Source organism: Somniosus microcephalus, chromosome 24 (genome assembly GCF_052327205.1).
Source record: "Somniosus microcephalus isolate GS21.2 chromosome 24, FLI_Smic_1.0, whole genome shotgun sequence".
Taxonomy (NCBI): Eukaryota; Metazoa; Chordata; class Chondrichthyes; order Squaliformes; family Somniosidae; genus Somniosus; species Somniosus microcephalus.
In genome coordinates this window covers 7,320,694-7,392,782 of record NC_141010.1, presented here as the reverse complement: position 1 = coordinate 7,392,782, position 72,089 = coordinate 7,320,694, and the positions used below count along the sequence as shown (strand labels likewise).

General features: G+C 44.0%; 1 protein-coding gene across 4 annotated transcripts; it reads right to left on the bottom strand.

Moving 5' to 3' along the window:
- Positions 1–29,451: 29,451 nt before the first annotated feature.
- Positions 29,452–65,867, bottom strand: LOC147101016 (transformer-2 protein homolog alpha-like). 4 transcript variants are annotated; one of them, XM_085966177.1, is made up of 8 exons: positions 65,687–65,867; positions 59,142–59,275; positions 49,978–50,140; positions 41,073–41,261; positions 31,817–31,932; positions 31,625–31,657; positions 29,994–30,061; positions 29,452–29,898 (listed from the first exon to the last, which is right to left on the bottom strand). In XM_085966177.1, exons 1-8 carry the CDS (start codon positions 65,720–65,722, stop codon positions 29,888–29,890), a joined length of 750 nt encoding a protein of 249 aa, XP_085822303.1. In that variant the 5' UTR covers positions 65,723–65,867; the 3' UTR covers positions 29,452–29,887. The 4 variants fall into 4 exon arrangements, with proteins under 4 accessions (XP_085822303.1, XP_085822302.1, XP_085822304.1 ...); XM_085966176.1 differs by having other exon boundaries at positions 31,625–31,693; positions 65,687–65,865; XM_085966178.1 differs by lacking the exons at positions 59,142–59,275; positions 65,687–65,867 and adding an exon at positions 54,040–54,186 and having other exon boundaries at positions 31,625–31,693.
- Between the last annotated feature and the right edge of the window lie 6,222 nt (positions 65,868–72,089).

Here is a 72,089-nt window from a genome sequence, read left to right as displayed (position 1 = left end):
GGCATTTCCCCGTTTTCATCCATTCTCAGTATTAATCTGTCCTGGGGCAGGTACTGCATGGGTCAGATAGAACTGAGGAAAGAGCATCATACTGTTTCATCATCTGAGACCTGTTTGAGGCCACAATTTGACCACTTTTTTTTAAGTCAAAAACAAGGGCCAAGCTCCCGCTATCCCAGCAACTTCAGAAAGCCATTGCCAACAAGCAGTCATCCTTGTGAATGCTCTTGTTTAGTGGCTGCTTTTAGCTACTCGTCTTCCCCAATGAAAAACTGCATTGAAACTACCCAAACTCATGTAACATCCCTTGTAACCAACAGCGCAAGGAGTTTCAACCAATAAAGGCTGGGCTGGATTCAAATCAGGATCCAAGAGGTGACCGTGCAACCAATATATATTATAGTAGTTTTTAGTCGTTATTAATAAGCATTGGTGCTCTGAGTGCAGTTAAGGTGGTGTAACAGATGAAGATGTAGCAGAAAAGAAAGCAATGTACAATTGAAGCTCAGCTACTTTCAGCCTCTGTGCCAGTGCCTGGTGTTAAACTCAGACTTCTCAAAACCACATTACCAGAAGTATTCTATACACTCTATACAATAAAAAGGAATCCATTGTGGTGTCAGCTTTCTGAAGTCTGACCTAGAACATAAAGGCTATCCCTTTGTTGAAAAGAAATAGAGAAAATTGTTGTTCTGGCTCATTCTCCCTGTACCATTTTCCTCAGTTATACTCAACCCCCCACCCCCTCTCCCCAAAGCTCTTTGTACATTGTACATAGAAATCTCGGGTATTGGTCTTAATTTTTTTTTATGTTTACAGGTAGAAAATGTTTCACCCTTTTATACAAAGGTGTCAGTTACTTGCAATTTCAATGTCTTTGGAGTGGTGAATTTTCTTAACAACAACTTGTATTTATTATTTTCTTAATGGGGTTTTCAACGAGTTTTAGTTATTAGGATCTTATTCTGGGTTTGTGTATAATTCAGTATTGTCACCAGGACTTGGGTACAATGCAGTGATGGGCAATGGGGAGTTTTCATACTGTGTCGAATTGAACTGTGTGAAACACACAGCAGTACTATAATAAATTCTGTATCTTCAAACATGGGTTCTGTCCAGAGAGAGCATTTTGAGCTGTTTGACACTAGGGTGAAGTAATGGTGGGTACATAAGAACATAAGAAATAGGAGCAGGAGTAGGCCAATCGGCCCCTCGAGCCCGCTCCGCCATTCAATAAGATCATGGCTGATCTGATCCTAACCGCCAATCTACTATCACAGAACCATCTCCTGAATCTAACAGAATTAGACACACAAAATAGGAGCAGGATCAGGCTACATGGCCCCTGGGCCCGCTCCGCTACCCACAGGGCCATCACCGATCCGAACCTAGACTCATGTCCAAATTCCTGCCCGTTCCCCGTAACCCTTTATTCCCTTTACTTCTAGGAAACTGTCTATTTCTGTTTTAAATTTATGTAATGATGTAGCTTCTACAGCTTTTTGGGGCAGCATATTCCATGGACCTACCACCCTCTGAGTGAAGTAGTTCCTCCTCATCTCAGTTTTGAAAGAGCAGCCCCTTATTCTAAGACTATGCCCCCTAGTTCTAGTTTCACCCATCATCGGGAACATCCTCCCCGCATCCACCCGATCCAACCCCTTCACAATCTTATATGTTTCAATAAGATCGCCTCTCATTCTTCTGAACTCCAATGAGTAGAATCCCAATCTACTCAACCTCTCCTCATATGTCCATCCCCTCATCCCCGGGATTAACCGAGTGAACCTTCTTTGTACTGACTCGAGAGCAAGTATGTCTTTTCTTAAGTATGGACACCAAAACTGTACGCAGTATTCCAGGTGCGGTCTCACCAATACCTTGTACAACTGAAGCAATACCTCCCTATTTTTATATTCTATCCCCCTAGCAATGAAAGCCAACATTCCATTGGCCTTCTTAACCACTTGTTGCACCTGCATACTAACCTTTTGAGTTTCGTGCACCAGGACCCCCAGATCCCTTTGTACTTCAGTACTTTCCAGTTTCTTGCCATTAAGATAATAACTTGCTCTACGATTTTTCCTGCCAAAGTGCATAACCTCACACTTTCCAGTATTGTATTCCATCTGCCAAATCTCTGCCCACTTACTTAGCCTGTCTATGTCCCCTTGCAGGTTTTTTATGTCCTCCTCACTCACTACTTTCCCTCCCATCTTAGTATCATCTGCAAACTTTGATATGTGACAGGTCTGTCACTGATGCTGGTTTGGATGAGGGCAAGTTGTAGCAATGAATTACAACACTAAATGTATTGGCTGAAGTCATGTGGTACATTGGTACCAATAAATTAAATTAAATGCGCTTATATGAGCTGTTGTTCTAAATATAATGTTGTATAGGCTTTTAATTAAATAAAAAGGCCGCTAGTTTGCAGCTTTCATGGAAAAATGGATGGAATTGTGGAATATGATCCCAAAACACTGGTAAGAATCCCAGAATCCCATGTATTAAAGCAGAATTTGAAAAAAGAAAAGAAAGACTTGCATTTATATAGCGCCTTCCATGACCAGCGGACGTCTCAAAGCACTTTGCAGCCAATGAATTACTATTGGGGTGTAGTCACTGTTGTAATGTATATGAATTTGACTTATTCAGTCACTGTAAACCAGTGATCACTTAACAAGTTCCTACCCAGTGCAACAACTGAAGTGTTGTGTTGAGCGAGACAAATGGTCTGGACTCTAGATCTCTGATCAATGCCTTAAAAAGTTCAAGCCAATTCCACTGCCCCCTCACCAATGTTCCTCCTGTCTGGAAGTCTTAAAGGGATTGCTGGCTGACTGAAAACAATCCCTTTAACTATAGCCATTCCAGATGATGAACAAACCCGGACATGTGTCTGAAGAGTTTGTCTGCTTCTGAAAAGTTTGCAAAGAGCAAAGTAAAGGAAAAGCTGTCCACCAGTAAACTTCAACGTGGATCTTCTGCGTTCAGCCTACAAGAAGAATGGTCCTTGCCACTCACCTCACGTCAATCTGTACAGATTATTTTCCCTGTTCTTTTTCCAATTGTTTCTGCGTTATTTCAAAAGAGCCTGCACCTCATACAATGTGAGGCAGGCCTACCCCACACTTGCTGTGGCTGGTTTACTAAACTCCAACATTAATTTGCAGAAATTAAATTGGAAATGCCTTGAAAACTAAGAAATTGTCTCAAGGCATTCAGAGGCTGAACTGAAACAACTAAAGGTTTGTGCTGTCTATGTGGTCTCACAACTAGGAACCTGAATGGACCTCCCAATTAGTAATGCACCTTCAAAGTTGATATTAAATCTCTCTTGCTTTCTCTCCTCCTTCTGCTTAACCCCACCCCCACTAAAGAAGCAGAACATACAACGTGACTTCACAAAATGTCTTTCTGCACACAACCCCCACCTCCTTTAACAATAGTTCAAAGGTTATTCTATTTGAACAGTGGGCATATCCACCTCTAGTAGCGTTTTTGTTCTCTAAAGATAAAAACTCGTATCTTTATTACGATGATCGTGTGGACTAAGAATTTTAACCAAATGTCTTCCTTTCTACCCTCCACCCCCCTACCCCCACTCGATTGATCCACTAGGCTCAATTACACTTTATGACAGTCCTGACACCACCTCTTGACCTTCTCTTGCGCGATGAGCATATAGATTAGGAATGCTCTGCTTATTGAACTTAAAAGGCCTCAGGGTGAGGGGTGCACACGGGAGGGAAACTGCTCGTTACAATGAGGGTGGGGGTGGGGTAGCAAAAGACACACAAGTGTGCATATGGAAAAGAGGAAACATCAAAGGCCTTTTCAAATTCAAACTGCTTCTTCCCCCCCCCCACCCCCCTCCACCCCCGTTTCAGTCTTTAAGAGATGTGTAACATTATTAATTTTCTGCAGGTTTTGAGTGAAAGGGAGAGGGGGTTTCAGCAACACAGCTCTGGAATCCATTTAGCAGTGTAGGGTATGTGCTTCCAGTCTGGGTCAAAGGTCATGCTTTGCTCAATAATGACCTATGCAGAAATGGGAAAAGGCTTCTGCCACCATTTTGTGTGGCAACTTAGCAGAAAGATTTTTTTTTAATAATGGATCTAACTTTATTTTTATTTTTATTTTAAGATGGATGGAAACCTTTCTTACAAATTAGGAAAATTCAGTGAAATGATTCCCTCTCTCTCTTGTCAAATAAAAAAAAAACATGTCTGAATCACACAGCTTATAACACCAATGGGGGATCCTCTCCATTCATAAAGTCAGCAAACTACTACATCTTGGCAAGAGCTTCTTAGTCACAAACAACCCCTCCCACTGTGTGCTTTGTGTGCAAGGAATCTACAAAACATCCCAGCACCAAAGAATGATTTGAAAAGAAGTTTCGACAAAACTCACGAAAAGTATGACAGAAATTTTCTAAATTCTGCAAAAAGTTTTTAGTCGCATACAAACCCCAACTTGTTGCAAAATGATGAACTGAACATTTTTTTTTTTTAAAAAGGTTTTGACACAAGATGCTCCTTTGTCATTTTTGAGGGGGGAGTTTTTTTGTCAATGTTCTCCCTTTACTCTCCTTTCTTTTAGGCTCTGACTCCTTGCTTGGATACAGCTCCATGGGCACTGGGTGCTGGTGGGTCCCTCACTCAAAAGTAACCATTTAATCCATGTCCTGGACAATATTTATCCCTCAATCAATATCGCTAAAACAGATGATCTGGTCATTATCACATTGCTGTTTGTGGGAGCTTGCTGTGCGCAAAGTGTCCGTCACGTTTCCTACATTACAACAGTGACTGCACTTCAAAAAGTACTTCATTGGCTGTAAAGCGCTTTGGGACGTCCGGTGGTCGTGAAAGGCGCTATAGAAATGTAAGTCTTTCTTTCTTTCTTTCCTGTGTTATCCTTGCCTGTAAATATTGGCAGCGCAGTCACCCGTGGAGGACACCACACCTAAACCCAGTCCTCTTTCCACCCACTGTCCACACATTCATCTTTCCACCAGGAGTTATTGGTTAGCAATCAGGAGTAAGAATACTAGTCAACTTTCCTCTCAGTAACTCAGGGATATCGAGGCCAATTGTGCCGCCCCCTGCCCCCGACACTACACTGGCTGAAACCAGCCAACTCAGCACAGATCAGGAGTGCAATCTGGAACCTTGCTGATCTGCTTGTCTCAACTACTCTGGATAAAACCATTGAGCCACCAGCAAGCAAGCCCTTTCCTTAAACTACTTTTGAAAATCGAAGAAATAATTATTTTTGTTTCTTTTCCACCACTTGCTAATTGCAGCATTGCAACTGTCTAAACATTCAGGACTATTAAAAAATATTTTTTATCCATTTGTTTTAATCATGGTGCATTGCCAAACAATTCAAAATACTTAAGCTACGTGTAGTCACAAATGAAGTCATCAACCATCTCCATTGCAAAATGTACAGACCAATTTCTTATATTTTTTGAGCAAATCTATTGGTTAATTTAATCTTTATATATATTTTCCTGGAACATGTTCCTTCTTTCTTTTTACACCGAATTTCAAAACTAGAACAAAAATTCCTTCGTAAAAATTTGCTTTAAGCATTCCAGCCATGACAAGCATTTCAGGATCTACGAACTATATCAACTAAACATTGCTTCATAAGATATTTCTGTCATCTCTACTTGTACATAACAAAATGTCAGTCAATGTTTTTTCCCATTTCAGACATTACAATAAATTGTGCTGGATTTCCAAGCGTTGTATTGTAACCGCAAAAGTATTTTTCTTTTGATTTTGCGAAATATTTAAAAATTCAGCCCATGGAGACTTACTCCTCCGAGAGTTCATTTTAAACTTTACTAGTATTTTTCCCCCAGATCTCAATATCTGATTCATTTTTAAAACATTACTGATTTCTCCAAAGTTATTATTTTCTTTACATTTAAAAGAAATAAAAGACTAGGCTTTCTGTAAATGGGTAAATTAAGTTAAAGAGAGACACAGCCAGGACATCAGTGTCTGAATGGGGAATAGACAGATTCATGTTTCAAACATCCTCAGCATTAACCTGTCTCTTTCCTTTTCAGCTCCTGACACAGCTCCTGTGTGTTTCTGGCATTTTCTGGGGTGGGGTAGGTTGGGTTGGGGGAGGGGAAGTAGTTCTTTATCCAAAATGTTAACTGATCTTTTCCCTTTTCAGAAGCCAATGGACCTGATGGCTATTTCCAGCATTTCAGTTTTTTATTTCAAATTTCAGGCATTTTAATCTTTACAACATGAACTTTCTTTTCACTAAGAGAAGACTGTTGCATGCGTTTTGTGACATTTATTTTGAATTAAATTTTATATAGTTAAATATGAAGTTTTGCTTGTTGATGTGATCAAAATTAAGTAGGGCACGCATATCTATGACAGGGTGCTAGTTTAGTTTGTGAGTGAGTGCGGAACATTAGCTAACTTTTTATATCCGTTACCAGGAGTATATTTGCCTTAAGTTAAAATGTATTATCATTTTAAACAAACAGCCTGCTACTCAGCTTCTTTACTGAACAAAATAGCTCCAAATTCAACTCAACACAAACATTTTTCTATAGTCAAATCCTGGGGAAATAATTCACTTAGTACAAATAAAGATTCCCTCCCATCTCCAACCTAAAAAGAAATTGCTGAATTTTATAAAATGATCATTTGTTTGATCAATGCAAAAATATACTCTTCTATATATCGTAAAACAGTTTCAACTTTTAGTTGGTTGCATGAAACCATTTCTAAAAATAAGAAATAAAATTGAAGCAATTGGCAGTTCCTAGTTTTGTTTAAGAAATATACTCATGGAATACAAGAAGACATCAGTTTTTCTAATGACTGATTGACAGCAAACACTACAAAGGTAATTTTACTAAATCTCTTACAAAATGACCTTTTTTTGTCATAAGGATTTAAGTAATTTCTTATTTCAGTAAACAGGATCATCGGACCAACCATTTACATACACACACACACACAAATACCCCATTGAGTGATAACATCATTCTTGTTCTAACTTTAACTTGGATTACTAGATGGATTTACTTTATAACCATTTTCCCGATTAAAACATGACCAAAACTCCAAATAAACATTACCACACAGACTGAACATTACCACAGAGACTGGTGAATTTCGGAGCTTCAGGATTTCATATAAAACTTTTACTGAAAGAATCCAAGCTCTGTTTTTTTTTTAATAAAAGAGTTACACGTGTTACAGGAAAACAGGATGTTAAGATTGCAAAGGCAAAACGTTTCCATTTTGTATCTTGAGGCACTCTAGAGTATTTTAAATAAAGCAGGGAGGAGGGTGGGCAGCTTACTATAAACAAAGCACTTGGATTTTAAGAGTTGAAGTTTTCTTGAACTAAATTGGTCACCAAAAACAAAAAAAATTGTGTTTGTAGTCTACACAGTTTAATCAGTATTTACTTATTATTTCTTCTGAAACAGACTGATCAACAATCAGAGAACAAAACAGAATCTTTCTCAATTAGATTTTTAAAGTCATTATCACAGGTCTTTGTGAACCACTATAGCCGGGCCAACTGATTTTCATTTTCTTTTGCTGAATTTTTAATCTATTTTTCAAAACTTTCAAATTGGCTGACTCAAGCTTCATCTCAAACCTTTTGAAAATAAAGAGGGGCAGTTTGGTTTACAAACCTCCATGGATTGTATTTAGCAATATTAATTGATGTTGGTTACAAAGCACAAATCCACCTGGTTAAAATACTAACCTAAACAATAGCTTCAGCTTAACTGAACCAGTAACTTGTTTTCCTCACTATCATTTTCAGCAGATAATCAGATGAACTGATACAAACTTATTGTTTTTAAACCAATGCAACTTGTTTCATCTGGCATTTTTTTGAATCAGCACTTTTCGACATTTTACCACAGGCACCATCCAGTTTACTAGATAATTGAACAAGTACCATTTCAATTTAAAACACACACACACACACTCAATGGTTTTAAAGCAGGAACAAACAATCACTTTAACAGGTATATCAACAAACCCACCCAAGGCTCCAGACTGGCACATACATTAACAGCCACCACCTTGGGTTCTGGGCGAAGGTTTACACTGTTTCTCAATGAGAGCTATATCAAACTTCGTTAATGAAAGAGGAGATCGCATTTTGAAAGGGCTGTGCAAGAAATAATCAGAGCGGGCAGAATTCGTTGAACGATTAGCACACAGCCCAAGGTCGGGGCATGCAATGCCAATTCGCACAGTGCTGATGCAAAGAGGGGTCCTTGTTCCAACACAGCGCGTCCCTTATCGGTTTAAAGCGGCCACGGGAACGATGGGTTGGAAACTCCCAATTCTAACTGCATTCTGAGAGTTTTCCCAACTCCTCTCCGCAACCCTTCGGCGCTCGCGCCCTTCCCGCAATCGAGCGTGGAGTCAAAAGGGGTTCGAACCCGAAGCAACGTTTCAAATGCTGGAAACGTGATCGGTTTCGACAGAGAGAAAGAGAGAGAGTGGGGAAAACTGGGGCATCACTGACCATCCGCCCTCGCCCCATTCTCAAATCGCGAGCTTTGGACGCAAAAAGCAGCAAAACAGAAAGAGGTCTTTGAACCTAAAAAATCACTAACTCCTTAAGGCTGATCCTATTTTCCCCACCCCATCCCCCGCTTTAAACCTGCTCCACAACATTGCAGTTCCAGCCACGGATTGCTGCATTCTTCCATCTCAATCCAACAGTGCAACAGCGTCACATACACAGAGGAAACAATTAATTTTAAAAATATATACCATTTTGTAGCGAAACATAACCACGATTATTTTTTTTAAATAACATCTCTGAGAAAGCTTCACAACTTTGAAAGTTTTTTTAAAAAAAAGCAAAACACGCTTCCAACCGGGAACCACAAACAAGCCAGCGAATCATCTTACACAACACTCCAGATAAAGGTAAATATTAAAAGCAAAACAAGCATTGAAATGGGCGATACCTTTGCCTCTTGGGAACTGAATGTTCCACCTCTATGTGTTTCCCATGGAGCTCCACTTTACCTGTAAGAAAATGGTTTATTTTATATTTAATTTAGTAGAACTGTGTTCAATCTCCTTCAACTCACTCAAACACACAGCGGTTGAAATGAACCGCCTGTTATTAACAGGGTGGAGTGAGTCTATTTCTGTCCTTTTTGTATTTATTAAGAGTGTGTGTGGGTAGGGGGGAGAAAATGTGTTTTCAAAACCTGTGTGTGTGTGTCTTTATATACATAATTAAGAAATAATCTTAATAAGTTACTGAGCAACTTTATCGTGGCGCTGGCTGCATTACACATCCCACACATATGCAAACATATATATATATATTATCTTATATATTAGGAAAGTTATATATCATTTTATGGTTAGAATGTTCCTTCTCACTAGACATTTGCACGTTTGCAGTCCTGTAGTATTTTCACAATCAGCATGGCCGACCTCGGCTCAGTTTGTGCTCCCATCATCCGCTCATGGTTAAATTTAAAGAATGATTGGGAGCGGTGGGGTGGGGGGTGGGGGCCGCGTGTTGGGGCAATCGGAGCAATGTAGCAATAGTTAGCAGGACCGCCGACTCTGGTGGGAGCCGGGTCAACAAACGAGATACAGGATTAAAACTGCAAACGTGGTATTATTACGGAGCTTGCAAATGACGGCCTACTATCAGTGAAGGGGAAGGACCAAGATCGAACCATTCTGTCCAAGAGACACCCAGCTCCAAAGGGGGGTAGAACCCGCAGCAGAGCCGGGGATGTGATCTGAAGATCCGCCCGCGATTCTAAACCGCGGTCTCTTATCAAAAGTGCGGAATGGAAAATTGATCCTGTTTTTTTTTCTGGTCAAACGCCGCGTGTGTTAAGTGCAATTGACTAGGAACCTGCTGATTCCTAGAAATATAAACCCCCCTCTCACGTAAAGGAGGGATTGGCGCGTCTTTTCCCCCCACCTCCCCAATCTTTATATTAAAATTATATATATATTTATTATAATAATCCCAAGCTATAGGGATCTCGCATCATTAACGAGTTCGTCAGATAGCAAAAAAAAGAGGCATTGCAACTCTCCAGAGCCCCATTCCTAGAGTGGGGCAGTGGGAGGAGGGTAGGCCATTTGTGGAGCTGGTCAGGAACACAGAATATCGAGTGATCGGCATTCTCAAGTAAGGTTCAACTCTTGCTTCTATTTTCGATATTGCTTGAAATCGCTTACCGGATAAGGTATCGATGGCTTTCATAGCCCAGCTCTCATCTGGACAATCTACAAAGGCATAGCCAGTTTTTAGCAGAAATTGTCCAGTAAAAGGAATCTTCCAGTCGTTGAAGACAGTTTCTAACTCTGGCACGGTCACGCTTTCACTCAGGTTTCCGATGTAAAGCTTGTTCATTGTGATTTTTTTTAAGGTGATTTTTTTTTATGGATCAGAAGGGAGGGAGAAAAAAATTAAAAAAAAACCCACAGCACCTTAAAATAATAATCTTTCCAACAGAAAAATAATAATGATGGTGAACGGATCGCGGGTTGTTGTAGAGGGAGGTTTATATATAAAAAAAACAAAAGGCCAAAAAAAAGAGTTAGCCGGAAACAGGGAGTTATGAAACGGTATGGCGGGCTGTGAAAGTCTGTCTTCTACCCCAAACCCCGTTGAGTCAGACGAAAATGTCACAGGACGTTTGGTGGTGGCACCGCCTCCGAATAAAATCGACCTTAAAAAATGACTGAAATATTTGCCTGGGAGAGATCCACGTGGTTACACACGGCCAGCCCCTCACGTGTAAAGAGCGCGTCAGTTTCTGCCCCCACACACAGACTGAAATCCCTGGCAGCCTTTTGTTTACTACACAGCATGACCCAGCCTGCTCGCTCCTTCTCCCTCTCCCTCTCCCTCCGGCTCGGCAAGACCCTCTCCGCGCCGGCTCAAGAAGAAATAATGTTTGTTAAACAAGGGCCTTTTTTTTTGTTGCAACAACGCCGAGCTCTGGGCCGGATACAGGAGGATGTTTATCAGGGGAGGGCTCCTATTTTTTTTTTGAATGAGCAGCTCCTGGGTGGTGACTTATATATTTTTTTATCAATGAGCGATGGCGACCTGGCGCCAAAGTTCTTGTCGATGCGATTTGCCACTGTGGCCGAGGGGAGGGGGGGATTCGTGTGGGGGTCGTTTTTTGCAAACCCTGGTGCTTTGTAAGAGAAAAGTCCCTGGAACTTTTCACTGCACCCATTCGCACTGCTTAAGTCCAGAATATAGATTTCTGGCCCCAGTACCCCTATTACCCACCCACCCTTAACCCAGCGCTTTATCCCAGGCTCCTTCAGTACTGGAGCCATCGGGAGTAGAATTAAAGTTAAACAATTGTGGGAATCATTATCGAATAGTTACCGATTGTTCTTCGGCAGGAAGAGCATTCACAGTTTCACCGAAAGGTTCATTTTAAATCGAATTGCTCGCTCTGAACTTAGCCCCCTGGTAAATCCCCAAGTATCGTCCCACTCCCTCTTAAACTATTTATTTCGAGGGGCGGTAACCGGGACAGGACAGGACAGGACAGGGTAGAAAATGTTACGGGGCACCTGATAACACGCTTTCGGCTCGGTCAGAAAGTAAAGTGTCAGGTCACGTTTAAGATCATTTCTTGAGCTACTGTCGGATCGGAAATAAAGAGACGGTGGATTCTCCAGGGAAAAGCACGACAGAGTCCCGTGGAATGGTCAGCAATTCCAAACTGTTCCCCACGGGACAAAACTGGCTCTGAAAACGTTCTCCGTTACTTTGTAAGCGGGAGTCTGATAACCATGCCTCTGATCTGAATCTCCGCCGCTATCATTCATTCCCTCAGGGATAAGGCCAGAGTTTAATGTATGGGAACGAGTTGCAGTCCGTGCAACATGTTCAGTTGATCCAAAAAGAAGGAGTTGCTGAGAGCTCAGTCCGGTGGCTGCACCATATCTGACTTTGCCCGGAGCAATCTGAGCAATTTGCAACTTTGAAAATTCCGCCAATACTCTGCGCGCATCCCGCAAAGGAATCGCTTTAAACGATTGTTTGTGAGGACTCAAATCCCAGGTATCAATAAAGTTGCACGTTCTGCAGAAGTGCTGATACGTTTGGACTGACGTTTGTGTTGAATGATCTTATTGAGAGGGGATGAACTCCTTCAAACTAAGACAATGTCACCCCCAACCCCCCGCCATATCCCCCAGTGTGTCGGGACGGGACCCAGGCAACAACATGCCGAATATTTAAACGGGCGCCGTGTTCATTGGCCGCTCAGGGTGGAGTTTAAAATTCAAGTCTCGTAAGTAACATTTAGGAAAGTTCGTTTAAAGATCATTTAGAAACTTTCGTTTCTTACTCAAACACGTTTTCAACAAATATGCCAAGTGATTCCTGGGACGAATTCCAGAAGAGGGTGTTATGCAGGTACTGGGTGTTAATGTCATCGGAAACACTCCTGCAGACAGCGGATACCGAGACTGGGGTGCTCCAATTAAAGGGCCAGGACCGGCTCATTGTTCGTTCCTCTACAACTTGGTGTAAACAGTTGTGCATAAACCCAAGGAATGATTTATATTGACACACACGTTGTATTTTATAACTTTTCCAGTTTTTCGTTTTAAACAAAAGATGTCGAGTTCTTCAGCAATGAATGACCCAGACCGCATCGTAAGCGGTGGGAAATGTAATCTTACATTGAATGATCATTATGTTGGCCTTTCGATAGTTTTATTTTGTTGGGTGATGAGGGATATTCAGCAAAGACAGGTGAATGGAGTTGAGGTGCAGATCAGCCATGATCTGACTGAATGGTGGAACAGGCTCGAGGGGCTGAATGGCCTCCTCCTGTCCCCATGTTGCCGCCCCCAGCCCCTCTGAATGCTGTACTGATAACAACACAAGGGGAGAAGGTATCCGCGCCAGAACCGCACCAGCACCACTTCAGGTGGTCTTTTCTATTCACAAGCGAATCAACCAGCCCCAATACCAAATCTCAGTGGGTTAAAGCGGGAGAAGACTCCTTATATATCAAAACAATAGCGCAGGGGCCCCTGACAACTGTACCCTTGTGATCTATCCAGACACTGCAATCAGACAAGGACAGGCTGTCAGTGTGAGATCTCACTATTAGGTCCTTACCATGTGCTCCAGCTCAGCCTCAATCACAGGGCGACGCCCTCATTTGTACACTATTTACACACTTACCTCATGTCTTGTGATTCATGTTACATATTGTTGCAAAGTAATTGCGAGGGCTGGTGATTAATCCATCGGCCGCTGAATCTGCGGAATTTCGGCAGACACTGCTCGCACCTCTGGCGTTTAGACTGAACCTTCCCCCTCATAAAACACATTGTTTTGCCTTGAGTCAGCTTTACTCTAAGCTGGTTTCTCCGGCTCCTCGACCTAATAAAAAGGCACTGGTTTCAGGATATAGCACCAGTGCAACGGTGCCAACTCCTAGCGCGCACTGCTTAGACTTTTAATGGTGCGAATAAGTCCTATTTCCATATCGCCCAATGTCACATTCTCTGCTCTGGTGAACCTGAAACCTTAACTCTGTTTCTTTCTCCACAGATGCTGCCTGCTCGGCTGAGTATTTCCAGCATTTTCAGTTTTTATTTCAGCCTCATTTTTCATTTCTTTTACCCTTACATTATTCAGGAGTGTGACCAGGTGTGTGGATAGACGGGGTCTTTCAGACGAATTTGGGGGCTAAATGTCTTATATATAAACGTCATCATCACTACATCAACCAAAATCACTAAAAGAGATGATCTGGTCATTATCACAGTGCTGTTTGTGGGAGCTTGCTGTGCGCAATTTTGGCTGCCGCGTTTCCTACATTACAAAAGTGACTACACTTCAAAAAGTACTTCATTGGCTGTAAAGCGCTCTGGGACGTCCTGAGGTCGTGAAAGGCGCTATAGAAATGCAAGTCTTTCTTTCTTAATATCTGGGATTTGGAGAGGGAACGATGCGCCTTACGAGGGAACATTCCCCCTTACCTCTCTCCAATTATAATTCGGCACATATGGTGACCAACATTTTGGAGGGTCGGTGTAATCGAGTCTGCAGAAACACACTGCCTTGCATTCTGGCGCCGCACACTCTTTCGTTGGGTCAGCCGGATGGAGTAGAACTGAACTCAGGTCAGGCCTCCCTGACCTTCACCCTCTGTGTATGGTTATACATTTGCATAATGTACTTCAATCAGCAACTGATTTACAGATGGAATAATTGTGTCTCCGGTTACTTGGTCCTTAACGGAACCACTGGCTGCTCCGATATTATAGGGGATCTGCACGCCATTTGCGACAGTGAAAGGGTTGAAAACATGTTTCCTGGTGGGATGGGGGATTGGGATGTACATGGGAGGGAGGGAGGGTTAGAGGGTTGGGAATCTACATCTTCCTACAAGTCATAAAAATGTACAATTAAACTGACCGGTATTATTAACAGGAGAGACTTCGAAGAAATTACTGTTACTGCATTGTTGGGGGCAAGTATTCCGGTTTTTAACAGCTTTACATATAAAATGTATAAACCTTCAACACGTGTAATCTCACCGGAACAGACTCAGTAACTGAAGGGGGCAGATAGGTCCCTTTTCGCTGTTTAGACGAGGAATTCTGAGCCATTTCGTTAGGACGGGCAGGTGTCTGAGGAATATTGGGCACAGTTAGAGCCACTAGTTGGAAGGATTTGCTCTGGTCTCTCGCTTTTTTGATCATCTCATAAACCCGCCTGAACAATTCTCCCAACTACTCATTTTTTTGGGATCTCACCCGCACATCCTGAACATGAATTTTCGAGGGGTCTTTATGTTTTCTAGATAAACAATTGGTGACATTTGCGCCTTAGAACAGACCAACTACGGCTTGAATTATGAGCATTCGATAAACATTTAAGGATTGGAGAGGTTCACGGTTTCATTTGGGATGGGAATGGGAAACTGGGTTTAAAATGCAGTAACTGGTGGTTGAGATTGTTTTATATTCAAAATTAAAATCTCATAAAGTAACAAAAAAAACCTTGCCAAGGAACCTCAACCAATTAAACATTCCACGTTCATTGTAAAGGCGAGAGCTACTGCTCTTTGAATGCCAATGGGGATCAGATCACTAAAACAAATAAACTGGTCATTATCACGTTGCTGTTTGTGGGGTCTTGCTGTGCGCAAATTGGCTGCGCGTTTCCTACATTACAACAGTGACCACACTTCAAAAGTACTTACTTAATTGGCTGGAAAGCGCTTTGGGACGTCTTGAGGAAGTGAACGGCGCTATAGAAATGCAAGTCTTTTTACTATCCCTCAAAGTCAGAGTGAACGCGCGCGATGGCCTCTTCATTCCCCGACCTCATAAACACACGGTTCTGCTTTTCTATCAACACTCACCTTATCCTAAATGGATTTCAGCGAGCTCTAACCCCGAGGCAATGCCGCGATTTGCATTGACCCCAACCTCCAACCCACCGTCCCATTCAAACCAAACTCCAAAGGCTACACACTTTTAGTGAATTAGCCAGAGACCTCTACACTGGGGAAATTTTGGGTGTAAGATTTATGATTATTTTTTAAATCTCCGCCTGAGATCACAAACCCAGCCAAACGCTGTTAATTTTTGGAAGACATTAAAATGGGTCACATTTTAAACCAAAATGGGTGATACTTGACAGGTTAAACTCCGTTTTAAAATAACTAACTTTGAAACAAAATTTTGGGTGTAAAAAGTGTCAATGATGATGGAAATCGCACAAAACAGACGTGTTAATCACAGCAACAAACGGCCCCTTGCTGTGCTACGCAGAACTCTCTGGCTTTGCAGACCAACTTCCACCCATCTCCTGAAGGTGTTATTGACCACTTTCTTGGTTCCCAATCCACGGGTGCCAGGACCGCCTGCTCTTGACCGGGAGGTTGTTGGATTCGTCAGTGCAGTTAGTGAGGGCCAGATTATTCCAGCTTTAATCACACAGGTTCAGAGCGCGGCTGCATCCCCACCAGGGTCAAGAAGGAACCCCGACCGGTTTTTTAACTACCCCCAGCCCAGGAATTAAATTGCCCCGCTCCTAACCGAGATCAGGCAACTCAGCACAGGTTCGGGATGATTGCTGGGATTGTCCTGATCACCCATTAGGCAAACTATCTGAGACTGAGCCCTGGGGGCGGGGATAGAGTTCTCTGCAATATATATCCGGTGTCCTATGTTCCTATGGGCAAATAGAGTTGAGGATTCGTTCACCCAATTGAACGGGGGAACAGGCTAGAAGGGCTGAATGGCCTGTTCCTATTTTTTTTGTTTAGGCGAGTTTAATTCTTTTTGCATTGTACAGGAAATATTTTAATTCTCACAGCCACACAAACGATTAAACTTTTAACAGATGCTCCACTTCGCTTCTGCTCCTCACGGCCAGGGCCCTTTGTTGAGAGTCTTGGTGAACTGTCCCACTGCCGGCATCAGCATCGAGCGCTCCTGCCAATCTCCCACTCCCCAAGTGGCCCGGGACTCCAGCCTGCACTGCTTGAGGCAAACAGAAATGACACCAGCGACAACATGCTGCTATTTCGAGAATAATTTATTAATCGGATCCTCCTTTCTAATTTCATAGATGCAGAAGTTAGCCAAGTGCATGAGGGAGGAAGAAACAGAAGGATATGCTGATAGGGTGAGATGAAGAGGGGTGGGAGGAGGCTCGTGTGGAGCATAAACACCGGCACAGACCTGTTGGGCCGAATGGCCTGTTTCTGTGCTGGAGATTCTATGTACTTCTTTTCATTGCACTTTTGAACAGCCCCATGGAGCCCGGACCTTACGCATAACGGAGGGGCAGGTTAGACCCCTTTTTCAAATGAAACAATTTTACATAATAAATGGGTTTGTACGTCCCCTGTTACAACAGAAATCGTTTTACAAATGCTCTTTATTGGCTGGGTTCACTTTTAAATGGAACGCCGAATGTTGCTATAACACGAGGTCTTCCTACAACACCGATCATTGTCTTGCCGTGGGTTTGGGAGAGGAGAGGCATCACTGGTCATCTGATCCCAGGAAACACCGGCAGAAGATGCTGTCCGCGGGCTCCACTCTCACCCAAATCACATACCGTTTCTCTGTGGCGGGCACGTTATGTAAAACAAAATACCCCGAGGAAGGAATAAGGAAATGTCCCACACGTACATCCGTGCAGTTATGGCGGGTAAGGCAGCAGAGCAGGTGAAATGGATAAACTGCAGTAGAAGCCATTTTTTGCATGATGATCGAGGAGACTGGGAATGGGGTAAATACATATTTATGTGGACCTTCAAGGCGTCGAAATATCTCAAAATGATTCACACAATGAATGTAGGCAGAAGCGGTCATTATTAGGGGCAGCAACATTACAGTAACAGCACCGATCCATCTTTGGTGGTATTGAGGGGGGTGAATGGGCACAGGACACTATTAGCTCTTCAAATAGAGACGTTATATCTTCAAGGCTCACTTGAATCAACAGAATTGTCATGGGCCCTGGTTTACTAGTGCATAGTTCATTATATTTAAGGCAATGGAAATTAAATCTTTGGCTAACTGGTCAGGAGGACGAGATCTGTTCACTTCTCAAAGCTAGGTTCAAAACCACCTCATTGGGTTCTTGTGTGATAATTTCAACAAACATCTCGTCTTAATCCACAACATAAAACTTCATATTTTGGCACTAAAGACAGAAAAGATGGCGGATGGGGACAATAGAGAATGTGCATCAATGATCGGTTGAGTAAATACTGGATCGAATGAGCAACATACTTAGAAACAAACAAGATTTTAATTGCCCAATCATTTCTTCAGGTCTCTCAGTGCCAACCAACAAATATTAACTTTAATCACACCATTTATCACCCTTCATCTATTAACATTCTAGGAGCTGAAATGTACATCTCCACCATTGCTAAAGCTACCCTACCCACACCCCGCCGCCGAAAGCTCCTCTTTCTTTAATCTTGATTCATCTGCCCAAGATTTGAATGCTGATCCCATAACAGGAGAGGCAAATACCTTAGTCACAATCCTAGATGTAAAAAAAGATTGTTGCCCAATAGGAAACGTGGCAGCCAATTTGCACACAGCAGGCTCCCACAAACAGCAATGTGATAATGGCCAAATCATCTGTTTCAGTGATGTTGATTGAGGGATAAATATTGGCCAGGACACAGGGAAGAACTCCTTACGTTCACCTGCGAGTAGATGGGGCTTTGGTTTAACGTCTCATCCAAAAGACGGCACCTCCGATAGTGCAGCACTCCCTCAGCACTGCACTGGAGTGTCGGCCTAGATTTTTGTGCTCAAGGCTCTGGAGTATGACTTGAACTGAGGGGAGGGTGCTACCAACTGAGTCACAGCTGACACTGGCCAAAGTGTGTGCATGTGTGGACACAGTGAGGATAGTAGCAGGCTTGGCAGTGTTTGTCAGGGTGAAATATTCTGCCAACACTCACTCTAGGTTCACCCATGAAGAATGGCCACTTGGGTGAAGTACTGGAGCACGAGTGGAATTCCTAAACCACATCCAGCAAGGAGTCAGAACCCTCAGAAGAGGAGAGGAAACATTGGGGCAGGCAAGAGAAAGAGAACTGTATACTTCACATTTATTTACCATTGGTTGTAAATTGCAATTATTTCCAGAGCATGAATGGAAAATTTACTTTATTAAAAACTTTAGATTTAAGTTTCTTTCCTCCCCATCATTTTCTCACCTCCTCTTAAGCACGGACTTATGCAAGGAAATGCTCCACAAACATTAGCACCCCTCCACTATCTCACACAACTGACCATTTTCATGAGTCTAGACAGTGAATCCATAGAACCACGCGTTTACATCAGAGGAGGCCGCCACCTGGCCTATTGCACACATGCCTGCTTTTTGCTAAAGCAATCCAAAAATAATCCAACTGCCCATTGTCCGGCATCTTCCTCTGCTTCAAATGTTTATCCAAATGGTCTTGGCCTCAACCTCAACCACTCCCTGGGGCAAAGCATTACATAACAATTAGGTGCAGGAGTAGGCCATACAGTCCCGCAAGCCTGCTCCACCATTCAATAAGATCATGGCTGCTCTTAAACCTCAACTCCACTTTCCTGCCCGATCTCCGTATCCCTTGATTCAACGAGTCCACAAATCTATCTCAGTCTTTACATAGAAACATAGAAGATAGGAGCAGGAGTAGGCCATTCGGCCACTCGAGCCTGCTCCACCATTCAATGCGATCATGGCTGATCAGCCAAATTCTGTACCCAGTCCCTGCTTTCTCCCCATATCCCTTGGTCCCTTTAGCTTTGAGAAATATATCCAACTCCTTCTTGAATATATTTAATGAACTGGCCTCCACTGCCTTCTGTGGTAGAGAGTTCCACAGGTTCACCACTCTCGGTGAAGAAATTCCTCCTCATTTCTGTCCTAAATGGCCTACCCTTTATCCTTAGACTGTGACCCCTGGTTCTGGACTCCCCGACCATCGGGAACATCCTTCCTGCATCTAGTCTGTCCAGTCCTGTCAGAATTTTATAAGTTTCAATGAGATCACCTCTCATTCTTCTAAATTCCAGCGAGTACAAGCCCAATCGACCCAATCTCTCCTCATACGTCATTCCTGCCATCCCAGGTATCAGCCTGGTGAATCTTCGCTGCACTCCCTCCATGGTAAGAACATCCTTCCTCAGATAAGGCGACCAAAACTGCACACAATACTCAAGGTGTGGTCTCACCAAGGCCCTGTACAACTGCAGCAAGACATCCTTGTTCCTGTACTCGAACCCTCTCGCAACGAAGGCCAACATACCATTTGCCTTCTTAACCGCCTGCTGCACCTGCATGCTTAACTTCAGCGACTGGTGCACAAGGACACCCAGGTCTCGTTGCACTTCCCCTTCTCCCAATCTATTGCCATTTTGATAATAATCTGCCTTCCTGTTTTTGCCACCAAAGTGGACAACCTCACATTTATCCACGTTATATTGCATCTGCCATGTTTCTGCCCAATCACCCAACATGTCCAAATCATCCTGGAGTTTCTCGACATCCTCCTCACAGCACACACGCCCACCCAGCTTTGTGTCATCTGCAAATTTGGAGATGTTACATCTAGTTCCCTTGTCTCGATGATTAATATATATTGTGAATAGCTGGGGTCCAAGGACCGATCCCTGCGGCACCCCACTAGTCACTGCCTGAACGACTCCGTATCCACAGCCATTTGGGGTAGAAAATTCCAAAGATTCAATCCTCAGTGAAGAAATTCCTCCTCATCTCAATCTTAAATGCCCAACCCTTTATCCTGAGACTGACCTCCCCTAGTTCTAGACTCTTCAGCCATGGGAAGCAACCTCTCAGCATCTACCCTGCCAATCCCCCTCAGAATCTTGCTCCAACAACTGAGTCAAGAAATTACTGCCAACTTCTGTCCTCGCTATTTATTTGCTCGTGGAAGGCATCACAATTCAGCTTGATCCGGTTCTCACAGGACATGCAACTTTCCAGCTAAGATTCATTGGTTTGTGATCATGAATGGGAATGGTCCAGGAGTTACTGGATTGCAATCAACAGCAGGAAGATGGCAGATTTCCTCTCACCCAGAATGAGGGGTACTGAGGCCAACTGTAGTATCCAAATTACTGCCCTGACAGATCAAAAACTCAGCAGAGACCAGGCAGGAGTCAAGCTTGGGACTTTCTGGTCCAGATGTCTGAGCTACGCCAGTGTTTTACTCAATATTTAGCTCCCTCTGGTCTAGTAAGAATTTCATGAGTTTGCAATCCATGTCTAACAGATAACTTGCTTATAAACTTTTCTGTTCAGTGACCATAGTTATGAAGTTGTATAATATGCTGGAAAAAAAAATCTTCCCAGTGTCCTGGCTAATATTTATATCTGAATCCACATCATTAAAACAGATTACCTGGTCATTTATCTTATTGCCGTTTGTGGGACCCTGCGTGAAAATCGGCCACCATGTTTTTCTATATTACTAGTGACTACACTTCCAAAAGTATTTTATTGGCTGTGAAGCACTTTGGGATGTCCTGAGGTCATGAAAGGTGCTATATAAACAGAAGTTGTTTAACGTTGCAAGCTTCCCATTGTAAAAGCTTCTATTGGGTATGTGAAAAGGAAAAGACTGGCGATGGTAAATGTAGGTCCTTTAGTCAGACTGGGGAATGAGGAAATGGCAGAGAAATTAAATAAATACTTTGGTTTTCTTGTATTTCTGGGAGGTTTTTTGTGTCTTCCTCTGTGAAGACAGAAACAAAGGTGTGGCGAGAATGAGGAACTTAAATTAGTAAAAAAACAGTACTAGCAAAATTAATGGGACTAAAAGTCAATAAATCTTAAGGACCGGATGACCTACATCCTAGGGTTTTGAAAGGTGATCATTGGGATAGTGGACGCATTGGTTATCATCTTCCAAAATTCTATAGATTCTGCAACGGTTCCTGCACATTGGAGGATAGCAAATGTAACCCCGCTATTTAAGAAAGGAGGGAGAGAAAACAGGGAACTACAGACCTGTTAGCCTCACATCGGTAGTTGGGAAAATGCTGGAATCTATTATAAAGGATGCAATAACTGGGCACTTAGAAACTAATAGCAAGATTGGGCAGAGTCAACATGGATTTATGAAAGGGAAATCCTGTTTAACAAACCTATTGGAGTTTTCTCTACTCCACTAGTTACATCCTCAAAGGGGAACCGGTAGATGTGGTGTATTTGGATTTTCAGGCCTTTGATAAGGTCCCACACAAGAGGTTGGTGAACAAAATTAGGGCACATGGAATTGGGGGTAATATACTAGCATGGATTGAGAATTGAGACAGAAAACAAAGAGTAGGGATAAACGGGTCTTTTTCAGGATGGCAGGCTGTGACTAGTGGGGTACCGCAAGGATCGGTGCTTGGGCCCTAGCTATTCACAATCTATATCAATGATTTGGATGAGCGGACTAAATGTAACATTTCCAAATTTGCTGATGATACAAAGCTAGGTGGCAGTGTCAGTTGCGAAGAGGATGTGAAGAGGCTTCAAGGGGATCTCGACAGGCTCAGTGAGTGGGCGAGAACATGGCAGATGGATTATAATGTGAATAAATGTGAAGTTATCCACTTTGGTAGAAAAAACAGAAAGGCAGAGTATTTCCTAAATGGTGAAAGATTGGGGAATGCAGATGCTCAAAGGGACCTGGTTGTCCTTGTACATGAGTCACTGAAAGTGAATGTGCAGATGCAGCAAGCCATTAGGAAGGCAAATAGTATGCTGGCCTTCATTACAAGAGGATTTGAGTACAGGAGTAAATCATAATAATCATAATCAACTTTATTGTCATTGTTAGTGCACAAGTGCAGTACAACGAAATGTAGTCTTACTCCAATTATATAGGGCCCTGGTGAGACCACATCTGGAGTACTGTGTACAATTTTGGTCACCTTACCTAAGGGAGGATATACTTGCCATAGAGGGAGTGCAGCGAAGGTTCACAAGATTGATTCCTGGGATGGCAGGACTGTCGCATGAAAAGAGATTGAGTAAACTAGGCCTGTATTCTCTTGAATTCAGAAGAATGAGAGGGGATCTCATTGAAGCATACAAAATTATTACAGGGTGGATGCTGGGAGAATGTTTCCCTTGGCTGGGGAGTCCAGAACCAGGGGCCACAGCCTCAGGATAAAGGGTAGGCCATTCAGGACTGAGATGAGAAGAAATTTCTTCACAGAGGGTGGTGAATCTTTGGAATTCTCTACCCCAGAGGGCTGTGGAGGCTGAGTCATTGGGTATATTCAAAACAGAAGTAGATAGATGTCTGACTAGTAAGGGCATCAAGGGATATGGAGAGAAGGCCGGTGAATGGAATTGAGGCAGAAGATCAGCCATGATCTCATTGAATGGCTCGAAGCGCCGAATGGCCGACTCCTGCTCCTATTTCTTATGTTCCCGAGGAGAAACAGAAATGGCCCAAACATATAAAGTCACAAATGAATCAAGGGTTCGCCTCACAAATGGATTAAAATTGGTTTGTACACGGTTATAGTGGAGGGGAAAAATTGACACCGCCTTTTAAATATTAAAAAGTAGCTGGAGTATGTTGCAATTACAGTAGGTCTAACTGCTTAAAATAAGTAGATTGCTCAGCTGGTTACATTCCAATCAAAAATGTTCACTTATGAGTTTTAAAACATGATGTGACACAAAGCACAAAGGGGGCAAGGTATTGACTTGGATAGAGAACTGGTTGGCAGACAGAAAGCAAAGAGTTGGAATAAACGGGTCCTTTTACGAGTGGCAGGCAGTGACTAGTGGGGTACTGCAGGAATTGGTCCTTGGATCCCAGCTATTCACAATATATATTAATGATCTGGATGAGGGAACTAGATGTAATATCTCCCAAGTTTGCAGACGACACAAAGCTGGGTGGGCGTGTGTGCTGCGAGGTGGATGTCAGGAAACTCCAGGATGATTTGGACATGTTGGTGATTGGGCAGAAACATGGCAGATGCAATATAACGTGGATAAATGTGAGGTTGTCCACTTTGGTGGCAAAAACAGGAAGGCAGATTATCTAAATGGCAATAGATTGGGAGAAGGGGAAGTGCAACGAGACCTGGGTGTCCTTGTGCGCCAGTCGCTGAAGGCAAGAAACAGAAGCATAGAAACTAGGAGCAGGAGTAGGCCATTCGGCCCTTCGAGCCTGCTCCGCCATTCAACGAGATCATGGCTGATCATCCAAACCCTAGCACCTGGTCCCTACACCGACAGCCATCCCACCCAAGCCCTATCCCCGTAACCCCACGTATTTAATCCCCCCTAACACTAAGGACCAATTTTTATCATAGCCAATCAACCTAACCCGCACATCTTTGGACTGTGGGAGGAAACCAGAGCACCCGGGAGGAAACCCACGCAAACACAGGGAGAATGTGCAAACTCCACACAGACAGTCACCCAAGGCCAGATTTGAACCCGGGTCCCTGGCGCTGTGAGGCAACAGTGCTAACCACTATGCCACCGTGCTGCATGCAGGTGTAGCAGGCGGTTAAGAAGGCAAATTGTATGTTGGTCTTCGTAGCGAGAGGGTTTGAGTACAGGAACAAGGATGTCTTGCTGCAGTTGTACAGGGCCTTGGTGAGACCACATCGAGTATTGTGTGCAGTTTTGGTCGCCTTATCTGAGGAAAGATGTTCTTGCCATGGAGGGAGTGCAGCGAAGATTCACCAGGCTGATACCTGGGATGGCAGGAATGACGTATGAGGAGAGATTGGGTCAATTGGGCTTGTACTCGCTGGAGTTTAGAAGAATGAGGGGTGATCTCATTGAAACTTATAAAATTCTGACAGGACTGGACAGACTAGATGCAGGAAGGATGTTCCCGATGGTCAGGGAGTCCAGAACCAGGGGACACAGTCTAAGGATAAAGGGTAGGCCATTTAGGACAGAAATGAGGAGGAATTTCTTCACCCAGAGAGTGGTGAACCTGTGGAACTCTACCACAGAAGGCGGTGGAGGCCAGTTCATTAAATATATTCAAGGAGGAGTTGAATATATTTCTTAAGGCTAAAAGGATCAAGGGGTATGGGGAGAAAGCAGGGACTGGGTACTGAATTTGGATGATCAGCCATGATTGCATTGAATGGCAGAGCAGGCTCGAGGGGCCAAATGGCCTACTCCTGCTCCTATCTATGTTTCTATGTAAAAACAACTGCATTACGTGGGAAACCATCTAATATGGTTTTCACTGCATAATTTATGGAATCGCACAATGTAAAACTTTAAGAGGCATTAACCCGAGTCATTTTCTCATCACAATGCTTACTCCCTCTCTCCAGTTCATGACTCAGTGCTTTCTTATTCCTCCAATTACAACATTAGGCCTCCTGGGTGACGAGTGCTGGAGTCCCCCTCCTCACAGTCTAGTTTATTTTTGTCCATCTCTTCAATTTCCTGCTGCCTGTTGGTAGAATTACAAAAACTAATGTTGCCGCTTTATCCCATCTTTTATGTAATTGTCCCAACACTCTGCCAGTGTCCTTCAATTGAGAGTTATACACTAACCATACAGATGCTTTAGAAGTTGTACTCCAACAGGTTATTAGAAGCTAACTTTATGAAGGATCAGAGCCCTTTATCAAGTTATTTCCACTATATAGTTCTTCATGGTAACTCTGCATGGCCCAGGGTCTAGGTAAATGAACACAGTGCTTAGTTAAACTGAGCCCTGTCTGCTCTCAGGTTGATAAAAGATCCCATGGCACTATTTTGAAGAAGAGCAGGGGAGTTCTCCCTGGTGTCCTAACCAATATTTATCCCTCAATCAACATCACTAAAACTGATTATCTGGTCACTATCACACTGCTGTTTGTGGGAGCTTGCTGTGCACTAATTGGCTGCTACATTTTCTACACTACAAGCGACTACACTTCAAAGGTACTTCATTGGCTGTAAAGCACTTTGGGACGTCCGGTGGTAGTGAACGGATATAAATGCAAGTCTTTCTTAAAGAAATTCATAGTAATTACATGGAAAGATAACTGCATCAGTGCATCCAGTTCCTTTTAAGCCACTTGTAGATGGTCGAATTCTTCACATTACGAATAAGGCACCACAGTATGTTGGAGTAAGGCTGTCACATCACAATGATGGTCACTTTCTGGAGATGGATCCCTTTGTCCAAATGGAAAGGTTTTCTTTTTGCACCAGGGACACTGACCCATCATTTTCACCCAGAAGGTATCAATTTGTGCTGGTCAAGATTCCGCAGGCACCAGTAGCCCTCCCGTACCTCACCCAAGAGGCCATCCTTCACATGAGCCTAAGGGAGAACGATGGCAGACTATTCGACTACAATTGGATATCATGACTGAGCCCAATCATGACCTCACCTGATCTCCAAACAGGCTGAGCCACTGAGGAGCTTTATTCCCCTATGGAAAGTGGTCCACATTGTCCAAGGCCTCGTCGTGGATTTTGATAATCGGGGGGCAGTACTGTGTGGCGGGGGCAGGTTGGTAGAGGACCTTTGCTTACGGATGTTTAGTATAAGGCCCTTGCTCTCGTATGCTTCAGTGAAGGCACCGACGATGGTTTAGAGTTCGATCTCAGTGCGCACAGACGCAAACATCGTCTGCATACTGTAATTCGATGACAGAGGATGGGACGATCTTGGATCTGGACTGGAGGCGACTGAGATTAAACAGTTTCCCGTTTGTTCTGTAGATTAGCTCCACTCCAGCGGGGAGCTTACTGAGGGCGAGATGGAGCATTGCAGCAAGGAAGATCGAGAAGAGCATTGGTTCGATGACACAGCCTTGCTTGACGTGAGTTGGGTCTGTGGTGGATCTGTTGGTCAGGATCACGGCTTGCATGTCGTCGTGAAGCAGGCGGAGGATGGTGACAAACTTTTGAGGGCAGTCGAATTTGAGGACGCTCCATAATCCCTCACGGTTGACAGTGTCGAAGGCCTTTGTGAGGTCAAAGGCGGCCATATACAGCGGTTGGTGCTGTTCCCTGCATTTCTCTTGTAATTGACGCGCAGTGAAGATCATGTCCATTGTGCCCCTTAGTGGGCAGAATCTGCATTGCGACTCGGAGGAGCTCTTCAGCCACTGGGAGAAGGCGATTGAGGAGGATTCTTGCAATGTCTTTCCCTGTGGCAGACAGCAGGGAAACTCCTCTGTAATTACCGCAATCGGACTGGTCACCTTTCTTGAAGATGGTCACGATTACGGCGTCTCTTACAGCCTACTGTCAACAAGGGCAGACGTTGATGACGAAGTCCAACACTGCCTTCAGTGTGCCAGTGCAGCCTTCGGTCGCCTAAGGAAGAGAGTGTTTGAAGACCAGGACCTCAAACCCGGCACTAAGCTCATGGTCTACAGAGCAGTAGTGATACCCACCCTCCTGTATGCTTCAGAGACATGGACCATGTACAGCAGGCACCTCAAAGCACTAGAGGTACCACCAACGCTGCCTCCACAAGATCCTGCAAATCCATTGGCAGGATAGGCGCACCAACTTCAGTATTCTCGCTCAGGCCAACATCCCCAGCATCGAAGCTTTGACCACGCTCGATCAGCTCCGATGGACGGACCACATCGTCTGCATGCCCGATAAGAGACTCTCAAAATAGGCGCTCTACTCGGAGCTCCGACACGGCAAGAGAGCCCCAGGTGGGCAGAGGAAACGCTTCAAGGACACCCTCAAAGCCGCCTTGAAAAAGTGCAACATCCCCACCGACACCTGGGCATCCCTGGCCCAAGACTGCACAAAGTGGAGGAGAAGCATCCGGGAAGGCGCCGAACACCTCGAGTCTCTTCGCCAGGAGCAAGCGCAAACGGCGGAAGGAGCGCACGTCAATCCAAGCACCCCACCCATCCGCCCCTTCAACCACTGTCTGCCCCACCTGAGACACTGTAGGTCCCACATTGGACTCAGGTGACTGAACTCATTTTTAGTGCGGAAGCAAGTCATCCTCGGTTCTGAGGGACTGCCTAAGAAGGTACCCCTATATTGTTAAATATAGATTGTTGTGTGTAATTAAAGCACTGGTGCTCCAAGATACCATTGGACACCACTAGGACATGGATTCACACCTGCTTGACAACAATTTACAATCTCAGCCTTAGTTTCACAAAGGACTAGAGACATTTGGATACATTACTACAGGGACAGAGGATAAAATGAAAGTCTGGCAGAGGCATCCGGGCACAGCACAGAAAAAAAAGTGCTTGAAAAAGTGTAAACTGTATGAATCTGCATCGCATTAATTTATGAACCAATCATAGATTCCACATGTTCTAAGTTGCAGTCCCAACCTTTCACCACCTTCTTATTTACCAGGTTAATGGGTACAAGTGTACTTCTGGAGAATTGGTTGTATGCCACAATTTACATGCTTTTAAATTCATCTAATCTCTGGTGCTTTACAGAGCAATATAAATAGGAAAGGAAACAAACGCTATGACTCTTTGTATTGGGGAGAGCACTATCCAGTCTCCACTTGTAATAGTCACATTGCAAAATGTAATATGGTGTTGGTGACTGATACCTTTAACATTGTGGGACTAAGTTCAGAGTTTTTCAAACTGTGTCTTAGATGGTCAGGTGATCTATGATACAATATGATAAATATTGCCAAACTCAAAAGTTTCCCTATGCAAATTCCTAGGTATTGCCTCTGCATGTTTGTGGGAAATTACAAGTTCTTTTTAACATAGAATTTACAGCACAGAAACAGGCCATTCGGCCCAACTGGTCTGCACCGGTGTTTTGATCCACACGAGCCTCCTCCCACCATATCAGCACATCCTTTGACCCGTTCTCCCTCATATTTATCTAGCTTCTCCTTAAATGTATTTATGCTATTCACCTCAACTACTCCATGTGGTAGCAAGTTCCACATTCTAACCATTCTCTAGGTAAAAAGTTTCTCCGGGATTCCTTCCTTGGATTTATTAGTGACCATCTTGTATTTGAGCGCCCTTGTTTTGAACTCCCCCACAAGTGGAATCATCTCAACATCTAACCTGTCCCTTCATAATTTCAAAGAAGCCAAGTTACTGCCTCAAATATTAGGGAGAGAAGGAAGAAAAACGTATCTACCTAATTATTTGCTTAAACCGTTTTGTTTGCTATGTTTAAAATTATAAGTAAACGAGTGATTTATTTTCTGCATGGAACTATTTTTTTTTAAATTTTTTTTATAAACACTGCCATGGAACCACGTAATTATTCAGTTCCTGTATTTCCCTCTTGCCAATTCTTTCCCTTCTCCTCCCCGACTGGCACCTTGCTGGGATAAGATTCCATAGGCACTGGTCGCCCTGCCGTGCTTGCCCAGGCAGGTTGTCAATATTCACATGTAGGCTTCGCCAATGAGTAGGCTATTACGCCTGATTTATCCCTACCCAACTCCACCGATGTGCACTTTCAGCAGAGGATGCTGGATAGCAAGGAGCAGGGGAAACACTGGCCAATTTGCCCCTTCCCCCATTCTTACCCCAGTGATACTGAGGTATACTCTTCCAGAGATCAGCTGACAATACAAACTACGGATTTAAATCTGGGACTTTCCTGCCCGTGGCACTCAGCTGCACTTGGATAAACACATTAACCCATGCTGAGGGGGTGGGCGGTGGAGCCAGGCTTCCTAGATTATCCTTTTGAAATTCGCACTAAATATTTCAGCGTGATAAAAAGGATTGTACCACCCCATCCAGTACACTTTCTATAAACTGGAACACCGAATGGTACAAAGTATAAAGATCATAAGATAGGCTCTTTTAAAATGTGCCATGCTGGAACTTTCAACAAGCTGCAACACTACAGTCCGAAAGGATTATGGTTGCATCTGATAGTCTTCACCACCTTCTGAGCATAAGGAAATCAGTTCATACATTCTGTGTCCAAGACATTTATTGCATGTCACCATTTCCCACAAAGCAGCTTTATAACTGAATCTTTCCTTATAAAGTACTGCATAATCAAACATAGTGCATAAGAAAGTCAAGACACTCTGCTTAATATCCAAAAGTAATTTGAGTACATACATACCAGAAATTATATTACTGTAATAATTGTGATTTAATGCAACACAATACTGGATGTAGGTTTCCCATTAAAAAGACAGGCTCCCTCTCACCATAAAAGCAATATCACTTGGTGAAGAACCAGAAAACTATTACATCTTAAAATGAGAGATACTTCTGGTTATAGTGCTTTGCTTACACTATAATGCCCAAGAATCCTCATTTTAGTTAAAAAAAAAAAATCCCTGTAGGTTTGAAAAGGTTCCCATCCGTTTAAACTGGTAGGAAATACTTGGTGGGTGTCATCAGTATCGACCTGCAGAAAGAAAATGCACATCACTTCAAAATCTGTCGATTAAAAAAAAAGTCATTTTGCAAGGCAGGAGGGAAATGACGGGCCATAACACTTACGTGGGGTGTAAGAACGAGAATGAGATCGAGATCTGTATCTGCTGTAACAGGGTGAAGGTGAACGTTTTCTAGGAAGAACACAAACGGTTTACTTTTTAAATCCAGAATACAATCAGCAATTTGATTACCATCAGCACACAACCTCACTTCTTACAAACACCAAACAGGCAGGCAAGCTAAAGAAACATCTACCCACATCCATTTTATTTAGAAATTTACAACAGAAGATATCCAGTAGTTACTGTAATGTTACAATACAAACACTGTACTAAAATAAACTTTAACGTGCAAATGTGACTACTTCACTTTCCCTCATAATTCAGCAAGCTGGTTTGATTCCAGGTCAAAATTTGTGTTTCATTTCCAAGTTGCAGTAGTGCAATGCCAATTTGAAGTTTAAAGTGATTATTTTCTGACATGAAGCCAGAGGTCCACCTAATAATTAAGAAATTAAAATTGATCTCTATGGTATCATGTTGCATTATAGACTTTTGGAAGAATGAGTCACAATGATTTATTTCAACAACAACCACCTGTATTTATATGGCGCATGCCTTTATAACAGAACAACGCTCAAGGCACTTCATAGAAGTGTAATTGGACAAAAATGGTGACCGAGCCAAAGAAAGACATTAGGAGGGGGTTAACAAAAGAGCTGGCTTTTAAGTTAGGTCTTAAAGGAAGCGGGTAAGGTAGATTGCGGAAGGATTTAAGAAGGGAATTCCAGAGTGTGGGGCCTAGACCGCTGAAGGCAATAGTACCAATAGCGAGGCAAAGGGGAGAGAGGGGATGAAGGCCAAAGTTGGAGGAACGGAGTGTTCCGGGGGGGGGATACAGGAAGTTAGGGGTATGGAGGGCCATGGCCACAAAGGGATTGAAACACGAGGATGAAAACTTTAAATTAAAGGCACTGGGGACCAGGAACCAATGTAGATCAGCAAGAACTTGCATTTATACAGTGCCTTTAACATAACAAAACATCCGAAAACACTTTACAGGTGCGCTATTAACCAAAATTTGACCGAGCCACATAAGGATATATTAGGGCAGAGAACCAAAAGCTTATTCAAAGAGATAGGTTTTAATGGACACCGTAAAGGAGAGCAAGCGCGAGGACAGGGGTGAGTAATGATGCAGGATGGGATATGGGTAGCAGAGTTTAGGATAATCGGAGATGTATTGAGCATGAAGGAGGCAGTGGCTGGCCAGGATAGAATTGGAGTCTGGAAATTACAAAGGCATGGATGACAACCGTTGGGAAAGTCCTACTAAAATCTAATGATCCAATTAATTCACCCTCCTCCCTTCAAATTAAGATTTGGGTAGAATAGGCATATATAAAGCACCTTTAATTTGGTTGATGCTCCAAAATGCTTTACCAAAGGGGAGGGAGAGTAAGGCACCAAGATGGAATTAGGAGAAGGGTTGAGGGAGTTTACCAAACACATTAAGGTTTCAGGAGGCTTTTGAAGGTGGAGAGAGATTCAGCAAGGCAGACAGGCTTAGGAAGAGAATTCAACAGTAGAGCAAAGGGAGGGACACAGCCAGAGTCAAGCTAGTGGAAGGTATGCGCTGGAATGTAAAAATTAGTGACAATAATGTCCATGAATAGACCATGAATCAAGCATTACCTGTAGCTGCAATCCCGCTCATCGGATCGGTCACTGTAAGAGTCATTGTAATGGGAAGAACCAACACTGCTGTAAAATGTCAAAAAATGCAGACAAATGCACCCAATTCAGTATGTAACTACTGTACTATAAAAGTAAAGTACTGTGCAAAAAATAGATTTGATGAACAGATGAACAAACGACTGAGCTCACGTTGTTGGTCTGCCCATGTAGATTCCTGGAGTTGGAGTGTGGGGTCGTTTTGTAATGGAATAATCTACCCTAATGCACCGGCCATCAAGTTCCATCCCATTAGCAAGCTCCTTTGCCTGTAGAGAAGAAATTAAGCATGCGGTTATTCTCAACGTTGTGCTTTGCAACAAAAAAAATGTAGAGATCTCGGTGATGAACTGAAAAACTTGCAACTTCCACAAAAGTAATGTGACTCAAGTTGATTAGTGTAATTCATACCACTACTTCGAAACTGGGAAGAAGTGGTGTGAAATGCTCTCATTAGTGCTTGGATCTGATGCCACATGGACTCAACTTCACCGCGGTCACATCCGGATTTTTTAAATGCGCAGGCCGACCACTTTGCAAATTTACCTGGGGTCGATTTAAAGTGCGTGCGCGCGCAGAGTCTCGACATTCAAACTTTAAACCACCGGGAGCGACATTCTGAACAGGCATATTATCTTGGCATGGGAGAACTGCAGCTGGCGCCAAGGAGTATAAACAGGGCACTACCTGGTTGGAACTGATCCTGCAGCTAATATTAAATGCAAAGCAGCAGTTAGCATGAACAACAAAATGCTGGAAACACAGATCGGTAAACAGAAAAGTTAGATTAATGCTTTGGGTACAGCAGGTTGTCAAAACTATACGAGCTGCAATGCCCTTTATTGTAATGTTATTTCTCTACCCACAAGCAGACTACTTCATGGCTTTACTTTTAATCCAATTGAAACGCGTAAAATTTGCAGAATGACATTATTGAAAGGAGATTACACAAAAAAATGAGGCAATATAAACAAAAGGATACAATTCTAAAGGGGGTACAGGAAGAGAGAGACCTGGGGGTATATGTGCACAAATCGTTGAAGGTGGCAGGGCAGGCTGAGAATGCGGTTTAAAAAGCATACAGGATCCTGGGCTTCATAGAGGTATAGAATACAAATGCAAGGAAGTTATGATGAACCTTTATAAAACACTGGTTCAGCCACAACGGGAGTATTGTGTCCAATTCTGGGCACTGCACTTTAGGAAGGATGCAAAGGCCTTGGAGAGGGTGCAGAAAAGATTAAATAAGAACGGTCCCAGGGATGAGGAACTTCAGTTACATAGAAACATAGAAGATAGGAGCAGGAGTAGGCCATTCGGCCCCTCGAGCCTGCTCCGCCATTCAATGAGATCATGGCTGATCATCCAAATTCAGTACCCTGTCCCTGCCTTCTCCCCATATCCCTTGATCCCTTTAGCCTGGAGAAATATATCCAACTCTTTCTTGAATATATTTAATGAACTGGCCTCCACCGCCCTCTGTGACAGAATTCCACAGGTTCACCACTCTGGGTGAAGAAATTCCTCCTCATTTCAGTCCTAAATGGCTTACCCCTTATCCTTAGACTATGACCCCTGGTTCTGGACTCCCCGGCCATCAGAAACATCCTTCCTGCATCTAGTCTGTCTAGGCCTGACAGAATTTTATAGGTTTCGATGAGATCCCCTCTCAATCTTCTAAACTCCAGTGAGTATAAGCCCAATCGACACAATCTCTCCTCATACGTCATTCCTGCCATCCCAGGTATCAGCCTGGTGAATCTTCGCTGCACTCCTTCCATGGCAAGAGCGTCCTTCCTCAGATAAGGCGACCAAAACTGCACACAATATTCAAGCTGCGGTCTCACCAAGGCCCTGTACAACTGCAGCAAGACATCCTTGTTCCTGTACTCGAACCCTCTTGCTACGAAGGCCAACATACCATTTGCCTTCTTAACCGCCTGCTGCACCTGCATGCTTACCTTCAGCGACTGGTGCACAATAACACCCAGGTCTCTTTGCACTTCCCCTTCTCCCAATCTATTGCCATTCAAATAATAATCTGCCTTCCTGTTTTTGCCACCAAAGTGGACAACCTCACATTTATCCACATTATAGTGCATTTGCCATGTTTCTGCCCAATCACCCAACCTGTCCAAATCGTACTGGAGTTTCACGACATCCTCCTCACAGCATACCCTCCCACCCAGCTTTGTGTCGTCTGCAAATCTGGAGATATTACATCCAATTCCCTCGTCCAGATCATTAATATATATTGTGAACAGCTGGGGTCCTAGGACCGACCCTTGCGGTACCCCACTAGTCACTGCCACTCGGAAAACGACCCGTTTATTCCAGCTCTTTGCTTTTTGTCCGCCAACCAGTTCTCTATCCAAATCAATACCTTGCCCCCAATCCCATGTGCCTTAATTTTGCACGCTAATCTCTTATGCGGGACCTTATCGAAAGCCTTCTGAAAGTCCAAATACACCACATCCACTGGTTCTCCCTTATTTATTTGATAGTTATGTGGATAGACTAGAGAAGCTGGGGTTGTTCACTTTAGAGCAGAGAAGGCTGAGAGGAGATTTGATAAAGTGCTCAAAATCATATGGGCTATAGACAGAGTAGAGAGAAACTGTTCCCATTGGCAGAAGGGTCGAGAACCAGAGGACACAGATTTAAGGTGATTGGCAGAAGAACCAAAAGCAACGAGGAAAAACTTTACGCAGCGAGTGGTTAGGATCTGGAATGCACTGCCCGAGAGGGCGGTGAAGGCAGATTCAATCGTGGCTTTCAAAAGGGGATTGGATAAGTACCTGAAGGAAAAAAAATTGCAGGGCTACGGGGAAGTGGGACTAGCTGAAGTGCTCTTGCAGAGAGCCAGCACGGGCTCGACGGGCCGAGTGGCATCCTTCCGTGCTGTAACCATTCTATGATTCAAAGTAGGAAAATTAGGAATAAGGGCATTTATTTAAAGCATTAAGATAACCACTTTGTGGCGCTGGGAAACTCATTGAAACAATTTAATTAAACAGAACTGCTCTTTCCTATTTGTTATAAAATGGAGGGGGAAGGGGAAAAAGAGAAAAATGAGACTGAAGAAAATGTTCTAGTTTATACACAATTCGAAATCGATACTCGAGGCCTACTTTTTAGATTCCACCTAGTATACCTCGTTATGAAGATAACAAAGGTCATCCATCACCCCTCCCCCAAAATGTACAAGCGATTTAAAATTAGGCAAAATAGACAATCACAGACGGCAGGAAAGTGTAATCTGAATACATTCTTCCAACATAATAAATAACGTGAATTTGTAGATGAAACAATTTACGTTGGGCACACATTAGTAAGGGAAGCATGCCGTAATCTGGAGATCTACTTGCAGTCCTGATTAAATGTCTGGAATTCTGCAAATCGAACTGAAACACTTTAGCAGTTTGCCCACTCTCAGTTTAGCAAAATACGGAAATGCTGAACATGTTGCCAATTACAACACAAAGTCCCAAAATTGCAGATACCACAAAAATAAACCACAGGACCGTTGTTTCTTTGTTGATGTGTACGTGAACTGAACGTTTCCACCCCGTGACGTTAGCTTTTCAAGATCGTCGATTTTTCCATTAAGATTTTGTCATTTAAAAAAAACACGTACTGTGCATTTACTAGTTTGTTTTAAAAAAGCATCTGATTGGGAACAATCATAATAACGAAGTAGACAAGCTAAAAATATGCATTTATGAAACTCCGGGTCTTGTCCGGATCCTTCTGAAAAGGACAAAACGCGCCTTTCAGCGAATTCTATCAAAACACAACATGGCCTGTTACTTGCTTCTAGGTTTCCGCTTCAACTCCTCTGCTCATCCTTGACTTGTTACAACTCATCTTCCTCCCAACAGATAAAAACAAGCTACACATCTGGACAAATTAGACACATTAGTGTACAGGAAAGCCATTGCAAGTTAAACTTGTCATTATGTCGCCCGCTGGTGTTCCTACCCCCTAACTAGCTGTAATCAAAAATAACCTTTCAAATGACACTTTTTTTGAGGAGATGGGAACCCAATTGTTCTCCAAATGTGAAGTTTAAAGTAGTTGTTCAAAAGAAACTAGTAAATGCACGTGGAGATTGGGAGAAAAAAAAGATACAAGCAGGCCAACGCCTTATAGCAAAAAACTTAAACATTCTCGACACTCGACATGTGCAGCAGACAGCTCCGCGATGCTTTGCTGCCTGTCCCCTGGAGGGGGCGAGGCATGGCCTTGCAGCCGCGGCCTCTGCTGCCGCTTCTTGAATAGGTTACGAGCAGCTGCACGCGCGCCATTGACAAATAAAATCCAGCCACGTCGTCCAATGAGGAAACTCCACTTTGCAACAATCCGAGCGCCCCCCCCCCCCCATTCCAGCCAATCGAGGCGGTGCCCGGGGGGTCACGTGCTCGCACCTCCGCAGCGCTCCAGTGCAAGCGTGCGGACCCGAGACACAGGCATTTAAAGGACTTGGACCGGTTGCACCAGCTTCAAACTCCAAGGATCCTGTTGCAAACTTGCTTTTGACATAATTTGAAGTACCTTCCAGACTCTCCTATTAAAGGCACCGAATAGAACAGGGTTAAATATTTACTTGCGCGCGAAGGTGAAGCTTTACCATTTACCCCCTTCTGTCAGACCTCCCTGTAGCTCAAATCGGACAGGCAGGCAACACAGGGCAGGGCCTGTCCCAATACAACTGACTACCAGCGTCTCATTCTTCATTTCGGCTTCCTCTGGGGAAAAGGCCTACAATCTGTTCAGTGTTTCTCTAATCAAGGTTGGGCACTCAACATTCTCATCCTACTGTTCTGTGGCACATTACGTTAACGCACCCAACTTGCTCGGCCACTAAATTGCTTTAGTCATACTTGCAGCCGGGTACACTGCATTTAACATCTTTTGCAGTAGTAAACCCAACGTTAAACAATCACCATCTTCCAGTGAGATCTTACTTTGCTTGCTCAACCTAGAGTAACAGCAGTGCACTGCTGGAATGTTCGCAGTTCATACAAAACACTAAACTGCTGAAAAATTACTTGGGATTCTTGCAAATGAACTTTTTATTATGGCTCACAATGACTCAGTTTGAGGGATTCACCAACAGTAAGCATGTCCTGGGCATGTACAAACAATGCTGCCCATTACAATAGCCTAAATGGCAAGAACGGAGACCTGGCTCAAAGAAGGAGGATTGGGAACTTTACATTCGTGGCTATAAAGGTATTCAGGAAAGAAGGAAAAAGAGGGGGGGGGGGGGGGTGGCAGTATTGATTAAAGAAACTATTACAGCACTGGAGAGGGATGATGTAGTTCAGCAGCCAAAGACCCGATTTGGTTAGAATTAAGGAATAGAGGAGCTTTTATTCATTCACAGGATGTGGACGTCGCAGGCAAGGCCAGCATTTATTGCCCATCCCTAATTGCCCTTGAAGGTGAACTGCCTTCTTGAATAGAACGGAGTTAAGAGTCAACCACATTGCTGTGGGTCTGTGAGTCGCATATAGGCCAAACCAAGACAGCAAGATTTCTCTCCCTAAAGGACATTAGTGAACCAGATGGGTTTTTACAACAATCTGGTAGTTTCATGGTCACCATTAATGACAAGCTTTTAATTCCAGATTTTTCAAATAACTGAATTTAAATTCCCAGTCTGCTGTGGTGGGATTTGAGCTCATGATGGTTAGCCCAGGCCTCTATTACTAGTTCAGTAACATAACCACCGTTACCGCACCCCTATTATGCTTCTGGGTGTATACTATAGGCCACCAAATAGTGGGAAGGAGATAAAGGAGCAAATTTGCAGGTAAATTACAGAAACATACAATAACTAGAGTAGTTATAATGAGGGACTTCAGTTATCCTAATATAAACTGAAAGAAAGACTTGCATTTATATAGCGCCTTTCACAACCACCGGACATCTCAAAGCACTTTACAGCCAATGAAGTACTTTTTGAAGTGTAGTCACTGTTGTAATGTAGGATAGTAACAGTGTAAAGGGCAAAGGGGGGAGGAATTCAGACCAGGTTAAGGACATTAGTGAACCAGTTGGGCTTTTAATGACAATTTGACAGCTTTATGGTCACTTACTGATACTAGCTTTCTATTTCCAGATTTTTAAAACAGATTTCAAATTCTCAAACTGCCATGGTGGGATTTGAACACTCATTCTCTGAAATGATTCAAGGTTTCTGAATACTATGCCAGCAACATAAACGCTAAGTTAACATACCCGTTTAAGGTCCCTGCTGATCCCTGGGGTTTCAATTTTCCTGTGCTAAGGAGCGAGCGGGAAGAAATAAGCCAGATAGTTCACCCCTTTGCTGGGATTGAACCTGGGACTCTCGGTCACTGAGCAACCAGGGGAGACCAAGGATATATCACCCATATTCCCCTCCCTGTCATCAGCCAGATTTCCATCATTATAAAATTAAGTATCTTGCTGTTTCAGGTGCACCATTGCAAAATTGATGCAGATTTGACAAAATCTTAGGACTGTGGAACTATGCTTTTTTAATTTTTTTTTACTGCTAACGATGTAGGCTCCAACATTTCCTCTAAACTGCGTGGCCGCACAATAATGGGAAAGGTCCTGCGCAGGCCGCTCCCCGACTTTTCCATTGTAAGTAATGCAAGGTCAGAAATTTAAAGGGACCGTGCAGTAAAAAAAAACAGCAGCACAGAACAAAGTGCAGCTTACAGGGAACATTAGTAGGGCCCACATCATTTCCCCACATAAGTTCCTACAGCCAATCTGTTAAGAGCTACTAGACATGGCCACGTGATTTTGCATTGGAGGGGAGAAGCCAACTCAAAGAAATTGCAAATTTTTTTTGGATCGGTTCTTTTTCCTTTACTAGCATCTCCTTGCACTATCCCCCAGGCTGCAGACCCACTTTCAGAGCTCCACCAATACCACGCGAGGTGATTGAGAATCCGAGGAAAATGGGGAAACACCTGGGCATCCACTTGACGCTACAAAACTACTGTCCCCACGAGCAATAGGGAAACTTATCACAGTAAATTGTGGCTACAACTATTCCAGTTTAAAAATGGGGGCAGCTACTCAAGGATGAGCTAGCAACAGGCAGTAATAGAACTTAAAAACTGTCAACTTCCATGATGGTCTGGTGGGTAAAGGCATTACTTGGTGCAGTACTGAGTTATAAAGGTTCAATTTCTGGTCTTTTGTCAGACAGATGGAGCCACTATAGTTAGCCTTAGGGTCCCAGGTTTCCAATTACTGATGGCGAGCCAGTAACATTCCCTGCTGAGAATTTCTTGGGGATGTTGAATGAGGCTCAGCTGTGGTGCACTCTACAGCCTACTAACACGTTCTTGGTTCACACATAGCAACGTGACTAGGCCACTGAGCCCCTCGAGCCTGTTCCGCCATTCAGTGAGATCATGGTTGATCTGCGACCTAACTCCATGTACCTGCCTTTGGCCCATAGCCCTCAATACCTTTAGTTAACAAAAAGCTATCAATCACCGATTTAAAATTAACAATTGATCTTGCATCAATTGCCGTTTGCAGAAGAGAGTTCCAAACTTCTACCACCCTTTGTGTGTAGAAGTGTTTCCTAACTTCCCTCCTGAAAGGTCTGGCTCTAATTTTTAAGACTACGCCCCCAGTCCTAGAATCCCCAACTAGTGGAATTACTTTCTCTATCTACCCTATCTGTTCCCCTTAATATCTTGAAAACTTCGATCAGATCACCCCTTAATCTAAATTCTAGGGAATACAACCCTAATTTGTGTAATCTCTCCTCGTAACTTAACCCTTGAAGGGTATCATTCTGGTAAACCTACGCTGCACTCCCTCCAAGGCCAATATATCCTTCCTAAGGTGTGGTGCCCAGAACTGCTCACAGTGCTCCAGGTGTGGTCTAACCAGGGTTTTGTACAGCTACAGCATTATTTCTACCCCCTTGTACTCTAGTCCTCTAGACATAAAGGCCAACATCCCATTAACCTTTTTGATTATTTTCTGTACCTGTTCATGACATTTTAATGATCTATGTACTGTACCTGGACCCCCCCCCCGCCAAAGTCTCTTTGTACTTCCACTATTTAGCTTTTCACCATTTAGAAAGTATCCTGTTCGATCCTTTTTAGGTCACAAGTGGATGATCTCATATTTGCCTACAATGAAATCCATTTGCCACAGTTTTGCCCATTCACTTAATCTGTCAATATCCCTTTGTAATTTTATGCTTTCATTTACACTGCCGGCAATGCCGCCCCTCTTTGGGTCATCGGTAAATTTGGATATATGACTTTCTATGCCATCATCTAGGTCATTAATAAATAGTGAATAGTTGAGGCCCCAACAGAGATCCCTGCAGGACACCACTAGTCACATCCTGCCAATCTGAGCACCTATCCTTACTGCCCGTCTCCTGCCGCTCAGCCAATTTTCTAACCAGGTCAATAATTTACCCCGAGTTCCATGGGCTTCTACCTTAGCTAACAGTCTCTTGTGGGACTTTACAAAATGCCTTCTGGAAGTCCATCTAAGTAACATTCCCCTGTCCACTACTTTAGTCACCTCTTCAAAAAATTCAATCAGGTTTGTCAGGCTTAACCTACCTTTCACAAATCCATCCTGGCTCTCTGATCAACTGAACATTTTCAAGGTGTTTAGTCACCCTATCCTTAATTATCAACTCTAGCAATTTGACAACAGATGTTAGGCTAACTGGTCTATAATTTCCTGGTTTCCCTCTCACCATTCTTAAATAGCAGAGCGACATGTGCAATTTTCCAATCTAAAAGGAATGGTTCCTGAATCAAGAGAACTTTGGAAAGAACAGGAAAAGAGTAGCAGCCACTTGGACAATGTACCAAAGAACCGCAGTCACCTGTGGAACTGTACCACAAGCAACAATCAGTGCCTTGAGGAAAGGATGGAATAAAGAGATAATTCTGTAATAGGTTCTCTTAATAGAGTCTTGCTGCCAATGAATCTCCTACACAGCATGGCTTCCAAGTACTTGAGGCTATCCCATTCTAAAATTTTTGTTTATGAAAAATCTAATCTTAAAGTAGAACAGGAAAAGGAAGTTTTTACTAACAAATATACAAGTTGGTTTACCTCAAGGCTGTGAATAAATTGTAGCGATAGATTTTACATTTACGATTTTTGCAAGGTTATCAAAGTATACTATATTTAGTTATCTTATTCATCATTGCAAAAAAACTATGGAAGGGCAACATTTTAAGCTTTCTGAGATGACTTCACATTGGACAGTCTGAAATTACAGCCTTTACAGCTCTCAGACTCGATAGACAGCAGCAAATCAAGGCTCTTTGTTACTTCTGAATGTGAACTGGCAACAGAAGAACACTTAGTTTGTCCCCTAACAGATATTCACACTGCTGTGTAAACATACTTCTTTAGAGTCTTCAACATTTTCAAAGTAGACAAATCCAAATCCTCTTGATCTTCCTGTCCGCTGATCGTAGACGACATTGATTCCTGCAAGTGGTCCGTATCGAGAAAACACTTCGCGCAGGTCCCGTTCGGTGGTGTACAAGCTCAGGCCAAACACTCCGAGGCAATTATTAGGGTTTGGGTTGGTCTAGAGAGGAAACCAAAACAACAGGTCAATGATAACGTTTACATTTCATTTTAGAATGGGAACAATACAGACATTAGTATTTGAAATATAGAATCCTCCCTCCCTCCCTGTGTAGCTGCTGTGGAACAAACTTGTAATGTAATGGATACTTGGTAGGAGATATTCAGGTGTCTCCTCTCAGCTACGAGCCACTCTTGTGAACAAGCCCCACTGGCTCTTGATTTCATCTGCAATCCTGCAGATCAATGTCCAGGTTGGTTCTGGATGCCAGTCAGATGCCTGAGCAAAACTGGCTGGTTGAGTACACAGTAGTAAAACTATTAAAACAGATTAAAACTTGTTCTACCAGGTAGTAGTTTAATGTTTTCCATTATACCAAAGTTCCCTTCCAGTAATTTTTCTTTTAGCAAGCCCATTTTCACAAGTTATTTTAACTGCAATAAGAAAATTACTTTTCATTAATAAAACTAAACAAAACCAGTAGACAAAATAGAGGCACATGAGAATGGGCCTGATTAAACCTATACTTGTTGAATGTCTGTCTGCATTATCTGTACAATCTCAGGTTGCACTCGCAGGTGGAGGGGGGGAGGGGGGGGAATCCATGGACTTTTCCCCCTCAGTTTACTGCACTTTTCTCCGCTCCTGAAGGGATGGCACTTCCCATGGCATAGTTCCACCAGCACATGCTGGTGGGCATCTTCTAACTTGCTCAAGTGGTCTTTCTCCACATGTGAACATAGACAGTGAAAGGCAGAAGGCTATTCGAGGAGGTGTCACAATTAAGTCTCATCCAGTCATCACCTGAGGTACACTGACAAAAGCAACTTTAGGAATCACTGGATAGTGATCAGCAGCAGGAACTTTGGCTGATTTCCTGCTCCCTAGTGCAGGAATGCCAAGGCCAAGTGGACCACTTCTACTGCCACCTGGCTCAGATCAGTAAACTCAGTACAGGTTGGAAATTGTAACTGGGACCTTTTCAATCGGTGTGGTCAGTAGTTGAGCTACAAAGATCAAAAAGCTCACAGCTTTCATTTCCAAACTGCTGTGCAGAATTACCTGATCTCAACCAGACCAAGGTAAGGGTGCTAAAATAAGTTCCAGCAACCCTATTTTAGGAAAGGAAAATCATCCGGAGTTCCTGCTCCTGATGGCTTTGCACAACCCCTGCTGCAAATGCATGTATATTTTGAGCGTGGACAGAATCAGGATTGGCTGTGATGAATAAGGACATAAGAAATAGGAGCAGGAGATTTGGCCCCTCGAGTCTGCTCATCCATTCAATATCATGGTTGATGATCTACCTCAACTCCACTTTCCTGCACTATCCCCATAGCCCTGATTCCCTTAATATCCAAAAATCTATCGATCTCTGTCTTGAATATACAGAACGACTGAGCCTCCACAGCAGTCTGGGGTAGAGAATTCCAAAGATTCACCACCCTCTGAGTGAAGAAATTTCTCATCTCAGTCCTCAATGGCCGACCCCTTATTGAGACTGTGACCCCTGGTTCTAGACTCTCCAGCCAGGGGAAACATTCTCCCTGCATCTACCCTGTCAAGCCCTGCAAGAATTTTGTATGTTTCAAAGAGATCACCTCTCATTCTTCTAAACTCCAGAGAATATAGGCCTAGTCTACTCAATCTCTCCTCAGGACAATCCCCCCCATCCCAGGAATCAGTCTGGTGAACCTTCGTTGCACTCCCTCTATGGCAAGTATATCCTTCCTTGGGTAAGACCAAAACTGTACACAATACTCCAGGTGTGGTCTCACCAGGGCCCTATATAATTGCAGTAAGACATCTTTACTCTTAAACTCAAATCCTGTTGTAGTAAAGGCCAACATACCATTTGCATTCCTAATTGCTTGCTGTACCTGCATGTTAACTTTCAGTGATTCGTGTATACGGACACCCAGGTCCCTCTGAACACCATTTAAAAAACTCTGCTTTTCTATTTTTCCTACCAAAGTGGATAACTTCACATTTCTCAACATTATATTCCATTTGCCATGTTCTTGCCCACTCAGTTAGCTTGTTTATATCCCCTTGAAGCCTCTTTGCGTCCTCCTCACAACTTACATTCCCAGCCAGCTTCGGATCAGCAGCAAACGTGGACATTACATTTGGTCCCCTCATCCAAATCATTGATAGATTGTGAATAGCTGAGGCCCAAGCACTGATCCTTGTGGTACCCCACTAGTTACAGCCTGCCAACCCAAAAATGACCTGTTTATTCCTACACTCTTTTCTGTCCATTAACCAATCCTCAAACCATGCTAGTATATTACCCCCAATCCCATGAGCCCTAATTTTGTTTAATAACCTTGTGTGGCACCTTATCAAATGCCTTCTGGAAATCCAAATACACCACATCCACTGGTTTCCCCTTATCTAGTCTGCTAGTTACAACCTCAAAAAACTTAGATTTATCAAACACTATTTCCCTTTCATAAATCAGTGTTGACTCTGCCCTATCCTATTATTTTCTAAGTGCCCGGTTACCTGGTCCTTAATAAATTCTAGCATTTTTCCTACTACTGATGTCAGGCTAACTGGTCTGTAGTTCCCTGTTTTCTCTCTCCCTCCTTTCTTAAATAGTGGGGTTACATTTGCTACCTTCCTAGAATCTATGGAATTTTGGAAAATAACAACCAATGCATTCACTATCTTTATAGCCACGTCTTTCAAAACCCTAGGATGTAGGACACCAGGTCCAAGGGATTTATCGGCTTTCAGTCCCATTAATTGCTCCAGTACTATTTTTTATTAATACTAATTTCTTTCAGTTCCTCATTCTCACTAGACCCTTGGTTCTCCACTATTTCCGGGAAGTTTTTTGCGTCTTCTTCCGTGAAGACAGACACAACGTATTTGTTTATGTCTCTGCCATTTCCTTATTCCCCATTATTATTTCTCCTGTCTCAGCCTGTAAGGGACCCACATTTACTTTCGCTAATCTTTTCCTTTTTACATACCTATAGAAGCTTTGTCTGTTTTTATGCCTCTCGCTAGTTTACTCTCATTCTTTTTTCCCCTTTATCAATTTCTTGGTCCTCCTTTGCTGAATTCTAAAATCCTCAGGCTTACTACTCTTTTTGGCAACATTATAAGCCTCTTCCTTTGATCTAATACTATCTTTAACTTCTCTTGTTAGCCACAGTTGGACCACTTTTCCTGTGGGATTTGTGCCTAAAAGGAATGTATATTTGTTGTAAATTATGCATTAATTCTTTAAATGCTAGCCATTGCTTCTCTACCGTAATACCGTTTAATGTAGTTTAATCTACCTTGCCAGCTCGCCCCTCATACCTACGTAGTTTGCTTTGTTTAGATTAAAGACCCTAGTTTCGGATTTAACTAAATCACTTTCAAACACAATATAAAATTCTATCATATTATGGTCACTCTTCCCTAAAGGCTCCTTTACTACAAGGTTATTAATTAACCCTTTCTCAATACTAGATCTAAAATAGCCTGTTCCGTAGTTGGTTCCTCAACATACTGATCTAGAAAACTATCTTGCATACATTCCATGAATTCGTCCTCCACACTATTACTGCAAATTTGGTTTGCCCAGTCTATATGCAGATTGAAGTCCCCCATGATTACTGTATTACCCTTGTTACATGAGCCTCTAATTTCCTGATTTATACTCTACCCTACATTACAACTACTATTTGGGGGCCTATAAACAACTCCCACCAATGTTCCTGTAAGGACTCTATTCCATTCTCCCAGTTTCTCAGTGTCCGCCGCATCTGCTTTGACAATGCCACCTTCCATACCAGTGCTTCCGACATGTCTTCCTTTTTCCTCAACCGAGGATACCCCACTACTGTGGTTGCCACACCCCTTGACCGTGTCCGTTCTATTTCCTGCACTTCTGCTCTCACCCCATCCCCTCCCTCCCGGAACCACGATAGGGTTCCCCCTAGTCCTCACCTTTCACCCCACCAGCCTCCACATTCAACGAATCATCCTCCGTCATTTCCGCCACCTTCAGCGTGATCCCACCACCAAACACATCTTCCCCTCCCCTCCCCTTTCAGCATTCCGAAGGGACCGCTCCCTCCACGACACCCTGGTCCACTCCTATCACCCGGAACACTCCTTCCCCTTCCCCCGGCACCTTCCCGTGCAAGCGCAGGAGATGCAATACATGCCCTTTTACCTCCCCCCTTCCCACTGTCCAGGGCCCCAAACACTCCTTTCAGGTGAAACAGCAATTTACTTGTACTTCTTGCAATTTAGTATACTGTAGTCGCTGCTCACGATGCGGTCTCCTCTACATTGGGGAGACCAAACGCAGATTGGGTGACCGCTTTGCGGAACACCTCCGTTCAGTAAGGGTGACCCCCGAGCTTCCGGTGGCCTGTCACTTTAATTCTCCACTCCCACTCTGACCTCACCGTCCTCAGCCTCTTGCACTGTTCCAATGAAGCTCAGCGTAAGCTTGAGGAACAGCACCTCATCTTTCGATTGGGCACTTTACAGCCTTCTGGACTCAGTTCAACAATTTCAGACCATAACCTCTGCCCCTATTCTTTTCCCCCCCCCCCATTCATTTTATTTATTTATTTATTTACACTTCATCTAGAGCCATTTTTTTTCCCTTAACTTGTCCCATTACCATCTCCTTTTGCCTTGCACCATCTCTTAATGTCTCCAGCCTATCACAGACCTTCCCTTTTGTTCTTTCCTCCCCTCCCCCCTTTCCCTGCCCCTGCATTTGCTTAAAAACCTGTTAGATCTCCAGCTTTTTCCAGTTCTGACGAAGGGTCATCAACCTGAAACGTTAACTCTGTTTCTCTCTCCACAGATGCTGCCTGACCTGCTGAGTATTTCCAGCATTTTGTTTTTATTTCAGATTTCCAGCATCTGCAGTATTTTGCTTTTGTCCCACCAATGTTTTCTGCCCCTTGCTGTTTCTTAGCTCCACCCAAACTGATTCTACTTCTTGATTTTCAGAGCCAAGATCCTTTCTCTCTACTGTCTTTATCCCATCTTTATTATCAGAGCTACCCCTGCTCCTTTTCCATTTTGCCTATCTCTTCTAAATAATTAAGCATCCTTGAATATTTATTTCCCAACCTTGGCCACTTTGCAACCACATCTTTGTTAAGCCTATTAGATCAAACCCTGCTAATTTCTACCTGCACTATTAATTCATCTATTTTGTTTTGTTGCAAATGCTTTGCGCAGATATAGTGCCTTTAGCTTTGACTTATTCTCTTTTTCCCTGATGTCATCTTAGTCAGATACCTTATTACCTTTGTTACTCTCGGTCCCTTCCTGACCCACTGCTTATTTTTACCCAAAACTCTGCTCTAGAGCCTTGACATTTCTCGCTGCTTTTAAATTTACTCTTCCCTGAATCCTCCCACCCACACTTCATTAGTTTAAAGCCCTGGTTATTCGTTTTGCTAGGACACTGGTCCCAGCCCGGTTTAAGTGGAGCCCGTCCCAAAGGAACAGTTCCCTCTTTCCCCAGTACCGGTGCCAGTGCCCCATGAACTGAAACCCCTTCTTCCCACACCACACTGAGCCATGCATTTAAACCTCTAATCTGTTTGTCGCTTTGCCAATTTACACGTGGCTCAGGTAACAATCCAGAGATTATTACCTTTGAGGTTCTGCTTTTTAATTTGGATCCTAGCTTCTCAAATTCACTCAGCAGAACCTCATTCCTAGTTCTACCGAGGTCATTGGTTCCTACGTGGAACACGACAACTGGATCCTCCCCTCCAAGTTCTTCTCCAGCCATGAGGCGATGTCTTTAACCCTGGCAGGCAACACAACCATCGGAACTCTGTCGCGGCTGCAGAAAACAGTATCTATCCCCGACTATACTGTCCCTTACTACAACTACTCCTTTTCACCCCCCCCCCACCTTGAATGGCCTCCTGCACCATGGTGCCATGGTCAGCTTGCTCATCCATCCTGCAGGCTTTTCCCTCATCCACACAGGCAGCAAGAACTTCATACCAGTTCTGACGAAAGGTCTTCGACCTGAAACGTCAACTCTGTTTCTCTCTCCACGGATGCTGCCTGGCCTGCTGAGTTTTTCCAGCGTTTTCTGTTGTTATTTCAGAACTTCATACCTGTTGGACAAGGGCAAAGGCTGAGGCTCCTCCAGCACTGCACCTGGGGTCCCCTTACCTGCCTGAGTTGCAGTCAGACCCTCCTGTCCCTGACCATTAACCAGACCTGTACTACTACCTAACCTAAAGGGTGTGACTCCCTCCTGGATCAAAGTGTCCAGGTAACTCTCCCCATCCCTGATGCCCCGCAATGTCTGCACCTCAGACTCCAGCTCAAAAACTGATGTTCAAGATGCAGGCACTTATTGTAAACATGGTTGTCCGGGATCACAATGCTCTCCACAAACTCCCACATGCTGCAGTTGTGGCACACCATCTGCACCGCCATCCCTATATGACCTTGTTTTATTTAATTAAATTTGTAATTGGGTAACTTAGTTTACAGTGTAGTTTCTTGACTACTTGTGATCTAGATTAAGTTATGGGTGCTGAAATTAAATATCTACCTGCAGCACAAAGCACCACAAGTAGTGTCGGCAAAAAGCAGTGACTCCTCCCTCTACTCCGAATTCCCACTCTTTTTCCCAAATAAAACACTTTACGTACACTCCGTTTTAATCCCGCTTTGTGCAGACCGCCTCAAAGGTGATCTCTCCGCACCCCCCAAAATCAAAGACCCTCCCAACACTCATCATGAAGACCCACAGATGGATAATGGCCATTCAGGCAAGGTAACCGAGGGCGACTTTGCCCTTGGAACCATACCCTAGTAGTTAACATTTTCAGTAATGGGAGAGAAGAGAAATGTGGCAGTACAAGGGAAAATAAAACTAACTACATTACCGACCAAGAGGAAAGTTATGGTTCCCAAATACACAAAGCCCAAACTGGAAGTGAGGTGTGGAGGCTGCAGGGACTGAGATTCAGACTGGTGGGGCTGTGGCTTGGATCATTAAAGCTGCAACTCATCAATTTTGGTAATTCTGTATCTCTGGTGAAATTCCTCCTCAATTTTATCTGTGGTTTTTACTGCAGGGGACTATGCTTCTTTGGAAAGTGCTGGTGGTTTAGTGTTTATTGCAATGTAAATAACTAAAAACATGTGAAAATAATTGTTTATTTAGGCATAGCAGATGTACACAGTGGCCAGGCACCATGTTGGATTTTGAAATAACAGCCTTTGATTGGCCAGGAGCTCTGAACCTGATTGATAGCATCAGTAAGGTTGTGTCCCATGATTGGCTAAGATACACAATCAAAAGGATGCTGATTGGCCAACTGTAATGACATGGTAGGTGATTGGTTGATCAGTGTGTGGGTTGGGCACCCAGTTGTAGTCCCTACAGAATAGAATTGCACATCATGTCATATTCCTGGTATGGGAATAGAAGGTTTGAATATAAGACAACATAAGTTCTTTGGCAACTTCTTTTTCTTAAAATCGCTGCCATACTGGTCAGTAGCAGAGTAGACTTGACATCTGTTCCAAAATGAAAGAGGGGGGGGGGGGGGGGTGGAATCACTGAAAGTTAGCATTTCATGTTGCTTGTGGTGGTCAACTGGAGCAAAATCAGCACGCCTGGAATCAGGTCACATGCCCAACGAAAAATTATGCACGGCTTAAGGGAAGTGAAAAGTAACAAGACCCAAACTGAACCGCCACCTCTAAAATACTGAGACAGCACCAATTTGGATAAAATTAATGCTATTGGTTAATCTCCATTAAAAATTGGGCTGAATATAAAAAAAACTCACCTGCATTTGCTGAATAAATACTGGATATTAGGCATACAGAATGCACATCTGATACGTTAACCATTGAGTGGGAATGTAGCCTGGTGTGCACCAGTACTCAGTGTAGGAGTGAGCTGCACCAGCAGTTTTGCAAATCTCAGCTGAGTTGTTAGGGAGATGTTGAACAGAGGTCAGACCCTTTGCACTTGGCTGCTGAGTTGATCTGGGCCATTTTTATGCACCCAACAGTAGCCAGTTGCAAAACAGCACTAGCAGAGACCCAAGGGGAGGTCTCTGTCCCACCCATCGTGGCCAGAGAATGGCGTGTGATGAGTGAACCTTTAAAAAAAAAAAAGGGAGGAAAACCAAAAGTAAATGAAATCAATCGACAGCCCCAGAAAGACAAGCAATACTAAACATACACCCACCCAAGTCACCACAGGTCACCTACCTCAACTAAGCCCCTAGAACTGGTGAAAGACATTCAAACTGCCAAGGAACACTGCTGCCAGCCAACTGTTCAGTGGCATTGACCAGTCATAGCATAGAGCACCTTATATCTGGTCACAACTGTGTGGTAGTAAGCTCCTACCTCTTTTTTGGAGGAAAAAGTAGGAGGTACAAGTAAAGGCTATATGGGACCACATTTTCTCCCTATACAGATTTTAGCTCATTCATTTCCCTGGGGTTCAATTCTAGATGGATGATCTTATGAATTTTACCTGTTTGGACCTAATTTAATATATTCTGCTGCAACTTGTTCCTGTGCTCTATAAAATAGTGTTGCTGAGTGGCAATGATCCAGAAGCATTGGATGCACGATCCACATTCGTTAGTGGAAAGGTGAATTCCCAAAGGGCAAGTTTTCTTGCCAAATTAAACTCATTTTACACGACCGGATTGTGAAAAAGCACTGGGCGACAATGTACACTGACCCGGTTTCCAACGTGGCGTCGTCTGCTCGATATGGGAGAGTGGCTGTTGCTTCGCCGACGCCGGTACACAGGAGAGTAAGATCGGCTCCTGGATCTTTTCTTGTACGACCGAGAGTGTGATCTGGATCGTGAATAGTACTTCGAGCGGCGTCGAGAGGCTGACCTGTTAAAACAGGAATCTAATTAAACGGATGTTCTACTGGAGGAGGTTATAAATGTTCCCGACAGGAAGCAATGGTTTCAAAAAGACCCTCAATAACTACATTTATTTCATACATTACAACAGTGACTACACTTCAAAAGTACTTCATTGGCTGTAAAGGGATATCCGGAGGTTGTGAAAGACACTGTATTTACAGAAAGACTTGCATTTATATAAAGAGTAGGGCTCAAATTAAACTTATTTCCATAGACAGCCAATGATTGTAATTATTAATAATAATTCTTTAAACAGCAAAATCAAAGCATCAAAGCAAGAGTAATGAAAGTTCCCTCAATAGCTCACTGCATAAATGTGCAACTAATGCAGCAGAGCAAGGAATGTACCAGGTTTCATGTGCTGAGCAAGCCACAGTCCACTGAATCGGTGGTGTGGGAGCAAGATTTGGCTGTAATGTTTTAGGAACAGTATCTGTGTGGCAGGCAGTCATATTCGGATTGAAGAGTTGCCCCTGTGGCAGAGCGACATTTCATAAAATTTTAAAATAGCTAGAGTTAAAATGGAAGTTGTTTTCCCTTATCAAGTTACAAAATGAAAGGCTTGGAGAGGAGTTGTCTACAGGATCTAGCCAGGTTAGTTAATCTTGAAGTTAGTGGGGATACAGGGCACTAATTGAATTGTAGTGTCAAGGCACTAACAAGTACTTGGAATCCCGATGACATGAAATAATCTGCCGATTCCATGCAATAATTCTGACCGCTCTTATCTTTAGTCATGGATCTGACTTCAGAGGCTTTTGGACTAGGAAATGTACTGAGCAATTTTCCCTTTAGTTCTGACAGGAAATCCTAACTCCATGGATGAACTGAAATTCTAATTGTCCTCACATTATGCATCTGGAAAGTCTACAAAGAGACAAACTTGACTTTCATCCAAAACCTTCATTTCAGAATCTGAAGACATTCTATAAAAGGGTATTTTAACTCCAATGGACTGATTCCAATTTCCTTCTTTGAGTATTATATGTTGATTCAATATCTTGCTGCAATATATAGGCTTTTGTAAAGTGTAAATAAATTTGACTAATTGTTTTACCCTGTAGGAACTGGTCCCATAACATGGTATGCACCACCATTTGGGAGATAGAAGATTCCGATAGGTCTTTCATAATCTCCAGTGAATTATATACATTTGGGAGCTTGTTAAACCTGAACATACTAAATCTTGCACAGCACAGGGACAGGTTTCTGAGCACTGGAGGCTGGAAACCACCTTTTCGTTGTAAACACAAGAAAAAGTATTGGGGAAAAACCTTGAAATGCAACACCGCCCACTCCCCACAATGATCAAAGACACCTCAGACACCAACTGGAGGCACTCATGGAACTATACACCCAAGTATGAGTCACCAGCTTCAGGCAAGGAAGGAGAACATTAAAAAATGCAATTAAAAAATCTCAATACTGCAGCAAAATATTAGTTTTCCAAAAGGGGGATTTCTTGTTTTTGAGCAAAGAACAGTTAGTTAAGCTTCTGTTAATTTCAACCACCTCAACATTAATAAGAGAATATCAACTAAAGTAGTATTCAGCTCAAGCATTTAGAAATACTTATAAACTGGCTTAAAGACATAACAGCCAATACAAGACATCTGTGTGCAGACAGAGATACATTTACCCATTCAATTTTTCTATGGTCACCATTCCTTCTACCTGCAGTTACTATACTTATGCTGGATATCTGAACTGTGGGCCTTTCCATAGAGTCTGTTAAAGCCACCTCAATGTCCAATTCCCAGGTTACATCCTCACCCAGCTTCTTTTCTCTCTCTTGCTCTCTCCTCTCAAAAGGAGATCTCCACCACAAGATACTGTGTTCACTTATAGACAATGTTCATCTACACTGATCATTTAATTCCAGTTGAGGCTCGAACTCAAACTTGGACCCCATGAATGGAATGCAAAGTTATGACATCTAGCACCAGAGAACCACTGCACAAGTCTACTTTCATTAAAATAAGGTGTTTAAGAACTTAAATCTATAAATTTAAATTAAAGTGATTATTCACTTTCCTTCATTCCCGAATGCTTCAAAGATCTCGATCAGTTTTGTCCCCTAATTTTTTTCCTGCACCTCTCTTCTTTAGAAGGCACTAACGCCACATTGGTGTATGCATCCACAGACACCAGTGTCCCTCTAGTACCTCACTCAAGTGACCAATATTCATGTGTGAGCCTCAACAGGCAGAGTCCCATAGCAGAAGATATCATCACTATGCCTGATGCTGTCCTCAAATGCACACTTCCTAGATAATGCTCAGGAGTGGGAGCCCTCCCGGATTTCTCCTCCCTAAGCAGAGACACCGAGCACAATTTCTGCACTCCAGCCACTGCTTCAGCTAACTTAGCACAGAGGATCAAAATGGAACCTTGCCAGTCTATAGAACTCAGCTGCTCACTGGATAAACTCACTGGCATTCGGGGAAAATCTGCTCTTGGTCAGTTTAAAACATTACAAACAGAATAGTGAGCCGGGTCAATTACACATATGCTGTCTCATGTTGGTTTGGGACCAAACACATACTAGTTCAAAATGATCTTCATAAATCTCTTAGGTCATCCCTAGCCATCCCCTTGTAGAAACGAAGAAGCAAACATTTGCATTTCTGTAGCCCTTTATCCTGCTCTCAAATATCCCAAAGTGCTTCACACCCAATGAATTACCTTTGAAATGTAGTCACTGTTGGGTAGGTAAAAGCAAAAGCCAGTATGTACACAGTAAGATCCCAGAAACAGCAAACTAAATGAAATGAATGACCAGTTAGTTTTTTTGGTGGTGGTGTTTGAGAGCAGGTTAGCCAGGACACAAGGAGAACTACCAGCTCCTTATCAAATAGTACACTGGAATCTTTTGTATCCACTGAAACAGGTAGACAGGACCACAGTTTAACAACTCATCTGAAAGATGGCACATCTGACAATCCAGCAGTCCCTCAGTATGTACTGAAGCCTACATTATGTGCTCAAGTCCCGAGCAGGATTTAAACCCACAATCTTCTGACTCAGAAGCAAGAGCACTATCAAATGAGCCAAAGTATAAAAGGTGCTGTTCCACCTCCACCCATAAAAGATTGCCAGAATTGCTACAGGATTGATTGGACATATATGTTACATAAAATTTACAGCACAGTAACAGGCCGTTTGGCCCAACAGGTCCATGCTAGTGTTTATGCTCCACATGAGCTTCCTCCCACCCTTCATCTAATCCTATTAAAATATCCTTCTATTCCTTTCTCCCTCATGTATTTATCTAGCTTCTCTTTAAATGTATCTCTGCTATTTTCTTCAACTACTTGTGGTACCGAGTTCCACATTCTAACCACTCTCTGGGTAAAGAAGTTTCTCCTGAATTCCCTGTTGGATTTATTAGTAACTATCTTATATTCATGGCCCCTAATTCTGGTCTCACCACAAGTGGAAACATCTTCTCTATGTCTACCTTATCAAATCCTTTCATAATCTTAAAAGACCTCAATCAGGTCACCCCTCAGTCTTTCCTTTTCTAGAGAAGAGCACCAGTCTGTTCAATCTTTCCTGATAGTTATAACCTCAGTGTTCTGGTATTATTTTAATAAATCTTTTTTGCAGCTTCTCCAGTGCCTCTATCTTTTTTATAATATGGAGACCAGAGCTGTTCACAGTGCTCCAAGTGTGGTCTAACCAAGATTCTATACAAGTTTAACATAACTTCTCCACTTTTCAGTTCTATCCCTCTAGAAATGAACCCCAGTGCTTTGTTTGCTTTTTTTTTTATAAATGGCCTTATTAACCTGCGTCACTGATGCACTATCAATTGCTACAAAAGACTGGAGATTGAGAAAGTAATAAACAGGCTTTTATTACCAAAGAACAGAGCATGCCTCTTGTGGTTGCCTGGTATCCAAAAGGGCTGGAGGCTTCTGAGCAGCGACCTTTATACCCAGCCATGAGGGTGGAGCCAGGGGCGGAGTCAGCTGAGGCATGCACAGACAAGTACAACAATATGCAAGAGTGAACAACAGTACTAACAGTGAACAACAATACTAACAACAGTGGTTTACCACATTCACCCCTTGTTTAGAATTGAGTCCGGCGGGGTGAAGTGCACTAAAAATTCGTGTACTGAAGTCTATCAGGAGGCCTTGTAAGCCGTCCTGAGCGTCGCAGCAGCGGCGGTGATGGTGCAGCATCCAATGGTGAACCCGGTGTCTCGTTCAGAGGAGGTGTAGCAGGTGGCGGACCCTGGGGCTGCTGCATGCCGTCTACAGGGGTCAGAGCATGGGTAATGGGAGGTAGCGATGGTGGTCTCTCAGAGGCACCCGAAGGTGCGAGGTCTCGTGCGGGGACTGTGTCCTGGGGGTAGGCAGGAGTAGCGGTGGGTGGCGAAGAGGGTGTTTCAGGAGCACCTGCAGGTGCGAGGTCTCGAATGGAGACTGTGTCCTCCCGCCCGTCCGGGTACACCACGTAAGCATACTGCGGGTTGGCGTGGAGGAGGCTCACCCTCTCGACCAGGGGGTCCGCCTTATGGGTCCTCACGTGCTTCCGCAGTAGGACGGGACCTGGAGAAGTCAGCCATGTTGGTAGCGAAATCCCCGACGTGGACTTCCTGGGGAAGGAGAACATTCTCTCGTGAGGAGTGGCATTGGTGGGTGTACAGAGCAGCGACCGAATGGAATGGAGCGCCGCAGGGAGGACCTCCTGCCAGCGGGAGGTCGGAAGGCCCTTAGATTTTAAGTTTAAAAGGACTGCCTTCCAGACTGTCGCATTCTCCCTTTCCACCTGGCCGTTACCCCGGGGGTTGTAGCTGGTGGTCCTGCTTGTAGCAATGCCTCTCGCGAGCAGGTACTGCCGAAGTTCGTCGCTCATAAAAGATGAGCCCCTGTCGCTATGGATATAGCTAGGGAAACCGAACAAGGCGAAGAGGTCATTCAGACATTTAATGACCGTGGTACTGGTCATGTCCGAGCAAGGGATGGCAAACGGGAAACGGGAGTACTCATCAATTATATTGAGGAAGTACACATTGCGGTCAGAGGAGGGGAGGGGCCCTTTAAAATCGATGCTCAGCCGCTCGAAGGGGCGCGTGGCTTTGATCAGGCTCGCTCTGTCTGGCCTATAAAAATGCGGCTTGCACTCGGCACAGATCTGGCAGTTCCTGGTCATGGTCCTGACCTCCTCGATGGAGTAGGGCAGGTTACGGGATTTGATAAAATGGAAGAACCTGGTGACCCCCGGGTGGCAGAGGTCATTGTGGAGGGTCTGTAGCCTATCAACCTGCGCGTTGGCGCACGTACCACGTGATAGGGCATCTGGGGGCTCATTGAGTTTCCCAGGCCGGTACAAGATATCGTAATTGTAGGTGGAGAGTTCGATTCTCCACCTTAAGATCTTGTCATTCTTGATTTTGCCCCGCTGCTTATTATGAAACATAAAAGCCACTGAACGCTGGTCAGTGAGCAGGGTAAATCGTTTTCCGGCCAGGTAATGCCGCCAATGTCGCACGGCTTCCACAATGGCCTGGGCCTCCTTTTCGACAGAGGAGTGTCGAATCTCGGGGCCCTGGAGGGTCCTTGAGAAAAAGGCCACGGGTCTCCCCGCCTGGTTAAGGGTTGCAGCTAGGGCAAAGTCGGATGCGTCGCTCTCCACTTGAAAAGGAAGGGACTCATCCACAGCGTGCATTGTGGCCTTCGCAATGTCTCCTTTTATGAGAGTGAAGGCTGCACAGGCCTCTGCTGTCAGGGGGAAGGAGGCGGACTTGATGAGGGGTCGGGCTTTATCCGCATAGTTGGGCACCCACTGAGCATAGTAAGAGAAAAACCCCAGGCATCTCTTCAGTGCTTTCTGGCAGTGGGGGAGGGGGAGCTCCATAAGGGGGCGCATTCTATCGGGGTCTGGGCCGATGACTCCGTTCTCCACTACGCAGCCAAGAATAGCGAGGCGCGTAGTACGAAACATACATTTGTCTTTGTTGTATGTGAGATTCAGCCGCTGGGCCGTCCGGAGGAATTTCTCTAGATTAACGTCGTGGTCCTGCTGGTCGTGGCCGCAGATGGTGACGTTGTCTAGATATGGGAAAGTGGCCTGGAGCGCGTTCTGGTCAACCATCCGGTCCATCTCCCGTTGGAAGACAGAAACTCCGTTGGTGACGCCGAAGGGAACTCTGAGAAAGTGATAGAGCCGGCCGTCAGCTTCAAAAGCTGTGTACTGGCGGTCCTCAGCCCTGATGGGGAGCTGGTGGTATGCCGACTTCAGATCAATCGTCGAGAACACCCGGTATTGTGCTATCTGATTGACCATGTCAGATATGCGGGGGAGTGGGTATGCATCTAGTTGGGTGTAGCGATTGATCGTCTGGCTGTAGTCAATAACTAGGCGCTGTTTTTCGCCAGTCTTCACTACCACCACTTGTGCTCGCCATGGGCTGGTGCTACTTTCAATAATCCCTTCCTTCAGGAGTCTCGCTACCTCGGATTTAATGAAGCTCCTATCCCCAACACTGTAACGCCTGCTTTTGGTAGCGATGGGCTTACAGTCGCGGGTGAGGTTAGCGAACAAGGAGGGGGGGGGGACTTTAAGGGTGGAGAGGCTGCAAATGGTGCACGGCGGGCGATTTAAAAGCTGCTGGCTGCAGACTGTGAGTGGGGGGAGGGGTCCGTCATACGCTAATGTGACACTCTTAAGGTGGCACTGAAAATCCAACCCCAGTAGAACGGCAGCGCAGAGATGGGGCAGGACCAGAAGTTTAAAATGTTTGTATTCTGTGCCCCTTACTGAAAGGGTCACTACACAGTAGCCACCGACGTCCGCTGACTGGGCTTTGGAAGCCAAAGAGATCCGATGGCGCGTCGGCAGGACCGGGAGAGAGTAACTGCGCACCGTGTCGGGGTGGATAAAGCTCTCCGTGCTCCCGCTGTCAAAAAGGCAGGTAGTGGCGCGGCCGTTTACCGTAATATCCATCATGGACCTGGACAGTTGATGAGGGAGAGATTGGTCCAGCGTCACGGAGGCCAGCGTATGGTCGAGCGAGTCGATGTGGTCGTCAGATGAGGCGGTGGTTGAGTCCGGCTCCCCCGTGGTTGAAGTCGGAGGCGTCCAAGATGGCGGACAAAATGGCGGCGCCCACGGTCCCGATCCCCACGCGGCTGGGGGAGCCCAAGATGGCGGACAAGATGGCTGCGCCCACGGTTCGCACGCAGCGCTGCTGGCGTTAGCGGTCTTCCCTTTGCAGGCGCTAACGTAGTGACCTTTCTTCCCGCAGCCGGAGCAGGTAGCATTCTTCGCGGGGCAGCGTGCTCTAGGGTGTTTAGCTTGGCCACAAAAATAGCATTTTTGTGCCTTGGACATCGCTGCAGCAGTCGGAGGTGGCGGTCCCATGGCCCAAGATTGCGGCGTCCACGGCGCGGGGCGATGAGGGGAGAAAGCGTCCATATTTCTGTGGGCCGCGTCGAGCGAGAGCGCGAGGGACACTGCCTTTGTCAGGTCTATTTCACCCTTCTCCAGCAGCCTCTGCCGGGAGTAGTCGGACCTTAGACCCGCAACGAAAGCGTCTCGTATCAATCCCTCCGCATGTGCCGCGGCCGATACTTCCTTGCAGTCGCAGCCGCGTCCGAGTACCCGCAGTGCCCGTAGGAAGGCTTCCACCGATTCCCCGGGCTGCTGTCTGCGAGATCTTAAAAGGTGCCTGGCATAGACCGTGTTAACCGGGCGTGCATACTGCCCTTTCAGTAGGTCGATAGCCGCCGCGTAGGTCGTCGCATCTTGGATTAAAGTATAGACTTGGTGGCTCACCTTCGAGGCCAGGATTTTCAGTTTATTTTCATCAAGAGTCACGGTCGAGGCTTCCAGATACGCCTCAAAGCAACGCAGCCATTGTGCGAATTTAGTCGACGAACCCGCTTCTTGGGGGTCTAGGTCCAGGCATGTTGGTCTGAGGGCTCGCAGCAGCGCCTGCTGCTCAGCGTTTTGCGCCATCGGTTGATCAGCATCCGCAGCCAACATTTAACTTTGGTAATAAAATTGATGCACTATCAATTGCTACAAAAGACTGGAGATTGAGAAAGTAATAAACAGGCTTTTATTACCAAAGAACAGAGCATGCCTCTTGTGGTTGCCTGGTATCCAAAAGGGCTGGAGGCTTCTGAGCAGCGACCTTTATACCCAGCCATGAGGGTGGAGCCAGGGGCGGAGTCAGCTGAGGCATGCACAGACAAGTACAACAATATGCAAGAGTGAACAACAGTACTAACAGTGAACAACAATACTAACAACAGTGGTTTACCACAGTCACTACTTAGTGATTTGTGTATCTGTACGCCCCAGATCCCCCTGCTCCTCTACCTCATTGAGGCTTATTTTCCAAGGAGTATGTGGCCTCCCTATTCTTCTTACCAAAAGGTACTACCTCACACTTATCTATATTGGGAGTTCATTTGCCAATTACACACCATTCTGTAAGTTTATTAATGTCTTCACACATTTTGTCCCTATCCTCCTCTGTATTAACTACACCCCCCCTCCAATTTGCTATCGTCTGCAAATTTTGAAATTGTACTTCCAATTCCCGAGTCCAAATTGTTTATGTAAATGGCAAACAGTGGCCCCAGCACCGATCCTTGTGGAACACCACTTCCTGCCTTTCGTCAGTCTGAGTAACTACCTTTAACCACTGTTTTCTGCTTTGTAGCCAGTTTGCTACCCATTCTGCTGCTTGCCCCGACTCCACATGTTCTGACCTTAGTCACGAGTCTATTGTCTACTACCTTATCAAAGGTCTTTTGGAAATCCAATTATATTTCGTGGTCAGTAATAAAGAATAGATTCAACATTACAATAGACATCTGCCAGACAGAATTAAAGGACATGCAAATTCTGACAAGATTGTAAACGTCACATAATTTTCAGGGCGAAGTACCCTTTATACACACGTCTTAAAAATATACACGTTCTTCTGTAATATTTTCACTCACCGTGACCTGGACCTTGATCTAGAATGTGAGAATGATGTCCGAGATCCTGACAAAGAACGAGAAGCAGGTCGGCTTTTGGACTTGGCCTGGTCAGTTGGGCTCCTGCTCCGTGATCTTGATGTCGATCTCCCATCCTAGTGCATCAGGACATTTCATTACCAAATAGAAACCAGATACAACTTCAACTATACCCTAATCAGGCAAACATCTTATTCTCAACTACAGCACTTAATTCCTCAACCACCTCCCTAATAAAGTAAACCCCAATTAACCTAACTGGAATGTTAAATCGTCCCTAAAATAATATTTGTTCCAATTCTTTTTTTCTACAAATCAGTCGGATTATAAATTTCAGCATGCAATTTATACTAGAACTGTAGCATACAGACAAATAGACTATATACGTTACTTGGCCTAGGTATCTTTCCTCCAGACACCTTTTAAAATTTACTTCACTCGTTTTTACTTTTTCTTTTCTTCATTCTTCATTTTTCAGTTTTCTCACACCGAGTATTCTTCACCTTCCAAACCACTTAATGCCTTACACCATGCATGCTCTTCTATCTGACCATTCTTCGCTCTCATTTCAGCTTCAAATTTATTTGACTGATCTGCAATACTTGTGTGTATAGTCATTATCTTGATTATCTTCCATTATTCCACCTTCTTCATGTATATTAACCTTAATGGAAAAAGAATATTCAGCATGATGAGGTATATGGGTTCAGATTAAAACTTGTTGTAAATCTTAATTTTCCCATTAAACTTTTCCCCACCCATTTTGGGATTTTTTTTTTGAAGTGTCGAGCGGGTCAGGGATGAGCAAATTAACCTTTACTTGGTTTATATAAATTAGGGACAGTATTCAAGTTCCTTTGGGTCTAAGATGGCAAAATCAAGTGCTACACAGTGAAGGAAGTAGCTACTTTAAGAAAAACTACGTGGTAAAACTTCCTTAAAAAAGGTGCTACAATCAAAAATTCAAGAAACCCTCAGCGGTCAATAGAATTAATTCCACACAGGTTTTAACATCTAGTGAAATAGATGATAGTGATCACACTGTCCTTTCACTTACAAGACATGGGCTTAAATGCAGCATCCAGCTGCTTTGTTAACAGTCACCTCTCTGTTGGCTTTAAGGGCCCTTCACGAAATTAGTTTCAACAGTCTCAACTCAATTCCTACTGAGGTTAAGGCTGCATCTACAGTACAACTGTAGCGCTGTCGCAACTCCATTTCACATTGGAGTCAAATTTGGCCACAACTCAAGAGTTACATTACAATTTTAGGGCTGCCGCAAAGCAAAACCATCCTGCAACAATGCTACAGTTGCAACATTAAAAACTGTCTGTGACTACAATGAGAAAACGGTTTAATTTCCCTGTTACTAACATCCCCTGCCGTGATCCTTAATGAGCACAAAAACAAAATCACAAAAGGAACAAAATACAATGGGATGAATCACCTTTTTCCTCCCGTCATAAACAAACTGGGTGGGAAAGAAGGAGCAAGGTAGGGGGCTATATGGTGATCAGCACTCTGTTTTACTGTAACATTCAGTATTACAAGTCCCAAGGACTCATCTTTCTGGGCAATTCATGATTTTATTGCGATCACATAAATTTTGGTCTTGCTACAGTAATTCCTCAGAACAGCAATTCCTCAGTACAGTAAAACACAGGTACGTAATAAACATGACAAAGCGCTAGTATTAAGAGAGCAGTTCTGAACTGATCCGTTAGAAACAGAATGGCACCAAGTCAGTCATGCATCTGTGGGAGAAATGCTCCAAGAATTGCCTTAAATGTGTCCTCAAAATGGAGTCAGTAATCAGACTGAATGGTAGGAAAGGACAAGGCTAATACTAATAAAACCATAATGGCTTATATACAAATAAAAGCTTTTTTTGCATCTCTGGTAAAGAAGGTATCAAGCCCAATGGCCCACAGGCAGCTCATTTAGGGAGCATAAAGATGCCTTATCTGAACCTGTATGTGAACCCTTTGCTAGAAAAGACCCAAGTAGTTAGGGAGCAAATGAAGTGTCGAAGTGCTGGTGTTTCATTGATTTGGAGGTCAGCAAGGCTGTGAGGTGATTGACACCAGAAGGACTGAACTCTTCTAACAAAAATATCACTCAGATTGGTCAACAGAATGGAGGAAATTTATTTAAACGTTAAGGATATGCAAGATGGTGTTCTGACACTAAAGTTCAGTCTTGGCTTAGCTCTAGTTCTTTGTAGAAGGTGTACGAATTCTGTCTCTGGTATATGTAGTAGGGTACTGTACCTCTAAAATCAGAAAGTGCATCTCCAGTCAGTTTTCTGAGCATCAGTCGTGGCACAGTTGGTAGCACCATTGCCTGAAGTCAGAAGGTTGTGGGTTCAAGTCCCACTCCAGAGACTTGAGCACAAAAATCTAGGCTGACACCCATGCAGTGCTGAGCAAGCGCTGCACTGTCGGCGGTGCTGTCTTTCGGATGAGATGTTAAAACCGTCTGCTCTCTCAGGTGGACGTAAAAGATACCAAGGCACTATTTCGAAGAAGAGTAGGGGAGTTATCTCTGGTGTCCTGGCCAATATTTATCCCTCAACCAACATCACTAACAGATTATCTGGTCAGTTTCACATTGCTGTTTGTGGGAGCTTGCTGTGCTCAATCTGGCTGCTGCGTTTCCTACATGACAACAGTGACTACACTTCAAAAGTACTTAATTGGCTGTAAAGAGCTTTGAGATGTCCAGTGGGCATGAAAGGCACTAAATAACTGCAAGTCTTTCTTTTCTTCCTTTCCAACAAAGGAGCGATATTACAGAAATTAAGATTGTAGGCTATGTCAGATATAAATACAGGTTTTCAAAATCAAGGTGAGATTTAAGCCAACTAGTCCAGATACAGCTACCACCACAGAAGGGGAACTTATCAGGAGCAGAGGATCCAGAAGGAACAGAGAGCAGCTCTGCAGGTGGGGGTTCATCACTGACATCTCAGAAGGCAAACACCATCTTCCCAGAGGAAAGAAGCCCCAACCAGCTCATAAGGATGAGGTCATCTCAGTTCTGGAAACATTGCTAACTACAACATAAAGACTTTGATCTATTCACTAGACCGACTATCTAACGCTGTTAACTTGCCAGCTATCCAAGGAGTCTAATCCTAAATGAATTTCTCCAATTTATATCAATCTCAGACACTGATTTCAACTGTAAATTTATAAATCAGCAGGCAGTTAATACTGAATTACTGTATTGAGATATAACTGAACGGTCTTTGTAACCTCGTGTTTATTTGATCAATTAACCCTATGTACTAAATAGTTGCATACTCAAATGCCAGGAGTTTCTTTAGTTTCCTTTGCTACTTCATGCTTGGTTTGTAAATGTTTAAAAACAGCATTCCCAATTGTTTACCAAGTTGGTCCAGTTAGTAACTGAGCCACACAGGCCAGGGGAATAACAGGTTTAATCCAAAATCTGTACTGTGCTAGCCAATCCTAGATTGGGTCCCACAATTGGCTTCAGGGTTAGGTCAGGGGGTGGGTGGAATTGGACAGGGCTCCCACTCTTCAATGCTACTGAACAACCTGGCTGGAAGCACATGGTTGCGTGTAACAGGTGAGGCCAGAATGGGATCGCTTGTGATGCCCCACATAGTAAAATAGCCTAACTCACTGCGCAGAGGCTCACGCATGAATAATTGGGCTAATTTGGCAAGATACAGGACTCAACACCGTCAGCTGAGGAGAAAGGACTTGCAATTATATAGCGCCTTCCACAACCTCAGGACGTCCCAAAGTGCTTTATAGCCAATTAAGTATTTTTGAAGTGTAGTCACTGTTGCAACATAGGGAAACAGCAGACAATCTGCGCACAGCATGATCCCACACACAGTGATGAGATCAATTAGAAAATCTGTTTTTTAGTGATGTTGGTTGTAGGACAAATATCGGCCAGTATACAGAGAACTACCCAGCTGTCCTTCGAATAGTGCTGTGGGGATCTTTTACGTCCACCGAAGACAGACAGTCTCATCTGAAGGTGCAGCACTCCCTCAGTACTGCACTAGATTTTGTGCTCAAGTCTCTGGAGCGGGACTTGAACCCAGAGGTGAGTGCGCTGCGACTGAGCCAAGGCAGACATGAAGAAATTAGGCGAGAAAGGAATAAAACAATACTTGTTTAAAAAGTGAATGATGACAGACATCAGGGGAAAGAGCTGAAAAGAATTACTATGCCAGACATAGCTGAATATCTGATAAATACAGTAAGTTGTTGGTAGTTTCCCCACCAAACAATTTTTATAGATATTAATTAGCCTACTCCATGTCGAAGGAATGCACACTTTCAAAATATTATCTTCAATTTCACTACAAAGTGGCATTCTTTAAAAAACAAAAGTCTCACTACCAGCAGAGGCCTGCACTTTCCAGCAGCGGTTACTGGGTGGCAGGCAGGTGCAGGAACTGAATTTTCTACTCAGCCCAAGGGTTCTCAGACAAATTGTAATTCCCTCATTGTTGCCACTTTAAGATCATCTACCTCAGCAGAAACTGGGGATTGGGCTTTGGCCATTCCTGATCTGTACAGTTCACCATTGCACCAAGCAGTAGATTTACCTTAATATTTTTTAAGCAGTGAACATGGATATCAGGTGAAAGATCTTAAAAATAACTGCACCCAACACAGTGTGTGCTGAATCAACACTTGCAATGTGAAGGAGCTATTTATCATTATTTGCAGAATTACTGACGTTGTGACTCTATGCATTAAACGTGCCAAATACAATATACTTAAAAAAGAGCAGGGCAGAGCTTCAATTAGTTATGCCACAAATGATAGGATGCATGTTTATCTGCACAATTCCCCACACAACTCATTACTGATATCCCAGCAGTGTGAAAAGATATCATTGGAAGAGTCACCTCAGGCGACTTTATCGCACCCTCCGTCACAGGTTGTGTAGCAAAATTCTGCACGCCTAATTGAGGGGGACTTCAAATAACTTGGACATATGACTGAAGATTTAGTTCCCTCCGTGTCAAACTCAGCACCTCCTCCAAGAAAGCGCAGAGTCAAACAGGAAAAGGTACTAAAAGTTAATTAGTTACAAGGGGTACAATAGGACCTCAAAAATGCAAAACACTTTGAAGTTGACTCAAATAGTCATAACATTGAGATGTAATTTCAAACAATTAAACAAGGATTTGGCTCTAAAGACCATTTTACTGTGAACTGCACACACATTGTTTCAATTCACTGTACAGCACATCTATGCACGGTTAAAGAATAATATGCAACTAAAGGAAAGAGTAAACAAGTATGGTACTGTGCTTGAAAAAGTGAAAGTCAGCTCAATTCAGTGCTTGTAGCTTCAAGGTCCGATTGTAGTTTCTTTCTCCTTTTAAAGGTACTTGGGTACAAGTTCATCATACACCAACAATCCTCCTGTATCTCACCCATCAGCCATACTTCATATGCAAGTGTCAACACCTTTTTAAAATCAGACACCATCCCGTTCCCACCCTTTGTTCATATACGTGCATTTTCCCAAAGGGTGACCGGATGACGATCGGGATCGAGGACCCTAGCTGCGTGTTCTCTATCACCCATCCCCTTAGTCAAGTGGTACCCAAGCCAATGTTGCCACCCCAACTGTTGCTCTGACCAGGATCAACTAACTCAATACAGGCCTGTAATCAGACTCAGGACCTTCTCCATCTCATCAACCTAGCCGACAGGAATGGCAATCAAGCTCTAGCTCCTAAAAGGGATACTATATACAAAAAATACATGCAATTTTGAGTTGCTCTCTCTGATGTAAGCATTTCTATTCTCATCCACTTTGTACATTATATATTTTGCTCCTAAAAGGGATACTATATAAAAACCAAATGCAATTTTGAGTTCTTCTCTCTGGTATAAACATTTCTATTCAAATCTACTGTGCAATATATATTGGATACTAGTCCTGGCCTGTACTTTGACCTGCTGGTGCTACATTGCATCTACTTACAAAGCAACCTCTTGCAAAGAAAAATGTTAAATGCATCATCCAAAAACTACCTTTCCAAGTACTGGCAACTGCTAAAAAAAATTGTTGCTAAATTTAACTTTTCTGAAAAAGATTTCTTGCAAAAAGAGATTTAAAAAAAAATGTCAGACACCTTACAAAGATGGCTGACAATAATTAATAAACCCACCGTCTTTGATTTGAAGCTGGAAGCAAAATATTGCGGCGAGAGGAAAAGGATGGGGGGGGGGGGGGGGAAAGAGATGAATTTATGTTTAAAATTATTTGGAAATAAAAATGAATTTATTTTTAAAACATGAAGTGAGCATGTAGGAAATAACATTTTACAGATACACACCTACCTCCTTGCAACTGAGGCACTAACAGGGCAATAAAACCTACTGCTCACCCTGCCTGGTGCATAAAAGGAATTATTTTGCAGGTAATATTTCCAGAGAATCTCTAAACCCTGAGATGTCAAACCCTGGATGCCAAGCACTGCAATCCCTCAGACTCTTCACTGCACCGTTTAAACTCACCCTTTCCTCGTCAGTCAAGTCTTCTGTGTCACTCATTTTAACACCAAAAAAAACCACAGCAATAAAAAAAATATATATCTATATATACTTTTTACAAAAAAAAACAATAAACCCCGGACGGAATGAAAAAGGGCCTTTGATGCGCCCAGCCGGACAGCTGACAAAATGGCGCCCTGACAACCGCCGGCCCTTTTTATACCGCGCGACAACCGCCCCTGCTGGCGGAGGTGACGGCGCTGATTGACGTGGCGACCGACCAATCGGCGTCCGGCATCCTCCCGACGGGCTGACCCGGCCTGACCCCGCCCTCTGCTGTGAGGGGGCGGGGCAGTCCGAGCTGTCAAGTTAGAGTGACCCGCAGAGGGGTGGTCCCAGACATGCAAGGCCCAGCATCTATTGCCCACCCCCCTAGTTACCCAACGAGAAGGTTGGTGGCAGGCCACCGCCTTGAACCGCTGTGGTCCATGTGGTGAAGGTACTCCCACAGTGCTGTCAGGGAGGGAGTTCCAGGATTTTGACCCAGCGACAATGAAGGATCGGCGATACACTTCTAAGTCAGGATGATGTGTGACTTGGAGGGGAACTTGGAGGTGATGGTGTTCCCATGCGCCTGCTGCCCTTGTCCTTCTAGGTGGCGGAGGTTGCAGGTTTGGGAGGTCCTCTTTTTGTTGAATATGCTGACGTATGAGGAGAGATTGGGTCGATTGGGCTTATACTCGCTGGAGTTTAGAAGAATGAGAGGGGATCTCATTGAAACTTATAAAATTCTAACAGGACTAGATGCAGGAAGGATGTTCCCGATGGCTGGGGAGTCCAGAACCAGGGGTCACAGTCTAAGGATAAGGGGTAAGCCATTTAGGACAGGGATGAGGAGGAATTTCTTCACCCAGAGAGTGGTGAACCTGTGGAATTCTCTACCACAGAAGGCAGTTGAGGCCAATTCATTAAATATATTCAAGAAGGAGTTAGATATATTTCTTAAGGCTAAAGGGATCAAGGGATATGGGGAGAAAGCAGGGACAGGGTACTGAATTTGGATGATCAGCCATGATCTCATTGAATGGCGGAGCAGGCTCGAGGGGCTGAATGGCCTACTCCTGCTCCTATCTTCTATGTTTCTATGAACCAAATTAACTGTAAATTAACTGTAACTTAATAAAACTTTAACTGAAACTTAACAAATTAAACTAAAATTTGGTTTGCCGGGGTGACGATGCACTCCAGTCCCCGCGGCGCCCACCGGTCTCGGAAGGCCTCAAGTGTGTCAGCGGACACCGCGTGCTCCATCTCCAGGGCCACCTGGGCGTGAACATGGCCGCGGAAGAGAGGCAGGCAGTCGGGCCGGGTGACCCCCTCGACTGCCCGCTGCCTGGACCAGTTAATGGCCACTTTGGCCAGGCCCAGGAGCAGTCCTACGAGGAGGTCCTCCGATCTGCCCGCTCCCCTCCGCACCGGATGACTGAAGATCAGGAGCGTGGGACTGAAGTGCAACTAAAAATCGAGGAGCAGCCCCTTTAAGTAATGGAACAGGGGCTGCAACCTCTCACATCGAATATAAACATGGAACACGGACTCCTCTAGGCCGCAGAAAAGGCAGGCGGCCTGGGAGCAGGTTTGGGAGGTGCTGCCGAAGAAAAATATATAAATAGGTGTGGCTTCAAGCCACAGACACAACAACAACAACTTGTATTTATATAGCGCCTTTAACGTAGTAAAACATCCCAAGGCGCTGCACAGGAGTATTTTAAGACAACAAATTTGACACCAATCCACATAAGGATAAATTAGGGCAGGCGAAGAGGTAGGTTTTAAGGAGCATCTTAAAGGAGGAAAGAGAGGTGGAGGTGTTTAGGGAAGGAATTCCAGAATTAGAGGAGCGCAGATATCTCGGAGGTTTGTGGAGCTGGAGGAGATTACAGAAATTGGAGGGGTGAGGCCATGGAGGGATTTGAAAACAAGGATGAGAATTTTAAAATCGAGGTATTGCTTAACTGGGAGCCAGTGTCGGTCAGCGAGCACAGGGGTGATGGGTGAACAGGACGTGGTGCGAGTTAGGAAACGCACAGCAGAGTTTTGGATGAGCTCAAGTTTACGAAGGGTAGAACGTGGGAGGCTGGCCAGGAGTGCGTTGGAATAGTGACGACTAGAGGTAACAAAGGCAATGATGAGGGTTTCAGCAGCAGATGAGCTGAGGCAGGGGCAGAGTCGGGCAATAAGAAATAGGAGCCGGAGTCGGCCATTTGGCCCTTTGAGCCTGCTCCGCCATTCAACAAAATCATGGCTGATCTTTTACCTCAACTCCACCTTCCCGCACTATCCCCATATCCCTTAATTCCCAAAAAATTAATCGATCTCTGTCTTGAATATACTCAACGACTGAGCATTCACGGCTCTCTGGTGTAGAGAATTCCAAAGATTCACAACCCTTTGAGTGAAGAAATTTCTCATCTCAGTCCTAAATGGCCGACCCCTTATTCTGAGACTGTGACCCCTGGTTCTAGACTCCCCAGCCAGGGGAAACATTTTCTCAGCATTAACCCTGTCAAGCCCCTTAAGAATTTTATATGTTTCAATTAGATCATCTCTCATTCTTCTAAACTCTAGGGAATATAGGCCTAGTCTACTCAATCTCTCCTCATAGGGCAATCCCCTCATCCCAGGAACCAGTCTAGTGAACTCTAAAGCAAGTATGTATTTTCTTAGGTAAGGAGACCAGAACTGTACACAGTACTCCAGGTGTGGCCTCACCAATGCCCTGTATAATTGTAGTCAGACTTCTTTACTCTTATACTCTAATCCCTTTGTAACAAAACTAACATACCATTTGCTTTCCTAATTGCTTGCTGTACCTGCATGTTAACTTTCTGTGATTCATTTACAAAGACACTCAGGTTCCTATGAATGCAAACATTTCCCAGTCTCTCACCATTTAAAAAAATACTCTGTTTTTCTACTTTTCCTACTAAAGTGAATAACTTCACACTTCCCCACATTGTATTCCATTTGCCATCTTCTTGCCCACTCAGTCAACCTGTCTATATCTCTCTGCAGCCTCTTTGTGTCCTCCTCACAGCTTACTTTCCCACCTAACTTGGAGCCGTTACACTCAGTCCCTTCATCTAAGTCATTAATATAGATTGTAAACAGCTGAGGCCCAAGCACTGATCCTTGCAGAACCCCGCTAGTTACAGCCTGCCAACTCGAAAAAGTCCTGTTTATTCCTACACTGTGTTTTCTGTCCATTAACCAATCTTCAATCCATGCTAATATATTATTTCCAATCCCATGAGTCCTAATTTTGTTAATTAACCTCTTGTGTGGCACCTAATCGAATGTTTTTTGAAAATCCAAATACACTACATTCACTGGTTTCCCCTTATCCATCCTACTCTGCCTAATCATATTACGATTTCCTAAGTGCCCTTTACCATGTCCCTAATAATAGATTCTAGCATTTTGCCTACTACTGATGTCAGGTAACTGGCCTGTAGTTCCCCGTTTTTTCTCTTCCTCCTTTCTTAAATAGCGAGGTTATGTTTGCTACCTTCCAATCCTTGGGAACTGTTCTAGAATCTAGGGAAGATTAATACCAGTGCATCCACTAACTTTGCAGCTACCTCTTTTAAAACCCTAGGAAGAATAGAAAACCAGAATATTTTTTTAAATGGTGAGAAACTTTCAAATGTTGGTGTTCGGAGAGATTTGGGTGTCCTCGTGCAAGAAACACAGAAAGCTAGCATGCAGGTACAGCAAGCAATAAGGAAGGCAAATGGCATGTTGGCCTTTATTGCAAGGGGGTTGGAGTATAAGAGTAAGGAAGTCTTGCTCCAATTGTACAGGGCCTTGGTGAGACCACTCCTGGAGTACTGTGCACAGTTTTGGTCTCCTTATCTAAGGAAGGATATACTTGCCTTGGAGGCGGTGCAACGAAGGTTCACTAGATTGATTCCTGGGATGAGAGGGCTGTCCTATGAGGAGAGATTGTGTAGAATGGGCCGATACTCTCTGGAGTTTAGAAGAATGAGAGGTGATCTCATTGAAACATATAAGATTCTGAGGGGGATTGACAGGGTAGATGCTGAGAGGTTGTTTCCCCCTGGCTGGAGAGTCTAGAACTGGGGGTCATAGTCTCAGGATAAGGGGTCGGCCATTTAGGACTGAGATGAGGAGGAATTTCTTCACTCAGGGTTGTGAATCTTTGGAATTCTCTACCCCAGAGGGCTGTGAATGCTGAGTCTTTGAGTATATTCAAGGCTGAGATCGATAGATTTTTGGACTCTAGGGGAATCAAGGGATATGGGGATCGGGCAGGAAAGTGTTGAGGTCGAAGATCAACCATTAGAGAGCTGCCACGTTTCCTACATTGAATGAATCAATACTAACTGCTTCCTCATGACCAAATAGCCTGCCAACACCTACTACCTACGCTCACAGTTGAGGAATTATGTCCCCAGAGCGCAAACCCCTGAGTTATGTCAGGAGAGCAGTAGGTGTGCATGAAAATTGGCAACGAAAAAAATCGACGTGATTGAACTGAATTGTAGTAATTCAATAAATCAAATATTGGATTTAATATTTATATTTTGTTGGGAGTGCTGTTCTGTCTGAGGGCTCCCTCACCTGATCGCTATCCAGTGATTTCCACCACCGCCACCACCCCCCCCCCAACTTTTTCCTACTCAGTTATCCCCAGTGTCCTGGGGCCAATATTTATCCCTCAATCAACATCACTAAAACAGATTATCTGGTCATTTTCACATTGCTGTTTGTGGGAGCTTGCTGTGCGCAAATTGGCTGCCGCGTTTCCTACATTACAACAGTGACTACACTTCAAAAGTTCTTCGTTGGCTGTAAAGCGCTTTGGGAGGTCCTGAGGTCGTGAAAGGAGCTGTAGAAATGCGAGTCTTTTCCTCCTGCTGAGGTTAGTGCTAGAGCAGGGTTTGAAGAGGTCCAATGGCCCTCTGGTCCATCACCAAGTGAGCATTCTGCAAGCGTAAGCCTAGACAGTTTTGCCAAGCTATTCAGCCATGGAGGGTTGTGACAGCTGAGCCCAGCCGAGCGTTGGGCATATTCCTGGAGGTTTAACCCCGTGACATTTATTGTGCAGGCTCACAGCTGCCTGCCATGGAACCCTGGTGCCTTCAGGAGAGGGAGGAGTAAAGGGGAAAAGATCAGAGGAAAAAATTGGACAGCTCATCTCCAAACCTAACAGGGCCACCAGTCAGGTACATCAATAATATTGACTTTATTGCTAATAATGCTGCTTATTAATTATAATATTGTTACCAAATGGAGTAGTTGAGGCAACTAGCATAGAATCTGTAGTGTATGTACCTTTAAGGGGAGAACTACTTTTTACAGCTCCTGTATACTGTAGTACCGGCAGTGACCACACCTGTATATAAACCCTGAGTAGGGATCTGTACAGTTAGTTTTAGAGTAACCCTCATCCAGTAAACACCTGTTGATTGTTCCCTGCAGTCTCTTGTCTAATTATTGAAGGACACACAACATCAAGATACACGGATCTAACAGAATCATTTAAGGGGAAGCTCGATAAGTCCATGAGGGAGAAAGGATTAGAAGGATATGCTGATAGGGTGAGATGAAGAGGGATGGGAGGAGGCTCATGGCCTCGCCCCTCCCTATCTCTGTAATCTCTTCCAGCCCCACAACCCCGCGATATCTGCGCTCCTCTAATTCTGGCCTCTTGAGCATCCCTGATTATAATCGCTCAACCCTTGGCAGCCGTGCCTTCAGCTGCCTGGGCCCTAAGCTCTGGAATTCCCTCCCTAAACCTCTCCGCCTCTCTACCTCTGTTTCCTCCTTTAAGACGCTCCTTAAAACGCTCTTTGACCAAGCTTTTGGTCACCTGCCCTAATTTCTCCTTATGTGGCTCGGTGTCAAATTTTTTGTCTTCTAATACTCCTGTGCAGCACCTTGGGATGTTTTACTACGTTAAAGGTGCTATATAAATACAAGTTGTTGTTGTTGTTCATGTGGCGCATAAACACCGGCATGTACCATATGGGCTGAATGGCCTGTTTCTGTGCTATGAATTCTATGTAATAGTCTGATCTGCAGTGTTGGTGCTGGTTGTACCCCTGTTGTTGCAGCTTCTTCCACCTCTGCCCCTGCTGCTGCGGAAGAGAAAAAGGAAGAGAAGAAACAGGAGTAATCAGAAGCGTCTGACGATGATGATGAGGGTTGTTCATCTTTGGAATTCTCTACACCAGAGGGCTGTGGATGCTGAGTCGTTGAGTATGTTCAAGACTGAGATCGATAGATTTTTGGACTCTAGGGGAATCAAGGGATATGGGGATCGCACAGGAAAGTGGAGTTGAGGTCGAAGATCAGCCATTATCTTATTGAATGGCGGAGCAGGCTCGAGGGGCCAAATGGT

What these genes read in the sequence shown, in the direction of transcription:
- LOC147101016 (XM_085966176.1), bottom strand. Translation starts at nt 65,722, where the DNA reads ATGAGTGACACAGAAGACTTGACTGACGAGGAAAGG. An exon ending in TACATGGGCAGACCAACAAC is followed by an intron (nt 31,694 to 31,816) that starts GTGAGCTCAGTC and finishes GACATTTTACAG; the next exon opens with CAGTGTTGGTTCTTCCCATT. An exon ending in GAGCGGGATTGCAGCTACAG is followed by an intron (nt 30,062 to 31,624) that starts GTAATGCTTGAT and finishes TGTTCTTCCTAG; the next exon opens with AAAACGTTCACCTTCACCCT.